We start from the raw sequence: 72,089 nt of genomic DNA on the forward strand, positions 1-72,089 counted from the left end.
TTTCTGTATACTTAGTGATTTGAGAATTTATATAACAAAAAATCTCTCACTAAATGCAATGAGAGAATAAGCTATATTGATCACTGCCCTAATTGTTTATACATAGAAGAACTATAAAACTCGAGCTTTTAATCACACCTAAAATATTGTTTTGACAAAATCACTATATATTCACTTAAGTGTTTATTATTTTACACACTAATTTTCTACAGCATTTTCATTCCGCTGAAAATATACTTTAAAATTGCTATAAAGCTGTCTTGTAATATCATACAATATGCTTTTAAAATTATTTTTAATTATTATTTGCTAAAGGAATTACACTAAACAATTATACAAACTGTTTTAAAAAATATAGGGTTACATTGTAGATAAGTACAAAAAGATTTAAAATTCATCAGCAGCTTCAAAATAACAAAGACAATAGAACAGTATTAGAGAAAAAAATTATACCATATGGTACATTTCTAGTCAATATAAAAATCATTTAGAATGTAGAAACACTGTTAAGAACGACAGTTTGGTTTAAACAAATTTATGCTTTAATGCAATTGATTATATTTCATTTTGAAATAATTATTTTAGAAGTATATAAAATCTATAAATACTTCAATACTTTGTATAAAATGTTTTACCCTTCTTATATGTTACTTTTCATCCTTGGTAAAAAGCTTATATTAAGAATAAAGCCCTTAATTAATACATCATTACACTAAAATAGTTTCATCGAAAATATTATTAACCAATAATGAACTATGTTGTTGAGTTTAATTTTAAAATACATATTTCGGCCGGGCGCGGTGGCTCACACCTGTAATCCTAGCACTCTGGGAGGCCGAGGCGGGTGGATTGCTCAAGGTCAGGAGTTCGAGACCAGCCTGAGCGAGACCCCGTCTCTACTAAAAAAATAGAAAGACATTATATGGACAACTAAAAATCTATATAGAAAAAATTAGCCGGGCATAGTGGCGCATGCCTGTAGTCCCAGCTACTCGGGAGGCTGAGGCAGTAGGATCGCTTAAGCCCAGGAGTCTGAGGTTGCTGTGAGCTAAGCTGACGCCACGGCACTCACTCTAGCCTTGGCAACAAAGTGAGACGCTGTCTCAACAAAAAAAAAAAAATAAAATAAAATACATATTTCTACTTATTTCCTTGAATAATGCTTGGAAGGGACTTGATTTATCTTCCTCTTTTGTAACAAAATATTTGTTAGTCATTTTGAAAATCTGCATACTCTTTTATTAATCTTTATTTTTTATCTAAAATATATCTGAATTGTAAACATGTCCTCAGTAGCTCTTCATTTCTCAGACACCCTGCTCTCCTACACCAACTCTTGGCCCCAGCCTTCTGCCTATACAATGTGCCTTCATAAATACGTACTTGTTATCAAGAAATAGTTTATTCATCAAAAAATTTTTACTGCTGGGGCTAGGTGATGGTTTAATATTACTGTTACTGTTTTTTAAATGGACCAAAGTTGACATTCCATTCTAATATCTGGGGAAAAATATTAAACTAGATCTTTCCGATATATAAATAGTAAGAAGAGGGATAAATTTGTAGACACTTTCTTAATGCTTTTTAGACCACTAATTTGTCATCTAGGAAATTCTTGCTTTTATGCTTAGTAACAATCTTTTTGCTTGAAAGAGTTGCAGTTTCTCAAAGGGCTACTGACTGACTTACAGGAAGTAGTTTAACACAGGATAAATCTGGCTCACATTGGAAATCAACTTCAGTTGGCATCTCTCTTGGTTGTTAGCCTCTACTGAGATTGCCTTCAGGAGTGCCAGCTGTGAAGGTCTCAAAACTCCTGAGCTACGTTCTGTCTCTAACTCCACTGCAGACTTGTGCCTTTAGCCATAGGCATTAGCCTCTTTGGATCCCGTATACCCTTTCCTAAACCAATAGCTTTTAACTTTTTTCCTGCTCTTTAGTACTGTTCTCTTTGTAAAGGTAAAATATGCTCCCTTTATTGAGCTTCACTAACTCCTTTGAATTTGTTTTCCTAATCACAGTTTTAAAATTAAAAACCAAAATGCAATACTGTTTTTAAAGAGTTTTTAAATATAAAATGGACCTTTACAATCAATATTCACCATCAAGTTGAACCAAATTTGAAATTACAGACCAATTTCCACAAATGGTCTAATGTTTGATAAGTGTTCTATTTGCACATATATCTTTTACATATTTAAAATTCTAGTTGGAAAAGTATTAATCTAAAAAAATAGATTTTTCTCCTTAAATTTATTTAAGCACAAAAGCATTACAATGGAGAATCATGTGGCTTGAACCTTTGCCTCAAGCCTGTGCTGAAGAAGACCTGGAATGCCTCACTCTGCTGCTTTTCAAACCCTTTCCTCACAAATAGAGCCCTGTGCTCTTGCTTAATCCTCAGGAGATTTAAAGCAGATGATCATAATTCTTTAATAGTATTCTCAATATGGCATCTTGGGGTCTTGCCGAGTAAAACATTCCTAATCTACTACCCATTCTTATGACTATTACTTGTTTTTAACCTTTAACAGCTTTTGTTATTTTTCTATGGATAATTGCTAACTTTTTGAATATAAATAATAATTCATTCCATTTGATAGCACCCTTGTACAAAGCATTTTCACAGGTCTTTCTACCACCGCAATATATTCACAATGACTCTGCAATGCATGTGTTATTTCTCTCATTTATGAAATTAAGGCTCAGAAAGGTTGTGACCTGTTCAGAGTCACAAAGCTGTATTGCATGCAGCCAGAATAAAACCCAGGAACATCTTAAGATTTTAGATCAAATACTTTCCATTTTACCAAGAATTCCTTTTTCTGAAGAAGACCTTAATTCAACAGGACTAAGACAAATTTTAACATGCCTTATTTATAAAAATATAAACAATAATAAAAATTTAAACTACTTATGAATATAAACAAATATAAATATCTAAAAACTTCTTAGTCTTAAAACTTTCATGGTCTTAAAATACAAAGGACATCTGAATCTGTAGATAGAAGGAAACTATTATAGTGATTTAATTTTTTTTAGTCAGTTTCTTTTATTCAGCATAACGCAATTTATATCAATCTTTAATTATACATTATTGCTTTGCAAACAAAAATAAACTCAAAGAAGATATTTTTGTTAAACTTGTTCATAGAATTTAGAAATGCATGTTTTTGACTTAAATATATTTCTTACTTTAAAATATAATTTTACTTGTATCATATTAAGTAAAAGTGTACATTTAATATCACTGTCTAGGTTGTTCAATTAAGGGGATACTTGCACCAATGATAACAAATACAAGACCTTCTAAAAAAGAACGTATATCATTCCGTGACAATCCTGTACAACTCAGTGGTGGATGGGGAAGTGGCAAAAAGAAGGTGAAAACTTCCAATTAATCCTTCAAGCTTCAGCATTCAAAATATATAGCAAATAGTTTGTTTTCAAGAAGGCTGGATGTCTGGTTATGTTACCAACTGGATACAAGGTTTTTGAGTGCTGTATTTAATTGGTTTTATTACACATAATTTACCTGTATTTAAGTTGTTTTATTACACATAATTTACAATTTTTATTTTCTTATGAAGTTATTTCCCATCTGTAAAGGAGCCTTTTGCAGTTCTTCCTATGTTCATGTGGACTAACCTCCAGAAAATTACTTCTTGAAATATTGTAATGAAATTTTCATTAATAGTTTCTTATTTAGTTTAAATTTTTATGACACATGTATTCATGATGGCTTTAGTTACCAATAATAAATTTTACTACCATACATATATGTAAGAAAATGTAACTATGTTTTATTGGCACTGTTTAATGTATTAATGAGTAACTAATATATTAATATACTTTATTCTGCCATATTATTATAATTGGGTATTTTGAAGATAAATTAATACATGAAATAATTCAAAATAAACAATGAAAATGGTCTTTTTAAAATTTTAAATAATCTTAAATTCATTAGAGTTGTGATAAAAATACATATTCAGTTTAAATTGAAATGAAATATAAATTTAAACAATCATCAATTTAATGAATTGGATTTTTTTTTTTATTTTTTCATTTGGATGTATATTGCCCTTGTCATTTATAAAGTTAGATGTTAATACTGGTTCATTAACATTATTCTGACTCAAAAATACTCTTATTTTAATTTTTTTATGTTGCTTTAATTATCATTTAAAAAATCTTTTCAAAGCTCAAACTTATTTTGTAATATTAATATATTTTCTAAAATTACAGACCAGTTTTGTTAAAGTCTTACTATTGTGTGATTAATGTTCTGTTATATATTAGTAAATGCAATGTGCAAAATGCTGCATTTACACTTAATGCTCATGGGTCTATTACACTCCTGAGTCCAGAACTTTTTTCACAAAGCTAAATTTGTAGTTCTCCAGTGACTTTCCATAGATGTGTTGCTGTAAAATAGGATCCAGTGAACATTAGTTTTTTTCCTTTTGTTTTTCCTACTTTTTATTAAAATATTTCATCTAGAAACTACCAGATTTAGAGATACATTTATTAATTTGTATTCCCCCATCTACTTTTGGATCCCTATTGCATTTCTAACCTGTAAATCTCTTTTAACTTGAGATAGAAATGTTAATGAGCCTTGAGCTGTCAATCAATAAGGAAAACATAGATTCATATGTTGTGGCCTAGAAAAATTCAGCTCCATGTGTAGTTGCTTTATGAACACACTATGTAAACCTTTCACTAACAGCATCCACAAACCAACATAATGTAATGATGGAAAATATTTTATCTCAGCTTATTGTGAACCCTGCAGGAGAAAACCACATTAAAGCTCATGTTGATGGGGTTTTATGGTTCATATACTGAAATCAATGAAGTGGAAAGGCTGGTATGAGAAGTGAGATGCTTATGAGTAAACTGACTTAGTACCTAAAAATAATTTTAATCTATGGTTTTCTTACTCTGTAATCTGTGTAATTGTTTCAAAATATTAACTTTGAGGAAGATGATTGGTGCTGATGCTCCTAAATTTGTAAATGGATTGATATATATGTCAATAAAATAGTTTCCTAATTATGCTGTCAAACTAGAAGTTCTTTATAGTATTTTTTATTGTGTCCAGCCTTAGCATGATTATTTTAAAAATCTTTCAATCGTCAAATTGTATCACTTTCTAATACTAATTTATTTGTGTTTATGAAGATAGAAAATGTAAATTGATATTTTTACCATTGAAAAGGACATGAAAGAAATCAAACCAAGAGATATGCTTTCTCCTGTTTACTTGAGGAGACATTTTGGCGTATAATTGTCTTTAAGATTCGGTAAAGTAAAAATATGAGCCTGTCTCATCACTTAGTTGGCACTGAATTTTGGATTGACAACAATGGACCTAGGCAATGCTACTATTCAAATACATTATTTTTTGTCCTTTCCTGTGCCCTATGTCCTACCCCCCAAAGGCTTCCCAATTCAATTCTCACTCTCCTGACTGTACCTCACCCCTGTGCTATAACAAACAATCATTATCAGCAACTTCTAGCTACTAAAAATGGTAAAATGAATCACTAATCACAAAAAGCCTGGTAAAAGTTCTAGGCAGGATATTTGGAGATTCCAAAATGTTTTGATATGAAAGTCAACTACATTGGGTTACAGAGACAACCCCTTTCCAATGTTCACTCCACTAACAATATCTTTGTGCACATAGTACATTATAAGAGATCTTACTAGGTGTTTTGGGAAGCATTCCAAATCATTACTAGGTATAGATTTTAATTTCTTATTGTGTTCATAAGTTAGTTGAAGGTACAGCACTCCCATTTTAAAAAAGAAAAAAAATCAAAATGGTATAACAAATGTCAAAGCATTGTCATAGGCACTCTCTGCCTTCCATGCAAAAGACAAAATACCCCAACATTCTTGGAAATTATTTTTGAGTTTTTCTTTTTTGAAGAAAACAAGTGAGAGTATATTTTAACTAGAAAGAATATGTTGGAAGGCACAGACATGGATAAGAGGTTTTTGAAATTTAAATTGCAAATGAATATTAGTAATAAATAGTAATCTTTTAAGAGATCACATGTACCTTATAAACATATACAACTATTATGTTTCAATAATAATTAAAAATTTAAAGTATCTTAAAAAATAAGAGATTTTTGTCTACTTTAAATCCTTACATCGTCGACATAACATGCTTTTGTTCTTTTATTTCTTAACTATGCTGCTTAATTATTACATTGGTCATTGTCATGATTTTGTCTTTATTCATAATTTGCTCCTATTTTTCTCATTTTTCTCGAAATCTGGGTAGTAATCAATGCAAAATTCAGACTTACAGAAGTAAACATTTAGGATATATTTTGATTATATTTTACTGGTTTTATGCTATAATAAAAGTAGCTGTAATAAGTTTCTTAGAAAGAGAAACACTTTTCCTTACCCTTTTGAAAAAAATTAGTCATTCACATAATGAAGTGAATAAAGTTTTCTTTTACTATTATATCTCCTATGTTGTCATATTTCCAACCAAATGCATTTTCTATCATCTTTAAAGGCATCATCTTTAAATGATGATATCTTTAAATTATTCATTATTATTTATTTTGATAATTATTCATCATCTAGATTTATGTTTTTTTATAACTGTACTGAGGGGAAAATGAGTTATGTGATGAATACATTTTAATTCAGGGGAAGAAGACCCCTAAGGATCCTATAGAATAGCAGTTGTCAAGGCTAATTTCTAACTAATCACTAATATGAAATGTAATTGTACTGCCCATGTCAGTATACAATTAAATCTATTATCTACATGATATTTTTGCTTAACTAGATGGAGTTCGTTTTTGTCACAATTGATTGTGAGATTCAGAGAAAGGCCCTTTCTGAGTAGATAAAGAACTATAATCTAGATCTGTGCTGTGCAATACATTAGCCACTAGACAATTGTGATTATAGAGTACATTAAATATGATTAATCTCAGTTGAGATATAGTGTAAGTGTAAAATTCATACCAGATTTCAAAGATTTAGTATAAAAAATGTAAAATTGTCCAATAATTTTATATTGATTGCATTAAAATAATAGTCTTATTTCTTTTTATTTTTCAAATGTGAGTACTAGAAAATTTTAAATTATATATATGGTTAACATTGTATTTCTATTGGATATCACTGATCTTGAGGCTTCTGTGTGAAATTATGTAGGCAGGGTGTTTTGATGCAGGAAATAATTGGTAAAAGAGATAGAGACTACAGAAAACAGAGTGCACAAATCCTAGTTTATAAAAACAATGGAATTTAGATTCTGTTAAACATAATGAATATTATGAAATAAAAAGGAGAGATAACCCTACATTATGGTTCTAGACTTTGAGATGGCATAATTTGATTTAACTCTCCATTTCCTGTATACATTTGTTTTTATTTGGTTTTAACCAAAGATCATCTTACAAAATCAGGTTGCAATCCTTTATGTTACGGTGGTGAGAAAAAGGATTAGCATCTACCTTGTAAGTTATATCAAGCTTTAGCATAGGTACAGTTATTAATTTTTCCAATGCATGATTTGAACTGTGATATAGATGAATTCTTATGGGAGCCATATTATATTTGGCATCTTATGGTAATATGAATCCAGTTTTAATCTTAGACACAAAACATAAAAGCCAATAAGTTATATAAACAAATATATTTGAAAGATAACATAGTGTGTTTCTAACTTCCAAAAAAGCATATGATAGACACATGCTTTATGTGGTACCTCCTGACAACAATTTACCATTCCCTTTCAAATGTGCAATGCATCTACTATATCTAGGAGCCAGAACTTTACCCAAACCAAAAATTAAAATGAAAATTTTCATGTGACTTCTCATTTATAACTCATATCCCTACCAGCACTTTAGGGCAAGGGAGCAAATAAGTTTCCATAAGCCCTCTCTAGTAGTCTGGAATGGCAATCTGTAGGAAGAGATCATGAGGCCTCATTAGAGTTTGGTAAGGAAGACCACATTAAGCAGCATGGAAGAGTGGCACAACTGGTAGTCTGCTAAAGCATTGAGAGGTTAGAGCGAGTGAGGGCTTCTCTGCTACTTTTCATCTTTGCTTTAGGGCAGTAACTAGCCAAGGTGCTACAGAAAGGTCCTTTTGTTGAAGCTTTTGAGAAAAGTGAACCAATTCAATTCATAATACATGAAGAAAAATTCCTCTTATATTTCACAGCTTATATTTACTATTACTGAGAGAATAAAATATGCATAGCATCCTTATATTTTAGGGGCTGTTGTTATAACCACTTTTACATTGCAACAGCAGAAGTGAAAAACCACTTCAAATACATGATTTCCTTATGGAGGAATGCAGCTGCCAGTGGTAACCAAGTGAATAAATGTAAAACTTTTGAAAAAATAGGTCATTGTAATTACTAAAAAGTAATTTTCTCCAGCAAAGGCAGTAATAGAAACTTTCAAACTTTTATTATGAACCTCATAGAATTGGTCTAGATTAGCATTGTACAAAATATATATAATATGAGCCACATATGTAATTCTAAATTTTCTAATAGCCACATTACAAATGTAAAAAGAAATCAGTAAAATTAATTTAATAATATGTTTTATTTAATCTAATATATCCAACATATTTCTTTTATTAAATAAAATGATGAGGACATTGTCTTACAGGAAAAAATTTCAGATACATTAGCCCCAAAGTTATATGTCATACAGAAGTAAAAAGGTATAAAAATAAGGTCATTTTAGATTAGTTGCATCTATAAGTGTGTAACCATTAATAAATACTTAAATATACATATTCAAAGTTAAAAAAATGCTAACTTTACTACTTTATACTTTGATATGGACTTGTGGTTTCTTCCCAACGTTATTGAAGTCAAGATTTCTCTACCAAACTTCATGGATCAGAAGAAAATCATAAGGAGACATAGTAAGGGTAGGTTTTTCTCTAATCTCCCTCTGCATCATTCAAATTTGATCTAACCATGGATTTTCTATTAACTTCAAATTGAAACCAATACTTAGGGTAACTCAATGTGATACATAGAACAAAGAAATCATCACAGCAATTTTGTTCTGCTAAGTACATATTTTGGTCTGAAGCATATGGAAAAAAGTAAAAAGAGCATGGTTTTTATAATCTGACTGCTCTGTGTTCTAATTCTCACTCTGATGAGTCATCTTGAATAAGTGACAAACTCTCTGAGCCCTGTTTCTTTACCATTAAATTAGGGTGATATTAGGTCAAGTGGCAAAGTATATGAGAGGCCCGTGGCTGAGTATCTTGGGCATCATAAATACTCAATGGATAGTGAGTTGACACAGTAAACCTTCCCAGAACAATCTTCCAAAATTAACCCAAAATTTCTCTAAGCAGATTAAAATTGGATCAGTTTTACATACCATATTTAGGAAATATTTCCATGAAACAATGGGAAAATACTTTTTAAAATTTTTTGAAAACTGACTTCTCTAGATTTGCCTTTAAATGGAAGTAGAATTCAATGCTTCAAATACGTACTCTCTCCATTGGAAGTGTGTAGAATACTTTGGAAATGTATAAGGTACATATTTCAAATAGCATATTAACTTATGTTTTTACATGAGCATGCAAAAGATATATTTCTAGAAAATAAGTGGAAATGTCAGCACCAAAACTCTGTAGCTAATGCTTTATACTCCAAAATAGACCCATAAAATGTTTCCACTACCAGGGTCCCAAAGTGGATGTCAGGTAACTGATGAGACTAGCTCACATTCTCTGCTTTTTATCCCTTCCCCTTCAAGTGGAAATATTGGCTCACTGAATCTCTAAGGAGACAAACAAAAGGATATACATCCCTTGGTTTTGTTTTTTAATCTTTATTGAATGTTTAAAATGTGCAATTATCTTTTCTATTGAGAACAAAACATTTTTATTGTATTATCTTCATAAACTAGTTTTTTTTAAGTGAATATTAAGCTAGGTTCAATAAACAACACCATAAAGAACTTTTATTTTAGAATCCTAAAAGGGATAAAAATTGTTTTAGAGGTGGGAGGATTATTTTCAAATGGGACTGGACAGAGAGGGGTGATTTCATATTCAATTTAACTGACCTTGAAAGATGAATTGATACTAATGAAAGTGTTTCAGGCAAGAATATATCCTGAATAAATACTTGGAGACAGATAACAGTGACATATCCAGGGAATGGAGAGTAGAACAACTCAGGGATTAGATTATTGGGCAGAACTGATAAAGCTTGGTTAGAGAGACAGGAAATTACTGGGAATTGTGATTGGGAAGTAGTATTGCATAATCTGAGAACTGTCCAGCCTATAGGCTTTGGATTATTTGCATGATCTCTAAATGGAAAACTGCTATGTGATGGTTTTCATAAATAGGAAGACAATAGTATTCTCAGATTATGTTATTACCAATAATTATTGGTATATTTTGAAATAAAGTTAGACATGAATAGGGGAAATATTAATTTAATTCAAATATGAAATGGTAATAAAATTACCTACACTGAAGTCTCTACTTAATGAATATACTGATTTGTTTATTAGTATTCTTAAGTGGAAGAAAACTTAAATGACCTACTGAGCCTTTCAGTGTGTTGAGAGTTGAGTTTTGTATGTGCTGATGTGTCTTAAATCTGAGTGAAGTTGCTTCCAAGTACAGACATTAGCAGAACCATTTGTAAATGCTTTCCTCACAAGGACATTGATATAGAGAGTGATTTCCTGAACAAGCTGATCTACCCTAGGGGATGAGTTCTGTGAGACCTCCTGGAGTACTATGCTGAGTCCTCTAAGTCTAGTAATGGCTGAAAAAAGGTAGGATTTCTAACATTATTTACCTGGTGTACATTAGAATTAAAGAATTAGAAGCCCCTTCTGTATTAGTCTGCTTGGGCTTCTATTACAGAACACCATAGACTGGGTGGCTTAAACAGCAATCGTTCATTTCTCACAGATCTGGAGGCTAGAATTCTGAGATCAAGGTGCCAGTATGGTTGGGTTCTTGGGGGCCTTCCTCTTGATTTATAGAAAACCATCTTCTCACTGTGTCCTCACATGGCAGGGTGAGCGATTTGGTGTCTCTTTTTTCTTCTTTTAAGAGCATTAATCCCATCATGAGGCCCCCACCCTCACACTGAGGATTAGAGTTTCAACATATGAATTGAGGGGAGACACAATCATAGCAGCATCTTAGAGACCATATCATTTAATTGATAAGTGTATTTCTATTAAATTTTTTTCAATACATAGTTTTACAAAAAGAGTATTTTAACAGGATAAGCTGAGGCCTTAAAAGGTAACCGTGCTTGTTTTAGGTCATATATGTACTTTTGGCAGAGCTGGGAGTAAGACCCCAGTCTCTGGAGTCACAAAAATCTTGGAAAGTTTAAATTAGAGATTATACCTATGTTTATATCCTAACTGAAAAGTAGTTTGGGGCAAGCACGCTTGCCTTAATGTGTTACACACACCTTAGGACCTAGCATCCACATAGAGATTTATTTCCCACATGTGATCCTTTCTCTTTTTTTCCATCTCCTAAGTAGTCATAATTATATATTTCATTTTCTTAATTTAAATAATTTGTTTCTGTTTTTAAGTCACTTTTCATTTTGTAGCACCAGTAGTTAATTATTTTTTCTATGTCCATAATCTTTATTAAATGCTTGCCCATTCTGAATTTTAATAATCATAAGAACAAACACATAGTGCTTATTCTATGCCCAGGTACTGTTCTAAATGCTTTAGATACATTGACTTTCTTTATGTTTACTTCTCTTTGAAACAGGTACTATTCCTGGCCCTCATTTTATAGATGACATTGAATCATAGCATCCCAGCATCCCACAGCCAGCAGATGATAGAGTTGGATTTAACCCCAGTGAGACTGAATGTAGTCTGCACATTACTGCCCTTTTGATGTTACAGATGAAATAGAGATGCATAAATATACATTATGATAAAAACTGTATGTAATCAGTCAGCCAAACTTGCTGTCATTAGGAAATCCAAAAAGTTATCAATATAATAAAATATAGGCATGTCAGAATGATACAATGGTTATTTGACTAAAGACACTTGCTAAGTATAGTCTAATTTCAGCTTAAGGCAAAACATAACAATTTTTTTTTTCTTTAGAGAAACTAAACCAAATTTGGAAAATAGTAGTGCTGTAATTTTCTTGAAAAGGAAACTTCAGAGATGTAGGTTATTGCTATGCATTTTAAAGACATCATTTGGAAACTTTGATTTGAAAAAAACTTGCATGACACAGATTTACCTCCGTAACATCTCTTGTCCAGTAGTATGCGGCTTCAAGAATCAGCCCACATTAGTTATAGGGAAATTTCATTGTTAAAAAGCTTGTCTTTTACCTAAAAAAACCTATTTTCTAACTCAAGTCAATCCACTTAGTTCCACAACTGGGGCTAAATTGAATCACTTTTTCTTACGTCTTAGGTAAAAATCACTGACTCTTGTAACCATTCTTGCTATGATATGGTTTACAAATCCTTTTTGACCCAGCCATTGTACACTAGAAAAGCTCAACATTATTTTTCTCTATAAAAATGATTTCCAGAACATTTCTTAATTTTTTATATTTCTGCATAGTTCAGCATATAGTGAGGATCTGATCTTTCCTGATGTGTGACTGCTTCACTTCTGTTAATGTAATATAAGCTAAATTTGTTTTAGCTTCCTTAGCAACTGAGTCATGCTGTAGTCTCAAAATATCCTCAGATCTTTATTGTTTGGACACTTAGAATCTTTGTTTCCTCTCTTTATGTTTTTTTAACCTTAATTTGCAACTTTGTGTTTGTCTCCATTGATTTGATTCCATCATTCTACCTTCCCCAAAAATATGTGTATTCCAATATTTTTTGTATTCTAAAAATTTAACTATCAATCCTAATAATGGATAATTTATAAAACTTAGTGCAATATCTAGATTTGAGTTTTTGGTGAAAATATTGATAAAGGACCACCTTTAATGGATAATACCTGAAGGAAATTTTTTAAAAATGATTTACAGGATTCCATGATGTTCACTTCTGGAGCTAAAAAGTTGCATGATATGCAATAGAGACACTTTTATATCCTATATAGTTTGCCTCAACTGTGATCCAGCAGTTAGAGATACAAAAGAAGCTTATATATCTTAAATGAAACATTGCCCATAGATCTACTTTATTTCATAAGAAATGAAAATTACTTTTATAGTGTCTTTCTTTAATTCATTTTCCCAAGATTTACATTTCTTTTTAAACTGTAAGACAAGTATTCAAAGTTTTATTAACATTAGAAAGAATGCAAGATTAAAGGGCATTCTTCCTCAAAAGGGACTAATGAGTTACTTAGATTTAGCTTAAGTCAATTATTGAGCAAGTCCTAAAATAGCAAAAAAAAAAATGACTCCCTCTCCCCAAAAGTAGCACATGAATCAAATAGTGTAAAATAAAGAATTTCAAGAAAATTAATCAGAAATGAACTCTCCTGGAATTATTTGGATTCCTCATAAGTAACTGAATTAAAGACATTTCCCCCAAACCAGTTCCTTTTAAAATTAGAGTCCTTTTTAAAAACTTTGCTTATAGTTTTTTTGATATTTGAATTGTCTAAAGCTATTTTTTTCTTTCTTTTTGATAACTTTAAAAAATACTTGCTTAAGTACTTAGTAAAACAGCAGTAAATATTTTAATTGGCTATTATATTTGAACTTTATCAATAAATTGTGCATTCATGAGGTTTGGTGATCTTAGAGAGCAACCACGAAAGTAAGAAAGTGTTTAATTTTGACTTTATAACAAGGGTCCATTTGGGGGCATCTGATGCTGGGAACCGAAAAGATGACGTAATCTCACGTGGTCTCTGAGGTTTTTCAGCAGATGTGTTCTGATCCCCTGGGCGTCACCCTGCTCGAGGTAATGTATCAGCTTTGTTTGATAAAAAGGACGTTAAAAAAAATTCAGTAAAGGTTAAAACTTTTTTCCTGTATGACAAGATCTTGAGTCTGGACCACGGCCTGACATTTAATGTATCCACTAGGAAGGAACATCTTACAGTCAGGCTGAAACCCGGCACTCTCCAACGGGGAGAATGGTCATTCTCTGTTGAGGACAGGTAGTTAAGGGCGAGGTGTGCGCTACTTCACACACACAGAAACACAGACACTCCATATTATAAAAGAGAGTTCCATGTCTCCTGCCTTGCTCTAAACCTGCAGCATTTTGTGATACGGATTAATTCTGATTGCCAACCTGTGAAACAAAAAGGGCACTGTCCTTAACCAAGGGACGGTTAGATGATCTATTTGCCAACATTAATATTTGGATGGAAAGCTTAAAATATGTTGCTTTTCCAAGAGTTAAACTTTAAAGGGAAGAAAGCACCACTGATGAAATATTAGCAGCAAATCGGTTAACCGCTAACTCCTGTCTGTATTCGTCCTCGAGGCTCTTTTAAGTTTGCATGAGAAGCAAGACTTCATTCTCTTTGCTCAGAATAGAAACTTCTCTAGACATGCGCGCTCATTCCTGGTTGTAGGTGACTTCGCCTGCTGCTTTGAGGTGAAGACTCAGCCTCCCCCAGATCCCCCGCACCGCTGATCCTCTCTGCTCTCCCAGGCCTGTAGCCCGGAGGGTGGTCCTTCACCGAGTTGCGCACCAGGTGGCGGTCCACCCAGGAAGTTTGCTTCGCACACAGATTGTCCACAAGTTCCCGATCAGAAAGGACCGGCAAGATGTTTGGCTGCAGCCGTCGCTGGGCGCTGGGCGCAGGCTCTGGGAAGCGGTTCGGTGCGGGTAGGGGCGCCGCTTGCAGCCCCAGGTCCTGCGTGCACCCCGAGGAGGGGCGTCCCACAGGCTCGGCTTTCCTTCTGTGAGCCGCAGAGAGCTTTTTGTTCGGAAACTCTACTTAGGACAGTTAGCAAGTTAAAACTCACTTATCAAAATCCACATCAGGAGTCCATGTTGCTAGGGGCGGGCGGCATAGGTTAGGAGGACGACAGGAGTGAATATTAATCTTTACCTTTCTCTAAAGTTCTTTGATGATTTTAGAAATAAAGGAGCTGGTGCTCTCTCCTCCCCTTCTTTTTTTTTCCCTTTAAATAATCTTTCATGTAATAAATGTGTTTGTGTTTTTCTTCCTTTTGCTGAATTTATAAAGCACCACGGCAAAGAGGTTAAGCTAGATTTCAAATAGTTTTCATGCTTACAATGAGATGCGTTCTTAGTGCACCACTTCGGAGCCCAAACCCTGTCCTCTTGTCCCAAGGTAAAGGGTATTCCTGGTTAAGGGAAGGACACAGTAGGTGGGGGACTTTTGGGAGGAGAATCTATTTCTGTTTGGACCTGCTTTGATTTTGTCTACTGGCCATACTCTGGTCGGGTTCGTTTAATGACCATTGACTTTACACTTATTATGTTGTATAATTCCAGTCCAAAGGAGAAACATTCATCATTTTGCCTCAGTATCTATACTGAGATTTTCTTTAAGGAAATCTTTCCCCGAAACGTTAAAGTTCAAGGAGTGAATATGAATGCAGAACATCTTTCTGTAAATAAGCAGCCCTGTCTTTAAGACTTATCTAGGAAATCAGCAGAGAAAAAAATGTATTCATACTGAAGAGAAGTTTAAACAATTCACTTATCAAATAGAACAGTAGAAAACATGTTCTAGATAAATGATTAATAATTTGCTAGAGAAATTTGGGTTTATGAATTAAATACAGTTTAACTTATGCACTATTTAAAGTTATATGTGTCATAGAAGAAATCTAACTTTAACGGTCTTTTATTATCTTCAAGACTTTCTGGAACACTGACAACAGCCATAGATAGAAATAAAGGTGACTAGGTTATTGCAGCTAAATCATGATTTTTTAATATTTGAAATTAAATATATGTCTATGGTAAAAGTAAACAATAGTAATGTAAACAGTTACATATGCTAGTAAGTCAAGCTATTTGCATGAGGGGCAAATAGTCATACTAGATTTTTACATTTTAACTGGATCCTTTAGGAGAGTAGAAGTCAAATCCATTTCTCCTCTTTTAAGAAAAAGGCAACTGTGTGAAAAACTTACAGAAACAAGTTGAAATTTAAAAACAAGCAAAGCTCTTTGAAAAAGGAGAAGTTTCTGAAATATCAAAATATTTAATATTGAAATCAAGGTAAATTTATCTACATTTGAGAGCTAACAACACACTTGAAAGACTTATAGGATCAATTAATATTCAGGTAATTATTTTTTAAAAGGCAGAAACTTCAAAAATATCAAAAGTTATGCATTAGTCCATAGGTATGTTTTCTGGAGTAAATGATGAATTGGCATATATTTTAAAGAAAAGCCTAAATATTTCTTTGTGTGTGTATTTTTATTTTGATGAAGACCTTTTGAGCTGCCTCAATGCAAAATATATTTCTCTATCTGCTATGTCTGCAGAGCTGTGGGAAGGCTGAACATGAAGCCAGGGAAGGAAAACAGCAGCAGAGCACACACAAACACGAGGCCACCTGGCTTCTTGCCATGATACATGACATTCAATTATTTTAGTACTTTTTCATGAGAGTTTCCCTCCACCAGCTCCTCCTCCCTTCTCCAGACCGTAGCTTTTCTGCATTTGGCATAGTTTGCCTGATTGAGCACGCATTTTTCCTAGATTTACTTATAAGAAGCCTCAAACTCTCACTGCAAAAAGAAAGTGCTAAGACTAAAACTCTAGCAATCTTATCTTGACATTCCCACTGTTACTATATCTGTGTGACATTTCTTTCAATAAGCTGAAAAAGAAAGGAACTAAAGTGATCTACACATTTCATATATTGCTGCTTTGGTATATGTACAAATAAATATTCTTCCTTTCCCAATACATATTAACACAGGGGAAAGAGATATTAAAAACAGCTTTTAGTCAGTGAGAATTTTTTGTTTTTAATGTAAAGTGAGTCAAGCTGCCTTAGACTGCCAATCCCTTATCTGAATTTTACTTTCCAATACCGTACTACCTTTGGTTGGGGTGTGTGTCAAATAAGTCATCTCAATGCACTTTCCAAATAATTTCAACTCACTCAGTTATTTTAATTCTAGGTTCTAAAGGAAATTAAATAAGGAAAACTTTTTCAGAACACTCAGAATCACTGTTGTGGTGAGCTGCCACCTGATAACAACAAACTGGTTGCAGGAATGATGTTAGATGAAACTTCAAATGGCAGCATCAGAATCATCATCACAAAATAGCCTTTCCACTCTGTTAGCATCCGACGGTGCCAGAGGAATGATCTAGTTTACTCCAATACATCTTAATTACTAGAGGAGAAAGTTTTTCCCAAGAGGCTGGGACTCGAACCTGCAATAGGTCTTGTTAATCCTCATCATTTTACTTTCTCCACTCTTCACATTCCTTCCTGACATCCCGCACCCCTCACAGGGCGCTGCTCTTCACCCCATCAAGGAGATGTGAGGAAGCATCAATGACTACACAGTGCACAGAGATCTGAAGGTGCTGGGATCCTAGGATATCCTAAATTTTGTTGGGCTTTAAAGGAAATCGATGTCTCCCCACCTCTGTCACTCTGCTACCCCTGCTCGCACCACACTTGCACTACCTCCTGCAAGAATTGGTGCCCATCAGGAAAGTTCCGTTCAGGAAGCAAATGAGAAAAGGACGTAAGGCAGCTTATTCCCCTTAGATTTCTTGATTGACATAAAGAAGGGGAGCTGAGTCCTGGGTTTCAATCCTCAGTATAAATAGAGATGAACAGTACTCTTAAAGGCAAAATAGAAAGGTGAGGCAAAGAAGAAAACGGACACCTGGGGGTGATGGGCTGAGCCTGCAGACATAAAATAAACCCCTGACTACATCCTGACCTAATAAATGGGGTCTTTTTTGCTAGCTGATTGCCCCTCAGAACGCTCTCACCCCCATGGCCTGTGCCAAGCTGACTGGTTGGAATTGGGGAGGGTTTTAAAAGCTGCTGAGGGGATACGAGCCATGCTGGATTTGAGTAGAGTAGCTAAAAGCGTTTATCAAAGTACTATGGTCAATTTCCAAGAAGGTTATCTTCAAAGTATCACAGAAAAAGCCCAGGTAGATCTCAAGGAAGGTGAGATAGTCTTCAATCTGATTTGTTCTCCCTTCTTGTGACTTGTGGAAATTATTTCATTATTATTGTTTTAATTAGTATTTTTTTCAATTTATTATTAATGCTCCTATCTCTAGAGCTGTGTCATAACCATAAACTCCATCCCAACCTCTCAAAATCCATTTAATGCAGCTCTTGGCAACCAAAGACCCAGCTTCTTGCCAAAAACTGCAGATTACGCATTCGTTATGGGAGTTTGCCATTAGCTGTTCCCTCTGTTATGGGCACATGTGGTTACATGTCACAACACACATGGGATTCCGTGTAATAGATTTGCATTTCCAGGAGGCTCCAGGGATATTAAGTGGGGTTGGTGACACCTTACACCCCATCCCTCCAACCACTACTATCCAAGTGAGTTTGGGTAATGGAGTGGAAATGGTTTACTAGGAAGCTGTTGTCCTCAGCTCCCCCTCGTTTCTTTTACGAGTTGGACCTTTATTGGTATACAAGTACTCTAGAACTTGCATCATATCATATGTCTTTCATTTAAAAGACATCGAATGTTTTTCAGGAAATTTAGGGCTCTTAAGCACATATTTATAAACAAGCTGACAGAGCTCAGTGAGATAACTAAGTTTATAACTAGTTTGTATATTTCAAGTCAGCAAAAGGAGTTGTTCTTGCTGCTGTGAAATTTTGAAAAACCAACGACCATTTCTCTTATCTTTTCCCGTGTATATTAGAGAAAATCAGACTTTCAGAATACCTGAAGGTAAGAAGGTACAGAGGTGGGTAGCATAGGATCGAAAGTCACCAACCCACTCAGGAGCGAGGGAATAACTGAACACCGGACATTCCGACAAGGGCTGGCCAGGAACCCGCTAGAAAGTGCCTGGGAAGTGCATAACTGGGCTCCTGCTCAAGCAAGGTCTGATTACTGCAGGGCACCCTAGCGGGAGCGTTTCCTTGGCTTTTTTCTTTTGCTTCAAGTCTGGCCTCACAGTGCTGAGGATGTCCTAGAGTCACGACACAGCCTGACTTTCTCCTGAAGTGCAGTCCCCCAGTGCTTTTCTTTGACCGCACCCTCCTTGGGATTTAACAATTTGCTGTTGGTGCTGGCGGGCACTGCTCTGGAGATAGTAACAACAATACAGCTGAAGCTGTTTAATCCCAGCAATAGTGTCCATCTGCCAGAACCTGAGTGCGCGCTCCAGGCCACGCTGCGCGCGGCACCACGTGAACCGAGTTTATGCCTCTCCTCGGGAGAACAGTCACGGTCGGATCTTGGGCCCAACAACTACGGCTGCTGTCCCCGGCCTGTTTACTCGGGTTCCGCCGGTCCGGTCCGGTCCGACCTAGGTGCTTTGGGCCGATCCCCCCTTTAGGGCAGTGCTAAGGAGCAGCTCTGGGGTGCGCAGTGCTCCGTGCTTGTTCCTCCCTGTCTGAGGCCTGGTTGGGTCTTGAAAGAGGTCTCACCAGTAAGGCGTGGGTCAGCCAAAACCCCAGAAGAGGGTGGAAAATCCCAAACCTATCCCGATGCCCGCCCAGGTTGGGCTTGGCCTCGCCATCTCCAGCGTCGGAGCAGGCTGGCGTGCTCAAGGCCGCGGCGAAATTGCCAGGCTGGAGCGGGGAAACGCGACGGCCACCGCTAGGGCCAGTGCTGGGAAAGGCTGTATTGGGAGGCATAAGCAGAGGCCTTCCTGGTCCACAACTTGTGGGGTTTGTTCACCAATTTGCTAGCATAAGGAGCCTGTTGCAAATGGCTATCTTTTCGTACCCCGGGCACTGAACACATTTCTCTCAGATGCCGCGGACTTCTCAGAAGCCCGGAGTGGGGCCTCAAGTCACACAGAGGGGCTTTCAACCCGGGAGTGCCGAGTTGCCCGCCCTACCGTCCCCTCTGGCGGAAATGGAGGCCCTGGACCTGCCCGCGCCTGGGACGCAGCGCCGCGAGTGCGCCCAGCTTCGCGCGCGCACCACTGGCTCCCCGCACGCGCTTCTCAGAGTAAATCCACCGCAACTCTCTAAAAGTAAACGTAACATTAAAAAAAAAAAAAAAAAAAAAAACCACGCTGAAGGCCTTCCTCCTCTTCTTCACAACCCTCTTTGTGTATCGAGTCTCCCTCTGGCCTAGACTAAAAGCCCTTTAGAGACACTTGTCCTAACGAGTTTTCTTACAATAATCTGGGTCTAATGATAAAATTGTGGACCAAAGGGAGAAGTGGGGAAATAGGTTGATATTGGTATAATCGTTTCAATGCCTCTTGCTCAGCCTCCGTCTCCCACGCATTGCCACCGCGTCCACACGCCGCTGCATTCCAGAGTAAAAGGAAAGGCCACGGCCTCGCAGAGCGCCCAGAGCCCCGGACGCCGAGCTCCGCCCGGTTAGAAGTAGAAGAGGCCCCTCCACCAGGGCCGTTCCAATTAATAGTTGCCAATGCATCCGGTTTCTTAGGCTTCGGATTAATGCGGATCTCATGTAAACGATTTACGGATGAAATAAAAGCCCTTTAGAGCAATATTTCCTTTCAAGTTCTTAAGACTCCTCTAAGTCTTTCTGGTAGTGAGTGGCCGGCGTGGGGGCGGGGTGGGGACAGGGCGCGGGGCGGGTGGCCCGGGAAGGCGCAGAAAGCGGAGAGTGGAGAGTTAACTGCTTTGCGATCTCACCAAGCTCTTCCGAAATGCCAGTCCACTGTCGCGGCGGCAGTGTTTCTGGGTGTCGGGGCCTCGTCTCTCCTGGCATTTGTCTGAAATGGAGCTGTCTGTCTAACCTAGGCCTGGACGCGCCCTGCCCGGGTAAGTGGGGAAGGTGGGGGTAGGGTGGGGGCGGAGGGGGACCCGGGGTGGAGTTAGTCGCCTGCCTATTTTCATATTCATTAGAACTGGGAGGTTGCCCGAGGAGCCCAGCTGAGTTTCAAGATATAAAAGCAACTTTGGGTGCCCCCGTAGCAACCAGGACGTATTAAAGGGCTCGGAGCCGGGCAGCTCCAGGCGCCGCAGAGCTCGCTTTGCCTTCCCTCCTCTCGGGCCCTCCCTCCTCCCGCCCACCCGTTCCCTCCCCCAGCGCTCTCCAGCCTCCGCGCCCAGGGAGCTCCTCGACAGCCTTCCAGGATTATGGAGTTTCTGAGCGAGAAGTTTGCCCTCAAGAGCCCGCCAAGTAAAAACAGTGACTTTTACTTGGGCGCAGGAGGCGCGTTGGAGCACGTTATGGAGACGCTGGACAATGAGTCCTTTTACAGCAAAGCGTCTGCAGGCAAATGCGTGCAGGCCTTCGGGCCCCTGCCCCGCGCCGAGCATCACGTGCGCCTGGAGAGGACCTCGCCCTGTCAGGACAGCAGTGGTGAGTCGCTAGCGCTCGAGTCTGGGCAGCCCTTCGGCAAATCCGAAGTGCGGGACCCGTCGGGATGGGCAGGGAGACAGAAAGGAAGAAAGCGGGGAGCGAGAGAGCTGGAGGGCGGAGGAAGGCAGTGGAACGGCCTGCGCTTTAGGAAGCGGTGTCGCCGCCGCAGCGGACTTTTGCGGGTCAAAGAAAGGCTCCGGCAGCGGGCTGCCTCCGCGCGATTCTCCTTTCGCTGTCGGCTCTTGTCCCAACGGGTCCCGGAGTCTCTCTGTCCTGGACTCTGGAGGAAACTGATACGGCGGTAAATAGAGCGTAATTGAGTCGAGGCAGATCGCTTCCTCTGCGAGCTCGCCGCACAGTCCGGGCGGGAGGAACTGAAATCCATCACAGCTCGTTAGAGTACGTCACTGTCCTCACGAATAAAAAAAATCTGTGGGCTCCTTTAGGTGAAAAACAAACAAAAAACCCAAAACCTTTTTTTATTTAACAAGACATGGTGATATTTTTCACCGTGAAGTTGGAGGATTGCTAGATTATAAATTTGTGTGAATTTGCGATTTCTGCTTTTTTGTGTTTGTAGGACAGCATGAGTTAAATTTTAGTTAACTACCAAATCACTTTAAATACCTTCAGGCAAAGAGTCCCCATATAATCATTCACTCCCAGATTCTGCGTTGTCTATTTTTCCGATTCCACATTAAAAGTCACCTAAGAAGCCTTCGAAATGCTTCTGAATGAAAACTTCAACTTTGAATGCCCAAGTATCTCAAAGTCAAAATGTTATCAAAACAAACCATCTATCTTTTCTATCTTGTAACTCAATACAAACCTATTATATCAGATCGCGACAGCTAAAGTACGTTTACAATTCCAAGAGAACTTTTCCTTATCATTGTATATATTCCACAGTTAAGCTGTAAGGAGCGGGTTGCTTTAAAATAACAAACGAATTAAGTGTGAAATATTTACAACAAGCCTCCCCCCCCCATTTTAATGGAGATTCAAAATCTGGCAAGACTCTGGCTTGTAAAAACTCATTTTCTAAATACTTTGTGCACAAGCTTTAAAAAAAATTCATATTTTACTTATTTTATTCAACGTTGCAGGTTACTTTTGACCTGTAAAAGTAAACCAAAAATAAAGGCGCAAATGATAGAGAATCATCAGTTAGATCGTTTCATTTAGTTAGAAAGACGCGAGCAATTAATTTTTATTATTCATACATTAAATTTGTGGTTTTCTGACTGTTTTTTAGACTTCAGTATCTGTATTTGTGGAATTCTTAGAGACGTGCATAAAGTTATTTGAATTGACAGGACTTTCTTTAATGGTCCTGCAATGTCCTGTGTTGACTGCTCGCTGGACTCAATTGTAATACTTTATTTTAAATAGTCGGGAATCCAAATAAAGGAAGAGAAATAGATGATTTTTGATACTTTATCAATTTTTAAACGAATACCACACTATTTAGGTAAATTTTAATAAAGAAGTATTAAGTAAGATGAACATAGGCAGGAGTCTGCTTAATTTAGGAAGGATTCTGTCTTTCTCCTGAGATGCCCTTAGCCTCTCCGCTGCTTCCCCTCCCCCATCCCTAATTGCCGAAGTTCCCCCTTTAACTTTGCCCACAGAGACAAAACCGTACTGTTAATCAGTCATGGCTCTTCTTTTTATTTAGTTAAACATCACATCTTCCTTGGCATGAAAGCTATTAGGAATGCTTTTTTTAAAATTTATATATTAGCAAATTATAGTTGTGTATATTTATGGGGTACAAAGTAATGTTATGATTTTTTCATACAAAGTAGAATGATTAAATCAACCTAATTAACCCAGCCATCACCTCAAATATTTGACATTTTTTGTGATGAGAATATTTGAGATTTACTCTCTTAGTGACATTGAAATTCACAGTACTTAATTATTAGCTATTTAAGTTATATGGGCATTAAAGTCTAATACATTTGTATCACAATTAAAACAGCTGTAAAATATGTTACGAGGAATAATTTAAAAACAGAAACAAATCAAAAAAGTATGAACATCCATTGGAAATTATTGTTCTGGCTGAATTGACTTAACAATGCCTCCCATTTGATTGTGTGCATCCATTGTATTTGTGTGTGTGTGTGTGTGTGTGTGTGTGGTATTATATGATACATTTTTGTTTTTATATCATACTGCAAGCATGCAGTCAAATCTGAAGGAAATTATTGAAATTAAAACATCCGTTAGCAGAATTCCAGATGCTATCCTATATAATATTTTAAAAGATGTTTTAATTTCTGTGCATTAGTAGAGGGAAAAATAAAGCTTTCCGTCTTAAAACTTATTTCAGAAGTTAAGCAGAAATACAAAATATTTAAGAAAGAGCTACAAGGTGAGTTTTTAAGGTAAAAGAAGCTTACTTACGTCTTATTTTTTCTACAGAAAGCACTTCCAGAAATTGATATGAGATTCATTTCTTCAATTTAGTAGATAACTTTTTGGAAAAAAAAAGGCAAATGCAGACATAAATGTATAGTGAAATAATCAAAATGTTGTGGAAATGATGCCACATCTTAAATCTGTAGTTAATAGGTTTTGCAGGGAGGGGGATGATGACTTTTGGATATTGGTATACAGGTATTTAAAATTGAATGGCTCTTTTCTGAGCCATTTAAGTAGCTTAATTTTGTCTGCTGTGAATAAATATATGACTTATAGTAAGTTAGCTTCATTTTCAAAAATCAAGGACACTTAGTTTTTTTTAAGTCTAGAGCATCTTTTAATTTGATTACATTAATTTGATTATAAATTATATGCAGAAACATTACTTTAATTCTGTAAAATAGAACTGTGAATTTTGGCAAATTATATCAGTTTTATGTGCACATTTTAAAATGGTTTTTAAACCTTTCCTACAATGAATTAATAATTGTATATAATGTGATGATTGACTTAAAACTAGCACAATAAATCATTACCAGACTGATTTCCTGATGCTCTAAATTACTTCTACTTAATTCTTTCATCGAGATGTATTTCACAATCCTGAGAACTGTCGTTTATTTCCCTCTGGTTACAGTGAACTATGGGATCACTAAAGTAGAAGGACAGGCCCTTCACACTGAACTGAATAGAGCTATGGACAACTGTAACAGTCTTCGAATGTCCCCCGTGAAAGGGATGCAAGAGAAGGGAGAACTGGATGAACTTGGGGATAAATGTGACAGTAATGTATCCAGCAGTAAGAAGCGGAGACATCGAACCACCTTCACCAGTTTGCAGCTAGAAGAGCTGGAGAAGGTCTTTCAGAAAACCCATTACCCGGATGTCTATGTCAGAGAACAGCTTGCTCTGAGAACAGAGCTCACTGAGGCCAGGGTCCAGGTAGGAGCCAAATGGAGGCCTTAAGGGGTGGGATTGGAAGAGCAATAGAGTTAGAATAATTGTATACATGCATTTTCCCACAAAGAAACAAAGTGATTCGCCAGCTAAAGATATAGAGCAGTGTAATATACATACATGTAGGTCCGCTAAAATTCCTTTATTCCTTGCAAAGGATTTAACAACTCACACAAAACATAAAACAAAAGGACACCTGAATTATTACATAGACATAAAAATTAACAATCATTTAAAAAGAACAGAATATAACATATCTCTGATTGTAAAAAGCATTTTTTAAAGGGTGAAAAACAAAATTATGGTTATTCATTTAGTAATTGATATATTTGATTTTGTTTTTCTGTTTTATCAGTCATTGAGTTTCTTTTTAGGTTATATACCTCGTATTTGTAAGTTATTTGTATAATAATTCATAGATCTATAATTTTAAAATAAATATGTTTCATTATACTTTATAACGAAACAATCCCATCACCTCCCAACTGTTATATATTCTACAAAATATCTTCACTGTGCATGATTTAAAAAAATCAAATAGCTCATTTACAATTTCCTAGCCCCAGTAGTTGTCAGTATGAGCTATTCCATTGAAATTTTTAAAATCTAGATAGATTATATAGTTTTTGCAAAGGCAATAGAAATAAGGAGCTTAAAATAACTTTTTTGCGTTACTCAATTTTATTTACACATATATTCAAATTATGAAGTTGGATCATTCAGTATACTTAAATTTTTTAATAATTTGAAAAACAAAAATCATACCAGGTAAAATTTTACATTTTAGGTGTATTTTGACTACAATTAGATATTCTTAAACTGTATCTTATCAGTTCCCAAGTAATGAGTTTAAAATGCAACAGTAATTCAAGAGAATGGCGTTTTTCCTTGGTGTGTGTTTTCAATACTCTAGGAAAATTGAATTTTGCCATTCCGATAAACCATTAGAATGGAGAAATGAACAGAATAATGAAAAATTTTGCTCTGAGTGGACTAATAGTATTCCTTCTTAAGATTAAGCTATTGTGAGGCCCTTACATCATTAAAGACAACATCTGGTGGTGCAGGGATAACAAGCAGCAGATTTTTACTTGGGTTTGTGGAAGCAAATAGTTACTTTATCCTAGTTCAGGAAGTAAATATGTAGAAAGTTGATGCTAACGAAGAATTTTAGAATTGTCAAATATTAACACCAGTCCCACATGTGTGGTGTTTTTTTGGTCTGTATCTATTTAAATTAGTTATACTTGTAACCATAGAAAAATAAGTTTACACACAGAGTGATCAGCTGTGTGCAATGCATGTTTTTCCCTTAACATTTCATCAAGTTCTGATTAATTTTTGTCTAAGAACATGCAGAGAGAGCCAACCTGAACCTAATTTACTAAGGTTGTTCTCTTTCCTGCTTTTCACATGAGAGTGGTAATTGGCACTCATTTTAAGGAGATTGTCAAGGTCTTTTTGTCATTGGAAAAAAAAACCCTCATTATTATATTCTCTTAGTATGTTCCTGGTCTGTGGAGACAGCAAAAAAATATGATTTGTTTTGTTTTGTTTGGTTGTTGTCTTGAGCCCTGGGTGTAATGGATAATATACATTTACCGGAATTGTACAAAAACCATAATGAACAGATAGCTCTCTTTGTCTTATTTTAGTCGCTGAAAACTCTTCTAAGTGCCATGTTGCCAAAATTGTGAAGGTAAAGATACAGAAGATTAGAACTGAGTATGTAAAAGAGTAAAAATTTCAAGTAAATTTTAATGAAAGGCTTTTTACAACTTGCATCTTTATATTTTATTTCTAGCTTCTTTCCTAAATACTTTATATTCCAAACATAGTTGTATAAGGAGACTGAAGAGACTCCCAAAAGCTGCTCATGTAATGTTCACTAAACAATATCAAAATATACATATTGAATATAATTTTCTGTGTCTCCCTCTAATACAGTAAAATACTAAAATGAAGATTTTGGAGTGCTACAAGTATATATTAATGAATATTTAACCCTCTGAGGAAGATGGTTCTTATGATAAATATTTCTAATAGATAATTAGAGAAATTGTGGAAGACAGCTTAGTGACTCGGTAGTGGCCACGTTAACTCATAGACTTTCTTGATACTTGCTTCTATCTGCCCTGTTTCTGTCATTACTTATGTTACCTGTGTTTTAAATTAGAGAAATGATTGTGAAAATATCTAAGTATTTGCCATAAAAGAAAATAAATAAGTAGCATAATGTATGTGATAAGCATATTTATGTATTTTGAAACCATATTTCAACTTTAAATGACTCTATTTTACCTATCATCTTTATCTTGCTCAATATAATGTGCAATCTTTTTTTTTCTGTTTCTAAATAATCATGATATTCCCGCTGCTGCCCATGTCTTAGATATAGTCTTTATGTTTAAATTTTTATAAAATTATCTTACAAGATTATAAGCATGAGTACAACCCAGACAAGTCTTCACTTTGTGACGTTTTAAATATAATTTTTTTAATAGACACATATTGATTTGGTTACAGATTGGCTGGGTTAATATCTAGCATAAATGTCTCAAGACTTGCAGCATTCTCTTAGAGGAGGATTATCTGTGATTATGTGGAGATACAAGGAGTCTTCAAGATCACATCATCTAATTCCTTTTTATTTTCCATAAATGTAAAAACAGAGGCTCAGACATATCAAATAAGTTTGCCGAAAGTCTCCTGGCTCTTTCTGTTAAATTATATTGCCTGATGGACATATTGCTTATCAGAATATAAGAGAAAGTAAATTTGTGGATCCTTTTCTGACATAAAGAAATTCCTTTATTAGTGATTTTGTTGACCTCATTTACCTTTCTGGTTTGAAGTCTTTTAACCTCGTATTTGCTTTATCAATTATTTCTTAACAAAAATTTTACTTTTTTTAAAAAAATTAGGTCTGGTTTCAAAATCGAAGGGCCAAGTGGAGGAAAAGGGAACGTTATGGTCAAATACAACAAGCTAAAAGCCATTTCGCTGCCACCTATGATATATCAGTTTTGCCAAGGACGGACAGCTACCCACAGGTATGGCAAACTATACAGACTGCTGATCAAGAAAAGTAGATGTGATTATATATTCTTAAAATGGTTAGCATAGGCTTTATGATATTTAATATGATAATCAAGAATGAAAATTTAACCTACAGAAGACTTTTTCCATGTTTGATAAATTTTTATTTTACTAAATTCTTTTTCTTACTATTTTCTTTTTGTCATTCATTTAAAAATATTTCAGGGTCTTATCCGTTTGAATTTTGTTGTACATTGCAACAAATGAAATAGCATCATTTACTGCTACAAGTCTTTTAATTATTCAGACTATCTTCCTTTGTTAACTTTTAAAAATACTGTAAATAAAGGATTGCCTGGCATGCAATCTCTGTTTTTATGAACTACACTAAAACCTGGTGTCAGATGTGGCTTACGCCCTCAGTTCCACTTAAATATATCTCTCTTCTCCTCTGCTGTCTTTTCAGATTTGAAGTTGCTTATTGCTTCCAGGGCACATTTGGTCCTTTATGACTTAAAACAGAGAGTTAGTACTAGACATGATATTAAAAATTAATCATGTATATAAAACACTTCCCTTTTTAATGAAAGCTCTCTAACTTCATTTCAAAAAGTGTTAGAAATTCTTTTTCTTCTCATTTTTCCTTTTTCATTTAGAGTATCTATTTTTTCTCTTTCATACTTTGTAATATATATATAAATAAAATATGTTTTTCTTTCTAATTTATTTTGTATTGCTTTTTCCTATCATTACTAAACAATGATATTCAGAAATGTATTTGATACATGAAAGAACACCTGTAGTATTAAGAAACAAGCCATGCATTAATTTGTTCTTTGTTATTAATGATATGCATTGCTAGAGACCACTGTGAAAACACATATGAAACACATATGCTGGGGGAATACCTTGCTAGTTCGGTAACTAGATCATCTCAGCCCCCAACTTAAGAGTATTCATCTCTTTCAAACGGTAAACAAGTGTGAGTGTAAATTCAGTCCTTTCATATTGTTCTTTTCTTTGTGTTCTTATGCCTTTTGGGAACTTCACTCCTCCAGATTAATCTGCCAAATTCATTAATGTAATATTATATGTTAAAAGGAGCCTAAGAGGTTACATTGTTGAACGGCTTCATTTTAGAAGTTATGAAAGCAGGCTCAGTTGCCTGAAGGAGTTGGTTCATGATCATACATGTGGTTCCTTACAGGGCTGTCTACAAAGGTCTGCTACAGCTAAGCCTTTTTCCCCAGGGATTTGCTAGAAGACCAATGTTATATATACCTTTTGAATAAATGCTCCATACCTATCTGTCATCAGAAGAATCTTGCTTCTCTTTTACCTTACATATATTACCTTATGTTTTTTCCTATTTAAAAGCATGAATATACTTGGTAACTTACCATCACAGGGCTGGTGAAATTTTGTTCACCAGATATTTTTAAGTACTTTAGTTGAGCTCTAAACAAAATTCTACAAGAATGTGTACTCTCTAGGCCACAAGTGCTATGAGCACAGGGACTGCAGTGTCTTAATAGTTGTTAATGCTGCTGTGACCCCTACTATATGTCCAGCACTGTTCTAAACAGGTTACATATATTATCTCATTTAATCCTCACAACAACCTTATGTGGTAGGTGTTATTAATTATCTCCATTTCTCATATGAGGAAACTGAGGGACAGAGAGGTGAAGTATTTACTCATTTTTACTAGTGGTGAAGCCTGGATTTGAATGGAGGCAATTTGGCTCCCACATGAAAAATCTTAACTCTTACAATAGACTATCTCTCCAGGTGAATATATTTAAATGATTGCGTGATTAATAAATCAGTACCAAAGAAGCATAAGGATTAAGTTGCATTATTTAAGTCTACAGCTTAGTTTAGGGGAGCAGGAACGTGTACACACAACCAGTGAAATAATAATAACAATAGAGATAGAATATACTTTATATTATTTTCAACTACTTAACTGTGTTGACTTTAGATATAATAAAGTAACAAATTATGAACATTTTTCAAATGGACTTTAAACAATCTTACAAAGTTTATCCCACAACACATGGCTATGATGTATGTTTTTTTGCATCAAATTCTTTCAATCTTCATTCCTTTCCTTTTAAACCCCACTTTTGTCTGTTTTTCACTTCTCTGTCCCTGGCTATTGGTTGCTGTATCTTTAACTACTCTTTCTCCTTTAGTATAGAGTAAAGCATTCAGAATAGGGACTGGTGCCAATTAAGATCTGTATAAAGACTTAATGTGCCTTAGTATCCCCTAACCAGCCATCCTTTTTTTCAAGGATTATCTCGACATTGTATTATTGTTCCTCAAAGCTTTAGATATTATCAATATTATCAAAATCAGGTAACATAGGCACTAAATCAGAAAAGAAAATGATGCATCAAATTATACATTTGATATCTTTTTCACTCCAACAAAAGATCACTTAAAAATTTCCCACCACAAATCATAGAATTTTTATTTACTAATTCTCCCTGTGGCTTCTCCATATTTTGTGTACATTGGTTATACCACGTCATAATTTAAGTATGGGAACACAGAGGACATATATTGAAATTATTTTGACAGTGCAATTCATGAATAGTAATAAAAATTAAAACTATAAACCACATAGTACTTTTCTGTACTGGCAAGTCATTTAATGTTTTGTTGTCAAAAATTCTGAAATCAAGTTTCTCCAGCTCCCCACTGTAGGTATTAGATAAAGCCAGGGAAGATTTCATTTTAGCTTAAAAATATGTGGTAGACTTTTTTCGTTTCTTTAAAAAAAAATAATGAGGCCAAGACCATGTCTCCCGAGATTTAGCCTAAAGGAAACTTTCTTTTTATCATGCCTTTAAAATAGAAACTTATAATGGGAGGAATAGGAACAGAAATAAAATCCAACAACTAAATGCAATAATACATTGAATTGGATTACTGTTACAAATTACAGGAAAAAATTATTAACTATAGAAAAGTTGGAAAGTAGAAAATGTTGGTGGCAGGATAAATAGTTAACAATTTGGCAGGAAAGCAAAAACACACATAAAAATACATGAAAAACAGAGATGGTTTAGAAAACGATCTCCTAAATCTTGCTCAGTGTGGATAATCATCTTACCTGGCATAAAGGTATCTCTATATAATATATAATATGTTAATTTATGAATAGTAATGAGTACTTTCTGAAATGTTCTAATAAATATGTTCTTTCAACTGGTCTTCATTACACTGTAGTAACAACAGCTGTAACACTAAACATAATAACTAATATTTGGAGCCATATTTAAAGCCAGACACTGTTCTTCCTTCTTATAACCATTAACTCATTTAATTTGAGCCCAAGTTTTCTTAGTTCAGGAGCCCACAGCTTTTTATGTAACATTATCTTCTTTATCTCCTTCGTTCATCATTGAGCAATGAAATAATACAATTTTGATCTAAAACATCACATCACTTTGGAAAGCAAAAATGCTTCCATTTTTAATATTTATAAATAATCATATAGAACATTTAAAAAGCATGAATACCTCATAGATTGTTTTAAGATATTGTTTTTCTTAAGCTTGCTCATATTTGCTAGCAAACACGAGTAAAGAAAGTGAGAGATGTAATGTTCATAGTGATATACTTCAAGGTGTAGTATATTTTGATGTACTGAAAATAGTATCTTTCTTTAAAAGTCCTTAATTTTGGCCCAAAATATCAGTTACCGTTTTGCAGTGGTATGCTAAATACTATGATTTAATTTAAACTATTCCATGTTCTTTAAGATGTGACATTTTTAAAAACAGTTTCACTGCTTGTGCTGAATCTTTCCTCTATCTTGAATTCCCCTCCATCACCTAAACCATATTTCCTCCATAAAGCCTCTGAAATCTGCCCCCCGTGAGCACATCACTTTTTCACTGACATGCTGCTGGGCTGTATAAAAGGTCTGACTCTCCGTTTACAATGTGAAATATTTAAAAAGATGTTCCATTTCTTAGTCACCTTTATATCACCACAATATTCAGCTAATTACATAGACACCGAATAGATATGAATAAAAGTACTGGTTGGTTTCAATATGTACTCAGTAGTACATTATAAGGCAAAAAAACACAATTACTTTTCAGTACAATAGCTGGTTTCTGAATCTCTGTTATCAACCGATTTTGTGGTCTTAAGCAATTAACTTTTTCTTAACTCTGTTAACAAGAATAGAAAGATTTTACAGACCCCTTTACAGACCCCCTTAATATTTTTTGTTCCAAAGTTATTTCCATTTCAGTAACAAATATATGCCGTGTAGTATTTAGGCATTGGGGATATATGAACGATCAAGACAAAATCCCCTGCTTTGTAGAGAGATTACAAACTAGGTGATATTTGTACTAAATTCTGCAAATACTTCTTGGTGCAAACTAGACCCAACAAACCAAATAATTCTGTCCTTGTAATTAAAAAGCAAGCAAGGGTCTGTTGATCTTAGAGACAAACTTGTTTATTATTTGGCAAAACCAATGCATTTTAAAAATAATTATTTTAGTGAATAAAATATTTTAAGGTATAAGTATTTTCTGTAGCATTATAGCCATCCTTTATTTCTAACAAGGAACATTATTTTTATGTTCTTAGGTTTGGTTTGGAGTCCATGAGCATTAACTTTATCATGTACTATATAGATTACTTTGGGTAAATACCTTAACTTCCTGATCTTTAGATTCTTTATTTATGAAATGGAGATATCGTTGGTCCTGGTGTTGGTGATGTTGATAGTGTAGATGATAGGGTTTATGATGATGATGATGGTGGTGGTTGTGGTTTTCTGCTTTCGTGGGATTAAATTGATTTCTAAAAAGGAAAGCCCTGTGTTTCTATATATGGAGTTAAATCCTGGAATTCGGGTAGAGCCAGGGACCATGGGTTTCACAGTCAGGGAGTCATGGATTCAGATTCTGGCTTGCTGACCTTTGGCTAATGAATTAATCTCTAGGAACATTTCTCCTCATTTGTAAAATAGTGATAAAAGTTCATATGATGTTTGTGAATGTTAAAATAGTTTATGTAAAGTACTTAGGACATTCCCTAGTACATAATGTGTGCTCAGCAAATAGTAGGAATTTTATTATATACCCTTTAGTCATTATTAATTTTGTTCTACAGTACCTTCTTCCCTATGTGGCTACATGGTTTACAAGTACTCTTATAATGTAGCAGTTAAGCTAATCCAATCTGTAAGTAAATTTACTATTTAAGGATCTAACAAAAGATCAAATTCAGTTAAATATCCTTTCCTCTTTAAATTAGGACAACAAAATATGGCAACTTTAGGAAAGTTTGAGTATATTTTCAATTCACCAGAATTATTTTCTCCCAAAGAAAATATTTTCATTAAAAATTACAGTGAAAGGGATGAAGTTTTTTTTTCCCACAAAATTTTGAGTGAGGTTTTCCTTAGTATTGTATAGTGAGAACAATCACTAAATCTATGTTTACCAAATGTACAAAGGGACCCACACAGTATCTTACTTTCTGTTGTTTCATTGATGACTTTACAAAAAAACCTGGAGTTTGAACATACCAAGAGGTAAATTCAAGTTATAGGTAATCTATAGTCATTTTCATAATTTAAAGCATGGATTACAGCTGTATAATATTTCTAGTTTAACACATTTTAATTTGACTATTGTAATTATACTGTTTTTTAAAATGAAATTCTAGTTTTTATATAATAGTGATTGTGAAGGTATTGTTCACCCTACCTTTATTTTATCACTACTTTCTGCACTAATCTTGAAGTTTACCTTCACTTAAGCTAAATAAGGAATATGGAACTTGTTTCCTTCAACCTCTAAGGTTTAACATTTTAAAGGCTTCTGGAGCAATTTTTACCTTTGGGGAAAGTATCACATTGTTATATAATTATTTCTATTTTTTTCACAAATATTTGAAGCAAACAAATAACCAAAATCTTTAAAAAAAATGTTAATAATATAGCTATAATTGTATATTACGTAATGAATATTTTTACCTCTGGGAAACAACCAATGAGATGGTCATATAATGATACAGTGAAACTTCTCTTATGAATGAAGGAACAAAAAATGTTGCCATAATTAGGACAACAAATCATATTGCTATTGCACAATTTATCACTGATTGTAAACACAAATATTTAAAGTCATAGGAGAAATATAATGATGGTTCGTTTCACTAAATAAATGTAGTTTTTACAGTGGATAAAGCTGCTGATTTAATTAAATCTATAGAGTTTATGTAAATATGTGTAAAGTATTTAATATATGTGTGTATATATATTAAAAATAAGTTATGTGTAGCATGAGACAAATTTCGTCAGTATCTATTAGGTGGAAAGTGCAGCTAGCTACAAACAGTGAATATTTTTGTTTTTATTCTGTTGAAATATTTAATTTTTAATTAAAATTTTAATTTTTATTTTGTTGAAATACAAAAACTTTAAAGAGACAAAGACTATCATCCAAAAAAAGTGAAGTAGATTATGAAAATAATTAAGCTTATTTTTTGAAAAACGTAATATTCTGATTTCACTGGACATAGTAACAGCTTTTTTTTTCTTTTTTGGCTTTTAATAAGTGACCACTGTAAAATCATTGAATTTAACTGAACTGGACATAAGATTTTTTATTTTATGAGGAAAGTAAACCAATAATTCGAATAGGTTACCAAAATAAATAAGACAAAAGTAAAAATAAATTTTTGCAGAGTGCCAATGTTAGCTTATACATATAAAAACTATATTACAAGAGAATAGAGAAGAACAAAGCAGGAAATTAAGCCATCGAAGCCTGGGAGTCTATGAAAATAAATCCATGATTTAAAATATGCAGTTTACACTGTTATTGTTAGTGTGAACCTTATGATACACTTTAATCCAGAATTATATGCATGCCATATTTATTAAGTCTCATATTTCTATGGGTTTTATTTTTTATTTGAAATCAGGGACATTAAACAGGTAAATTTTTGTACAAACTCCTGGTTGATTTTAAAATCACAAAAGTAAAATTTCAACTTTGTAGTTAATACAGATAGAAGATGAGTAAAATCAGTAGCTTTACTCAGGTTTTTAAGAATAAACTCAAAGCTCATATGTGACCCCAAGTGTGCAAATTAAAGTATTTGCATATTTGATTTATAAGTTATTTACGTATAAGGAAAAATGTAATTTACAAATGTACATTTTATCTTTGTTATAATTGTGAATTTTGTTTTAATCGGGCAATTGTATCACTAAAAATGAATCAGGCACTAGTGAACCATCAACAGCTGTCATGAATGTATTAAAATACATGAAAAATAATGCAACAAATGTTTGGAAAACATATCCTATGATCATTGTTGCTTGATAATAATAAATATCAAACCTAGGTGCTATTATTTTAGTCCCTCCTTAAATGGGTTGATTTGAAATGTTTCATTTTAAAGTATATATGGTAAGATTTCCCATAAACCTTATTTTTAACACTCATAATTACTATAAAATTTAAGAATACAGCCAACACTAAAGAAAAAAAAACTGTCCTTAACATTCTTGTATCTTAGACTTGGAGCATCTTTCAGATATTATTTGAATAATAAAAAATTTAAATACATTTATATAATGTTATTCTTAAAATTTCCAGACATTAACATTTCTTATGAAACATAGCGTTTTTAATTTTTGCTCTCACAGGAGATAGACACTTTTATTTTTCTGTTTAAGCAGCTTTCTTCTTAGATTATCAGTCTCATATGAGTGTTTCATTTAATAGTGATTTGTTTAAAGGCACTCTTATTTGTTCTAAATCCTTGTATACATTTCTAAAATGGAATTTTATTAAAAAATCAAAGTGGCAATCAATAATATATGATATTTTTCTGATGAATAAATAATTTCTAATCACTTTAGTTTTATAATACTGTATATTGAAAAAATAAACTTTTGGCGTTTTTGAAACATAAATTGATTCCTAAAATCTTAATATTTTATGTGGCATCTTAAGTTGATTTTGGTGAAAATTAGACCTAATGAGTAGGTGCTGATGAAAAGGTGCCCTCACTTTAATCTAGGTAATACCTAAAACATACTCAGATTGATTTTTTTCACTGCCTAATTAATTCAAGTTGGATTTTTTTTTCAAGTAGCAAAATCTCAGTATGTGTTCATAACTGGTAACAAATTCAATATTTAGAGATACACTTTTACTCTTTCTCCCTGACAGCAACTTACTGATGTAGTAACTAGAAAAGTTAATGGGATCCTAAAGTTAGCCAACAGCTAAAAATACCTGCAAGTTAGTAAACATATGATTCTCATTAATATTTTGTCGCCCTAAATTTTAAAGGAAGGGACATGTTAGTGAAGTATGTAATGGTCTCTTAAAAAATATAACTGCTTTTGTAGTAACCAATGTTTTCCTTTTAAAGAGATCATATAAAAAATCTGGTAAATTAAATTACATAGTGATAATGTGCTAATAAATTTGTATAGTAACTATTGAATAATATACAGAAAAGTCAATAAATGTAAACATTCTGTCAAAAAGGAAAACCAGAATCAACTTTTAGATTTTAATAAAGAAGGTATTGCTAAAACATCATCACAAGTACCTCTTTGTGAATCCCTGATCTCCGTCTTTTAAAGTACTTTTTAACTCCCACAGGGAAGTATGTGAGCATGCAATGTGAGGGTAGAATGTGCACATGGTATGTGTTTGTGTATGTGTTAATGAAAATAATTTTTACAGATGTTGGTGGCAGGAGATAGGAACAGTCTATATATAGAGGAAACAAAGGGTTAAACTTAGTAGAAAAATATTATTTAGTTATTTTGGAGATGCTTTAAAATTAAGGGAAGATTGTTTTATATTTTCATGTTGTTCAGCATTTCTATTAAATTTCATAGGTTAGTATCTTCTAAGTAGCACTAACATTAGGATATAGAAGATAAAATGCTGCCATTAAACTATTTGATTTTCTTTTTTACATCATGTTACCTTACAAGTAATGCAAAAACTAACAAACTCACTTTCCTTTTAAGATATTTTTTTAAAGTATTAGAAATTACTGATAAAATCAGTAAATAAATCAGAAACATAAACCAGATTTAGAATATTAAAATCTACTTTGTAGTTTTATTTACAAAGAATACATCCATATCAAGTTTCTAAGGTAAATGAGACATATAATTTCCTATTTGTAATTTACAGTATTACTTCAGTTTATCACAAATACATATCCACACTGAAGAACTGTTAATAGACATGTATATGTTTATATACATATTTATATGTTTACTCCTCTCCTTCCTCTCTATTGCTTTGAATTCCTTGGAAGAAAAATGAACATTAAATAAATTGGGTTTCAGTTTGGAATGAATCAGACAAAAAAAACAACTTTCCTCCAAAATCCTAAAGTTGTGGTACAATTGTTAACTTTTTATTTGGTTAGAAAAACATTAAGGGGCAAATGTTCAAAGTGGAGTGTAGTCAGCTGAACTTCCATTCATGCTAATGGGAGGCAGTTGGCTAAGTTCCCTGGACAATGCTTTGAACATACCCCCAGAATTTTAAAAAAACGTTGCAAAGCACATTAAAACATGAAATATTTTTAGGTTCTCCACTCCTTTTAAACACAACAAAGAAAAAAACATGTAAAGGCAAGCAGTCTTTCTCTTTTCTTTTAAACACATGCAAGAAGGATATGGGCATTATTTAATAATGCTTCTGGTTGTAAAGCCCTTGCATATTGGAAAGTTAGAAGCCTACAAAAACACCCCCAAAATCATTTGGTGCCGGGTACAGCCATTGTAGTATCTATGGAATAGTCTAAAAAAGAATGAATTCTTTCAGTCCAAAATTTAACAACAAATGTATTTTTTCTTTTAAAGAGTCAGAGTGAGATTTTGATGGGCTTTTTGGTTGACAAATAAATAATATACACTTTTAGAGAAGGTGACTTACAGATTTCAGCATGTAGCTTAAAAATGACCACCTAAATGCGAATAAATTGGTAGAGGGATGAAGGAGCAGAGTAAGCCCACCTTGACTGCAGTAGATTTAGTCAGCTACAAGCTAAAACAACTTTGTTGTTTAATCAAATATTGCCTTCAGATATTAACAGAAGTAGATGGTCTAGAACAAAGATGGTATCTGCCAGGTTTTCCCTACAGTGATCAGATGATATCTAGTGCATGATATTCTGTCATTGATGCTATATATTGATAAGGGTGAAGGGTGTTGACAATGTCAAACATATCCAGAGGCAAAAAATGTGACCAGAACGATAGAGTCTGGAATGGTTCAAGGGACTTCAGATGTTTACCTGGAGTAAAAAGACTTGGGGATTGTGTCTCAGTTGCCTGATCACATTTTTAAGATTTTTACATGTAAGAGGGTGAGACTTATTTTGTGTCATTTTAAGGAACATAAACAGAAGCCATAGGTAAAGGAAGATAACAGCTCACTTGCACAGAGCTCTCCAAAATAAAAAAGGAATGTTTTTTAAACAGATGAGCTTCTTCTTGTAGGACGTAAACCAAATTAAGGTGTATAAGAACTTTTCACATTTGAAAGGAATTTGGGCACCAATAGTATTTCCTAATTTCAGTTGATTTTCAGACTTGTACATGTGTATATTATATTATTACCATTATTTTAATACAAATCCCTTGAGCCACACCCTATGTTAAATGAATCAGCATCTCCAAGGAGATGCATCTATGGTGGATACAAAGTGCTTAGGTAAATTTTAAAACTGCCTAGGTAAATACAGCCAGGAAGGCCTAGGAATGTAATTTTCATGATTTCTGTTAAGATTGTCGAGTATGGTGATTCTAGAGTTCAACTCATTGAACAAAATTTAGATATATTTGCGTAAGTTGTCCATAAAATTTTGGTTACACCTACAAGATGGATCAGTCCAGATTTTCTTTTTTTAGAGATTTGTCAATCACTTGATAAATTTTTATTAAGGACTTACCTTATACCGTGTTGGCCCAAGGAGGAAGAAACAGTTATGAGCAATAATCATGGATTTTTCTTTCACAGAGTAGAGCTTATGAACCCCCAACAAGTTGGGCTTATGAATAAATAAATAAGCAATTTCAACTCATAAAACTAGTTATGTTATTACAACTCTACCATTAGAATTATGCAATTTGGAGTGAGGTTTTTCAGCTTTCTGTTCTATAGTTTTACCTTCCTCAAAATAGGGATGGTAAAAGCACACAATGTTTAGTGTATTGAAACAATTAAAAGTGATCATAATGTGTTTAACATAATGCCTGGCACATGGTAATTAATTGATAACCCTTAGCTATCATGAGCATGATCTTGATCATCATCAAATGTTTAAATGTCCAGAGGGAGTGCTTCAGAGGAAGTCAGATCAAAATTTACCAGGGATGTTATCTTTTATGATTTCTATCTAAACTTTCAATGTGGGAACCAACAAGATCCCTAAAGTCAAATGAAGATGTGTCAGAAATTTAAAAATGAAAGACAGACAGGATGGGGGTGTGGAGAGGAAGTGACAGACATCATGGAAACAGGATATATCCGTAACAATCTGTGAGAGTATCTTTACCCATGGAAATAAATGACAGTGTCTTCAAAATACTTGGGTATCTTCTCAAGCCCAACTAAAATACTGCTATAATAATTTGCTTTACCAATCTGTTCTGCTCAGAAAACACGTCCATATGTTAGCTATTCTTTGATCAAAAGTAATGCATTTAACATACTTGATTGTGTCCAAATAAGTAGTTTTGATCAAGCTAAAATTATTTGCCTATATCATGGACTCTGGAGAATTTTTTTCAATTTATAGGTAGATTAATGTTAATTCTTTTAGGGAGAAAATGTTTTTTTAATTTACATTCATGGATTACCTTCCTTGCCCTTAACTTTACTTTCCCTTTTTTACCTAGTTGGTAAATATATTTCTGTGCATCTGGAATATGAGAGGATTATTTTAATAACAAATTCTAGCAACAGTATATATAAATTGAGAAATCCTTTAACAAACAAAATGTAAATAATCTTTCTCCTTCACTGTCTTGTCCTTCGTTATTTTTTTAAAACTAAGCAAGCAAGTTCACTTTCATTTCTGAAAGCTCTTTTGTCGAACATGTGACTGTGGTTTTTGCAGTGTAGCACAGTGTTTGATTGATTGTCAGACGAAAATCACCCAGATTAAGTTAGAAGGGCTAGTTTGACAGAGTAATGACATTAACAGCCTTCTTGTTGGTTTGAGATACATAACTCAGCAATCACTGGTACCAATCATTATATTTTGGCTAAAGTGTAATACATAGAGTGAGCCAAAATTAAAATGGCATGGCTTTTGAGGATTTACAGATTAATAAGATATGCAAATCGTGTATGCCTAAAGATATATAGATCTCTCTCCATCTCTCTGCCTCTGTCTCTCTTTTGCTCTCTCTCTCCCTCTCTATGTGTGTGTGTGTATATTTAACAAATTTAAAGCAGATTATGTATATTTATATAAGGAACTATGTTTTAAGACAACACAGATATAGCATCTTGCCAATCAGTGAAGCCCTACCTAGGACTCAAAATTAGTTTTTAAGGTTTTCCTTTATATGGTTAATTGATCCTTTCTTGAGTTACAGAGTAACTTCTCTACCATTGTGACCTAGAAGATTTATTAACATATTTTCTACTATTATTTGAGAATAAGTTGTCATAGAAAGTAAGATGCAAGCATGGGTGTTGTAAGACTGCATCAGAGGTTATATGTAGTAGCCGGGAATCTTTATGTAAAAATAAATATGGGAAATCATATGTGTTGTAATCATTGATGATTCTGTTCTTAGTATCATGACTTAAAAAGATAAGAAAGCTGGATGTGAACATGTATATTGCTGCTGTATTCTAGTTCAGATGTTCAAATGTATCATAATAGTGTTGAAAAAAGCATACAATTTTATTACATCTTCAAAGGCTGCAACTCTGCATTGCTATGCCATGCAACATTTTCCTTTTTCATTTTCCCCAGTTCCTGCCGTTTGTCATGATTTTCTCTGTGCTTCCCAGTAATGCATGTGATTACTGTTTTTTTCTTGTTTAAATAGCTTGTCTACTAAGATTGGAATACTTCCTATTTAAAACTCACATTACATAAATTCTACTTACTGTTTCTTTTACAGGCTAATAACTTTAGAGAAATTTGTGCTTGTTGGTAATATTGCATTGAATTGTTTTCTGTAGAGTGTGAATAATATGAAATGAAAAATTTTTAGATGCAAATGATCATGCAGCTTTTCCTCTTATGTGTCATATCTTTAATTATACTCATATGATATTTTTGCTAATATTTGCATAATTTTTCATCTGTGCTTCTATTATTTGGTAATGACCCATGTTTTAGAATGCCAAGTTTGTTTTACATGTCACATGTCTGTTTCAAATTCACTATATGATATATAAATCATAAAGTTTTAAATATGTATATATTTCTCATATCTCAGAGCTATTTCTTCAAGACCATAGGATACAAAAAGTACTGAGAGGGCCAAAATTTTCTAGAATGTGTTTGATCAAAAATATCTTTACAGAACAATCTATTATCAGCAATGGTTTCCAACAAAAACTGCCCGAGCAAGAGTCTGACTTAAGAAGTTTAAAAAAAAATGCGTTTGTTTTATTTTGTTTAGAAATATGAAGACTATCTTTAAACTTAAGACCATATTTTAACCGCTCTTCTAAACATATGAATTGATTATTAATTATGACTAAATGTTCCAAATTCATTTAAAAATCATGACTATAAAAAGAATACTCAAGTAATTGACATGTTTGAACATATTTTATGTGGCCAAGTATATGGGTTTCTGTGATCTATTACAGTATAACAAACTGGAAGAATCTCTCAAATAATTATTTCTCAGTCATTGTTTTATGTACTTAGAATGTATTCACAGACCACCCAATAGAGACAAACAATGAATAGTTAACCAAATTTAGTAAATGTGACTTAACAAAAGTAAGAGAACAAAAATGAGAATGTGTAAATGTAATATTTGTTGTTTTATATATTCCAGATTCAGAACAATTTGTGGGCGGGAAATGCAAGTGGTGGTTCTGTGGTAACTTCGTGCATGTTACCACGTGACACTTCCTCCTGTATGACACCTTATTCTCACTCACCTCGGACAGATTCCAGTTACACAGGGTTTTCCAACCACCAGAACCAGTTCAGCCATGTGCCCCTCAACAATTTTTTCACTGACTCTCTTCTTTCTGGGGCTACCAATGGACATGCATTTGAAACAAAGCCAGAGTTTGAAAGGAGGTCTTCCAGCATCGCAGTTCTTCGAATGAAAGCCAAGGAGCACACCGCCAATATTTCATGGGCCATGTAACATACAGTACTCTTTTATTTTTCTTTTAATAGCAAAGTAAAACATTCTTATTTTTCATATTTAAAGGATACCACAATAAGCTGCTGTGTGTGGAATTGCTAAAGGTCAAGATATTCAGTAAGACCAGCTTAAATGAATAGTTGTTATTTAACATTAAAATCTGAGAATGAACCTCTGAAAAGACGAAATAGGTTTACCATGCACCAGTCTCCACAAAACTCTGTTTTACTAGTAAGATTTTTTTTTCTATCGTACAAGTGAATGAAATATGATCATGCAACTTCTTAAAAGAATAAATGTATTAAACAAATTCCTCTGTTATAGATTGATTTATGTTACTTCTGTATAACAAGAAATCCCTTGTAAAATAATACTTGATAAAGGAAGAAATGCACTGGGGAAAATGTCAAGATACCAAAGCTGTCAGGTAAATATTGAACCAGGGTGTTTTGGGGAGTTAACTGCCATTTCTGGCTCCAAGAAGCAATGGGCATATCCCTTGTTGCTGAGAATTTATTTTCAAGCCTCAAAAGATTTTTTTTTTTTTTTTTTAACCTCTAGATGTTTTAGTGAATTTCCACTCTGTGGGAAAAAAGTTCGTGTAAAATGACCAGCGTTTGCATGAAATATTTGGGAATAGTTTCCTGAAATAATGTGGCTAAAGGAGATAATTGAAATATTCCAGTGTGATTTAAACTATAGTCATGAGGACACTTTTTGTAAATGCCATCTTTTTATCAAAAAGCCAGCATGGGCTCAGTGATTTAGTTATGGCAAATGAGAAAAACGGTACAAAACTTGTTGCTACTCTTAAAGTTTTTTTGATTAAACTGTATACACAAACATCTAATAAATACTACACTAAAATTAACATTTTTAATTAAATGAGCAGTGAATAGGAATTCATTTTGAGGATTATAAGCATGCTCACATGTGTAAGTGTTTGTGTTTTGACATATTATGTCTTAAGCATTTTTTTGCTACTGTGGTTTTGCATAGAGAATTAAAATGTCAGAAGGCTTTCTAAAATTTCTGGTGGAAAAGAAGAGAAGAAAAATACATTGCATCTGGAAAATTGCTGACCCCTTTGATTTACTTCTCCTCCCTTTCCCCTGTCACATTCCAAGCTTTTTCAGATGAGTGAAATGTCAACCTCCTTGAAAGATTCTTAAGTTCATAAAGGCAAAGTAAATTAATTGAAATGAAGATGACTTCATGGCTGGGATCAGAGTAGGATCTGCTCTTTGTACTCTCTTAGAATCTTCTTGTGGCTTCTACAAACTTTAGGGATATGGTTTGAAGCCCTAATGGCTACAGGACAAGAATACATGAATTTTTAAAATTAAATTTCAGAAAAAGTACTTAAATCCAGTGTCTCTTCTTAGTGGGAAAATATTTACAGCAATTACACATTTTTTGTCATAAAATTTTAAATTAAGCAGATGATGGAAATGAATGATGTCCTAAACAAACATTCCTTGACTTCTTAATAACTTTGTTCTTTATTGCCTTTGTGTTCTCTCTTTTTAGTTTTATTCCCAAGAAAAACTTGTTCAACTTTGGCCATGAGAAGTATGCTTACATGCAGGAGCTTTTGTGAAAAGATTGTTTAGGCAGCTGTTAAATATCCTTTATGTTCTAGAAGAGAATGACTTCTTTTGATATATTCCTATAGTTGTTAACAGGAATTTGCGACCTAAAACTTAGAAGGAAAATGTAAGATTTTCTTTTTAAAAATTTCACAAATTAATAGTGCTCATTTTCATTTTATTCTGCTTTCTTAATTTAAATTTTAAGCGTGCCATAGCTAATATCTTGTATTTTCCAATTGAGAGACAAACTCATAAAGTTTGAATTTCATTTTCATTCCTTAGTTTTTCTACTCTAGGTTTTCCTTGTCATATTTAATCACTAGTTGGAGCTTCTGTGTTTCTTTTTACCAATTCAAACAACATCTTTCTAATAGAGGTTTTACATTTACGATGCTGTGTAAATATAATTCACTTAGCACATTTTTAAATACCTATAGTGGGTGAAGTACTAGTTAGGATAATAAAATAAATAATGGAACCATAGTTCTTGTCCTTCATGAGTTCACAATCTTGCCAGACAGACATATGCTTAAAGTTCTTACCCTCAACCATGCCTTGTGTTGTATGATGGCAGTAAGAATTTAATGAATTTTGTGTATATTAACAACACAACTTTCTTTTTTATTAGTTGAAATTTTTATTATGTATTCAAGTTGCCAAAATATAATAAAATGAACTTTTGATGTGATAAGCGCTAAGATAAAGCTAAAACAGTACATAAAATGCATTTCCTGAATTTTCTCTTGCTTTTTCTGAATTTAGGATAAATAGAGTTTCATGTGCTAGAATTGATATTACTCACAAAAATGTTTACTTAAGAGAAAAAAAATTAGCATTTTATTCACTTTTATTTGGCTTCAGTATTGACAGTATTGATTATTGGGAGTTTTAGTAAATTAAGTAATTTGATCCACATGGACATTTGTTCCCATGACTGTCACATCCCGTTTGCCTTTTCCACACATTTTTCTTGCACAGATTGTCTAAAATTTTTATAATCTTTTTCCTGAGCCATGTTGTTAAGGCTTGAAGCTCATGGCATAACAGATACATTTATGGGAGAATTAGGTAAGGTTTGCAGTTTCTTAAGCAAAAATGAAATTTAAGAAAATGTTTTGTAGGTTTTTGAAGGTTTCTCATATATTTCTTATGATTATTAAATAGTGAGTATTTTCTTTTTATTTAACATCTTATGAAAGTAGAAAAATAAAGCCCCTGCAATCCTTGCCCTCAGTCCTGACAACATATCTCAAAAGAATAACAGAGTTACTTAACCTATATAACCTTGAGGAAACTCATGAAATTGTGTGTATAAATTATGGGAATGTGTAAGTTTTATTGTTTCATCTGACTGTTGATTCTTCTGCCTTTAAGGGAGGGATAAGAGGCAGACCATTGCACTTAATATAGTTCTTACAAAGATGATATGTTATTGTTTCCTTTTTGTGTCTTTATTTTCTCATCTCAAACACTGGGTGCTTACTTTGACTTCCATAGTATAATTCATACATAACCTCCATGTGTTTTATGTAATGCTCTTTTATATATATAATGCTACAGCTTTAGTTTATCAGTAACTAAAAAATCTCTTGGATAAAATAAGTGAAAAGATCAATTATAGTGTTTGCATAGACATTTGAAAATTTTAATTTTCTAAATCTATCAGTACCTTGACATTTAATTCAAATGGTATTGTATATAATAAGTAATTATGTTGGATACATTTTTATTAAAATAATTACCACTTAGGCTACCAAATATTTTAAGAGAAAGATAGAAATGTGCTTAGTTTTAAAATCCCAGTTGAGCAGACTTATTTCTTTGATTAGAATATAAATTTATTATTTAAAACACAATTGTTCTCTTTAAGCCGTCTCTGAGAAATTAGGCATTTAAAATTTCAACAGACATTATTTCTTTATAGCTATTCATGTTTTGCTTTGAACAAAAATTGTAACTTTCTACAAGGGAACTTTTTTTCTTAAAATGGTAGATTAAATAGTATCTTTGTTCTTAGCCTGTAAGTCCTATTATATACATTTTATACAAGCCAGGTAGTAACATCACTGATGAGATGATCCACGTGAAAATGAAGTCAGAAGTGAAGTGTCTGGCAGTGCTGCCCTATTTATGGCACAAAACCTCAGAAACTGATTAAATGTGATATTTTACAGGGTATAGTAAATGCTAAAACAGGACCTTTTTTGTTTCAATGTCTCTCCTTTTTAAATAAACACATTGCCACCATTTATCCTAGAAACGTATTGCAAAAGTGGGGAAGAAGGCTTCAAGACAGGGGCTAGCTAATTCTTCAGTTTTACTGAATAAAATAGTAAGGCATTGAACGAAACCTTTTTTATTCCTTCTTAGCTTTAGAATTGTATATCACTATGCATTTTCCAAGTCCAAGGGGCTTCACTTGGAAATTTCATCATGGCACTATTTTATAGCATATCTTTGACTTTACAACTTGAGACATTACATACTGAAGTTTTTTCACATGTCTTCACATGGCATATACTTATAATATTTCCTCTTACGTATTTACATTGAGATGCACTTTAAAGACTGAAGAGAATAATCCTGAACAATGGCCAGCATTGTCAAAACATGGTAGATTTTCAGTAGAAGGCAAAAGGATCCCCCTCCAGGTACTTACACAGTCCAGCTGGTGGACATGAAAGATCCAAATTCTCAAAATCTCACCCTACCACTAGAGCAGGGTTCATAGCTTAGGATGGGATAGATAGGGGCAGATGTATCTCTGTATAGCATTCAGAGTTTCTATGAACTAAGATAGAAAAATAATTAAATCTTTATTTTCACTAGTCCATAAATGAAATTTAGCATTTTCTTTCATTTATGAATATGGAAAATAAATCACAGGTATTAGCAGTACCTGTGACTTTGTCACCAATAGAAAAAACAGATATTTTCATCTTACATTTATTACAGTTATTGTAGATATCTTGGAATAATTAGAATTCAGTTTCATCATTTGATTAGCACAATTTCCAAACTGCTTCAAACTTGAGGTAGTTTTTAGTTCTGTTGCTGGATCTTGTTAATTTTTCATAAAGATGCACAGATATTACTACATCCTAAGTTAGTTTTGTAATTATTTGGATGCCTGTGTTTTAATATAATTGGTTTTCTTCTTAAGCCTATGTATTTTATTTTATTTATTTAAAATCATTATCTAAGAAGGAATTCACAGACTTCACTAAACTGCCAAAGGGGTCCATGGCATTAAGAAACCCTGCACCAGGGTCATGTCTCCAAATTAAATATATATATATATATTTTTTTTTTACCATGGAGGATCATCATATGTTACAGAATAAGTAAAATCTGATATATAATAATTTATCAGATTATTTCTCATTTGCAGAATGTAAGGTTTAAAAAGAGTGGGACTTTTTAAAGCAGGCAGCTGCAGTGCACTCATTTGAATGAAGGAGTGAGGCATTTTAGTGAGGATCTCTGAGGACCCAGGATTCAGTAGATGGGGATTAGGTGTTCAGAAAGAGGAGAAATGGTTTGGGAAGCATCATGGAAAGCGTATGGCTTTAGGAACCTAGTTCTACCACATTTTGGCTATAAAGCCTTAGGTTGGTCTCTCAATTCCTCTGAGCCTTAGTTTTCTCATCAATAATTTAAGAAAGTTGCATAAAACTTTAAATTAACAGGGCACTTTCATATTTATTTTCTCATTTGACTTTTATAATTTTGTGACAGTGGGTATAATTAGCATCTCCCTTTCACAGATGGAGGATACTTTTGGTCACAGAGAATAAGGAACCTCTAAGTCAAAAGCCTTTCCTTTTTCCTTCTTATCTACAGATTTTCCTTAAAATTATGAAGAAAAAATAATTTAAATATGCATTTGAAAAATACTTTATGGTAGTCTGTGAAGTACTTGAATGAAATACTTTTTTAATAGACTTTAATTTTTCCTTCTATTGAGTCAATGTTAGATTTTTTTCTTCCTTCTCTTCATTTTTTGATCTTTAAATTCAGATTTACTCAATTTATCAAACATTTATTGAGAACCCACTTTGTGCCCAGACTTTAGAGAAACTAACATGCTGACTGAGGAGACCAAGAGTACAAAAAATAATTACAATATGATGTGGAATTATCTTAAGCAAAATGCTATTGGAAAACAGGTAAGAGAACAATTAATTCTTTTTATAGGTTATGGAAAGCTGCAGAGAAGAGGTGACATTTAAGACAGACTTGAAAGATAAATAGGAGCTTATAGGAATAACATTTTAAAACTTTTTTAAAACACTTTCTTTGAAATAGAATATAAGTTTTGAAAAGCTATGTCCATGCTAAATATTTGCAATCCTTTATTTATTTATATCATTCCACGACTATTTTCTATTTTTAAATACTTCTTTTTCTTATTTTATTATTATTATCGTGTTTATTAACTTGGCCAAAGTTCTCAGGCTCAACAGGAAAATAATTTGTTTTATTCAATGAGGTTTATTCAAGTTTTCTAGTATCAATTTAATGAGTATGTGCTGAGTTTAAAGATGTGCTATGCTAACCATAGAGGTTATGAATAAATTCAAGCCATGGCCTTTGTCTTTAAGGAACATTCGATCTAGTTGGATGGGTGACATTTACTGAAACTTTCCTAATATGAACATTTAACATACATATTTTAATAGATCTCTATATAAATGTAAAACAAAAAAAGTAGAAAAATTTTAAGTGCATCTTCAAAATACACATCTGCAGAAAGCTAAGAGTAAAGTGCAATAAGAAGAAGGTTTCACCCTGGTATACCCCTTGATCTCTGACCAAAAAAGAGAGAGAGAAGATTCTGAGGTCATTACAGGAAAACTCCCTACTCCATGAAAGGGAGAAGAAAAGGAAGCAGCTGGGTGTTGCTTTTGTGTCTTTAACTCTTTGCCTCACTGTGGCCAAAGTTTGTCTCACTTTATACAAAACTGTTACCTTAATTTAATAAACAAAGGTTTAATTACTGCTGTCTCTCACCTAGATTCCTCTATTCCCTGCTGTGAAATTGATCCATGTTTTTTAAAGCTCTAAGGAGCCTTGTCTTGTAGATGTGTTTACTGGGTCAAAAAGAAATCAGGAATAAAAATATTCAGGGAAATACCTTAGAAATATTTTGTAATGACCTTGGAAGACAACTAAATGTTAAGAAGGAAAACCTTGAAATTAGTCTATAAATTCAGAGTGAAACTAAACAGCAAGAGAGAATTTGCTCGGCTCAGGTAATTATATGACTCAGATTAGTATTTGTAGCTGTGTGAAGATTTTTTAGGTTTAAAATTCTTCATGTCACGTTTCCGTTGGCTGAAACCACTGTTTGGCAGAACAGAATCAAGACTCTGATCCCAGATGTGTCATTTATAATCAGTCCTATCTCACCTCTCAGTTCTCAGAGTTCAGTTCAATTCAGCAAATATTTATTGAGTGCTTATGGCTGCCGACTTTTGTAAGTCAGAGAAAAATAATGAGATGTTAGTAAAATGTGACATGTCTTGGGTTAGACAGCCACAGATACAGAAAGCCATTATCATCATTCCCATTTTAAACCGCAAGTTCAATTTAATTGCATTAATAACACCAATAGTGTATATTGCTTCGAAGTACAATAATTTCCACACTGGATTCTGATTTTTATCTGCAGAAATCACTGGATACAAACCACAGTCCCGAAGGCTTGACTAGGTAAAAAGACACCATCCTTCATCTAGCATCAGTTATGTACATCCCTAATAGCTCAGCTGAGGGACAGCATTAGCCATTATATAAACTAATTGAGTTAATTTGGCTCTGGAATTTAGGCAAATAATGTAACTGAGATAAACAAAGGGTCACTTATGCGTCTACTTGTACACATTTATCTACACTTCTTATTTATACTGCTAAATGCTTAAAACAACACTAGGCTATAAATTTGCCTTTTCTTTCTGATTCTCTTGGCAGGGTTTCTTACATGCTTAACTTTTAAATAGTGGAGATCGGCCTCCTCTCAAATAAATAAGAGAGCAGTGGAAGGAAAAACTGCAGCTACAAAGTAGTTCTAACCCATTAAACGCAGATGGCTCACAGGGGGTTTAATCATCAGGAGCAACACACATCATGCTGAAATATAGAGCTGTTTTCTATCACTTGTTACCATTTGAATGTCTGTCTCAGGAAAGTGAATTCCATATATCTTCCTGGCCATCAGTTGCCCTTTGAATACTCCTCTCTCTGATGTAGCTAGATTTCTCTTCAGAACTTACTGAGATGAATGAGCTCTTGCCACACGTAGAAGTGAAAGAAAACATTTCTTTCTCTGCCAGAACAGATGAGATTCGTCATTAGGAGAATGGATTTGACCTTGTAAAGTGGACCAAAGCAATTAACAAACAAACCCCTTTGGGACAGATTGCCTTATCCTAGTACTTTAACAGAAGCATTTTTTAAAACAAGCTCACAGCAATGTTGCAAATTCATTGAATATGATCACCTAAAAAAAAAATCTGAAACATGAGATAAAGATCATCTTCAATATAAGCCTTTTCGTGTAAAAAAATTTAAAGGACACAAAAAAAATCATATAGGTTTATCCTCAGCCATCATATCGTCCAAGTCAAATTAGTCAAGAAATTATTAAAGGAGGTCCATAAAACCAGTTTGATGGCATTATATAAAACAAAATTAGAGATCAGCATTAGAGCCCATTATAAAATGTTGAAAAACCCTATGTGAGGGTAATTTGTAGTACCTAAGATTAATTGTGCTTTGAATCTCATACTATAAGAGCTTCTTTAATATATTTATCTCCTAATTCATGGCCTCTCCTCTATAGTTTCTTTCCCAGGCTTCTTATCTATCTCTTGTTCTTTTTAAATCTGGTCTCCCCTTTCCTGGATCCTATACCTAGCTAAAGCTCATTCTTCAAGTCTAAAGTCTTAGTATATGACATTCATGGAAAGAGCAGCTACCGGTTCCTGGAAGAACACGGTAACAGTAAGTAAAGCACTTTTCTAACTTTCCCTAGAGTAGTGTTCAGCTAATGCTATTAAAGTGAATGACACAATCTTGAGTAAACCCAGCTGATAAACCACATGGAGGCCACTCATCTACCATGGGCCTACAATACCTTCGTCTTGCTGTTTCATTTGTCTTTGTGACTGAGTTTGTAAACTCTTCAGCAATTTGGACTCTTAGATACGGATTAGATGTGATTGTTTTAACCCTCAAATAATCTAGTCAGTTCAAAGCATTTATAGAAAGGCATTTCTTCTTTAAATTTTTTATGCATTTATTTATTTATCTATTTTGCAAAGTCTGCCTTTTCAAAACAAACCAAAAATAGACATGAGAAGAGATATTGGACTAACGAAAGATCTGAGATCTCATAGCATTTTTAAAAATTTAAAAGCTTTTAAAAATTATTAATGAGGAAATATTAAATCCACTTTTTTTTATTTTTAACTTTTTTTACCAGTAGATGGCACTGCACAGGTGTAAGAGATATTTATATTCAATGTGATTTGGGAGACAAGAGAATCATCAATTCTGGTTGGTGTGAAATTCCTTCCACTGGAGTTAGTTCGTATTGTTAAAATGTTGTATCTAGGAGTCCTGACGGTTGTATGTGAGGGAAGAACATAAATTCATTAACACTAATATTATTTATCAAACACTTCAATAGTGTTTACTATAAAATGGATGAGTAGGTCCATTTATTCCCCTGTCAGGTAAGAAAACTGAAACGCAGAGAAGTTAAGATTCCTAATGTCACACAGCTGGTGAGATGTAGGACCGGGCTTTGGCCCAGGCATTTAAGCCAGTCTGTGCTCCCTCTGCTTTGCTCCCTCGTAATTCGCTAACATGAGTCAGTAGATATTAATCTAGTCAACAGTTTTTAAGGAGCTGACTTAAAGATTTAAGGTATCTGATGCAAATTCCAACTGGAGAACCAGAGAAGTTCTAGGTGCATGAGGTAATGTTCAGAAAAACAAAGGGTCCTCAAGAGGAAGGTGAGTGGGGTCTGTTATGAGGGAGAATAGGACAAGCTAACAGTGAGAAGAAACACCAAAAAGGAAAAGAAGAGGGTGCCATGCATAAAATCCACCAGATTAGAATGTTGCTTAGAGTCAGGATGTTGGATATCTTTAAAACAAATGTGTTTTTGAAATTGTTCAACTATACTTTATGTGCAGGCTGACTTAGAAAATACTTTAAAAACTCTAAGAAGCAGATGATAACATGTTCAATGCCTTGCAGCATCAACTCCAGTAACTCTTGCCTCTCCCTTGCTTCAGGCATCTCTATTTCTTATGACAGCCCAGAGATGCCATAGTGGAAGTCTAAAATTCCAATTTCTCAATCTCTAGCTGTATCTAACACTACGGAAATTTTTAACCATTTCTTGATGTGCTTATTATCTGATCCCATGAAATCCTCCAGTCCCTGACCTCTGCATGTTTTCTCTGACACTCCCTTCTTTATTTACTTCCTTTCCTATCCAGCTTAAACATCACAGCCCATTCTTTAACTACTATCTGGCCAATACCCTCAAATCCCTGCTGTTTTCCTTTTGTCACACCTGCTTCCACCTGAGCTAATGAACACCTCCAAAATAACATCAAGGAAGTGTGCAGATTAGTTCCACTAAAATAGTATATACTAACTCCCCTAAAAATGTGGGTCTTCAGTCCCAAAGGGACCCTCTGTATGCCTAAGCCTTCCTATTTTCCACCACGAACATTTAAAAGCTTGTTCACTTTTCAAACATCTTACCTCAATTCTCTCCCACTTCACCACGTGCTCACATACACACAAAAGCCATCCCAAAGGAACTCTGCCAGTTTCCTGCCACTACAGCTACAAACACAATTATATTCAATATACTTATATCCATAAACGTGTTTTCTTCTTCCAGTTTATTTTAGGGAAAGAGGTATTCTTTTTCTAAATCTAACCTATGTTCTGTATTGTATCACTAACTACTTATTTAGAGTTTTTATGGCATCTATTATATGTTTAAGCTTATCCTTTCTACCATTTACCTAATCTCATTTGTTAAAAATAATTACAATAGAAGTGGGGAAAATCCTCATGCTCCTTCACTACTTCCAGATTTTCCCAGAAACTTCCTCACATGGTGTATCTGCACTCAGTATCTCTGATTTTTCATTCTCTACTCACTATTTAAATCTCAGTAATTGGGCTTTGAGTCTCACAGATCCATAGGAATTATTTTCTTAAAGATCATCAATTTAATCCAGGTTCTTTTGATCAATTCTGTACTGGGTTGAATTATGTCCCCACAAAAAGATATGTTCAAGTCCTAACCCCCAGTACCTGTGAACGTAACCCTATTTGGAAATAGGGTCTTTGCAGGTCTAATCAAGTTAAGAAAAGATCATACTGGATTAGAATGGGACTGTAATCCACTTATTGGTGTCCTTATAAGAAGAGAGAGATCTGGACACAGACAGACAAGGGAAGAATGCCGTGTGATGACAGGCAGAGATTGAAGTGATGAATCTATAAGACAAGAAACACCAAGGATTACTGACAACGGTCAAAAGCTAGGAGAGAGCTGTGTGACAGATTCTCCCTCAAAGCCTCCAGAGTTGCAATGCCTATCAACCCCTTGATGTCAGTCTTCTAGCCTCTGCAACTGTGAGCCAATAGATTCCGGTTGTTTTAAGCAATCCAGTTTGCTTTTTTACAGCAGCCCGTGAAAACTAATACAAATTCTCAGACTCATTTGGCACTTCTGATACTGACTTCTCCCTCCTTCTCAAGGGAGGCTCACATGGTGGCTTCCATAGTACCACACACTACTAATCATCCTCTTCCTTTTTCATCTCTGCAGTCTACTCTTCTTTTGTGCCCTAAATACTGATTTAAGGGTCCTCTATTCTGTCCTCTTCTTTCCTCACTGTCAATACTGTTTGCAGGTGCCTTCTGTGCAATGCCGATTCCCTTGATCCCACCCCAGATCTCCCTTCTGAAGAGCAGAGCTATATACCTGATGACCTACTAGTGTGCTCACAGGCACACCAGACATCAGGAAGCTCAAAACAGATACATGAAATAACTCCAAAACAGAAAGTCAAGTACCACATGTTCTCACTTATAAGTGGGAGCTAAATAATGTGTACAAGCGGACGTGGAGTGTGGCATAATAGACTGGAGACTTGGAATGCTGGAAGAGTGGGAGGGGGGTGAGAGATGAGAAATTACTTAATGGGTACAATGTACTTTATTTGAGTGATGGTTACACTAAAAGCCCAGACTTCACCACTATGCCATATAGCCATCTAACAAAACTGCACTTGGACCTCTTAAACTCATGTATAAAAATCCCAGCTGACTCCTGCTTTTGTGCAACCTACACATAATTAATAAACCATTTTTAAGGGCAGTTTTAGATTTACAGAATATTTGAGCAGAAAGTATTAATAAATTTACCTCCTCCTATTAGTAACAGCTTACATTAGTGCTACATATTTTTACAATTGATACGCCAATATGAATACATTATTATTAACTAAAGTCTATAGTCTACATTAGGGTCTACTCTTGGTGTTGTACATTCTATGGGTTTTGACAAATGTGTAATGGCATGTATCCACCATTACAGTAGCATACAAAATAGTTTCACTGGCCTAAAAATTCCTTCTGCTCCACTATTCATCCCTCCATCCCGTTCTCCCAAACCTCTGACAACCACTTATCTTTTTACTGGCTCCACAGAGTTTTGCCTCTTCCAGAATGTCATATAGTTGGAAACATAAAGTATGTCACCTTTCCGGATGGATTTCCTTCACTTAGTCTCATCTGTTTCCTCCATATCTTTTCATGACTTGATAGATCATTTCTTTCATCACTGAAAAATATGCTATCGTATGGATGGATGTACCACAGTTTGTTTATCCACTTATATTGAAGAACATCTTGGTTGCTGTAAGTTTTGGCAATTATGAATAAAGCTATGATGAGCATTCATGTGCAGATCATTGTGTGGACATAAGTTTTCAACTTATTTGGGTAAATACTAAAGAGCATGATTGCTGAATCATATGGTAAGAGTATGTTTAGTTTTGTAAGAAACTGCCAAACTGTTTTCCAAAATGATTTCACTGTTTTGCATTCCCACCAGTAATGAATTAGAGTTTCTGTTACTCTACATCCTCTTCAGCACTTGCTGTTGTCAGTGTTCCAGATTTTAGTCATTCTGGAAGCTGTATAGTGGTATTCCATTGTTTTAATTTATAGTTCACTGATAACATATGATGTTGAACATCTTTTAATATCCTTATTTGCCATCTATATATCTTCTTTGGTGTGGTGTCCAGATATTTTTCCCATTTTTAAAACTTGATTTTTTGTCTTCTTACTGTTCAGTTTTAAAAGTTCTTTGTATATTTTTAATACAAGTCCTTTGTCAGATATGTGTTTTGAATTTTTTCCCTGTTCTATGGCTTGTTTTTTCATTCTCTTGACAGTGTGTTTCACAGAGCAGAAGTTTTTAATTTTAATGAAGTCCAACTTATCAATTTTTTCTCTCATAGATTGGGCTTTTGGTGTTATATCTAGAGTCATTGCCAAGCACAAGGTCACCTAGATTTTCTCCTATGTAATTTCCTAGGATTTTTTATAGGTTTGTGATTTACATTTTGGTCTTTGATAGATTTTGAGTTAATTTCTGTGAAAAGTGTAAGGCCTATACCTAGATTCAAATTTTTCTTTTGTATATGGATATCCAGTTGTTCAGTTCCATTTATGGAAAAAACTATCCTTTCTTCCTTGAATCATCTTTGCTCCTTTGTCAGTGATCAGATGACTATATTCGTGTTAGTCTATACTTGGGCTGCTTCTGCTTTTCATTCCTCTGTTATTCTAACTCCCCTAATAGAAACCTGAGTGTCATTCTTTACTCCTCTCTCTTCTCCTTCCTAAACAATCAGCCACCCAGTCCTGTGCTAAGCATTTTAATATATTTTTTAATACTATGGCAATCCTATGTATTCTTAGGCCCATATCAATAGTGAGAAACTGAGCTCAGAGGGGAATCTTCTTAAGCAAATAGACTGCAACAACTTTATTCTTCACCTCTCCTCTGTGGTGTATTACCACACACATCTCAGAAGTGGCAGGGCAGTTGGACTTCAGGATCTGAACTTCCAAGCATTACGATCGGTTCTAAATATATTTTGAAGTCAGTAATATCTCTTCATCGTCATTGCCACCATATTAACTCAAGCCACTATCATCCTTCAGTAAGTTTACTAGTAACACTTTGTGTGTTTCCTGTGTCCAGTCTGGCCCAAGAACTCCAGATGTTTCTTTCTAAAGCACAAATCTGATAGCACTAACCATAAAATCATCTCATGGCTCCCCATCACCTCTAAAGAAAGCAGACAATCCATAATATGTTGACAACTCCCCTCCTCCTGCAAATCTCTAATCCGGCTTTACTGACCTGCTTGTAGTTCCCTGCAGGCACCGTGTCCGTGTTTACATCTTTCTTTGTGCATACGTGTCATTTGCCTCATTGGTGTTTTCTGTTTCTTTTTATAATGAACTCTTTCTTTTCCCTCAGATTGCAACTTTAATATTATATCCTAATTGGGTTGTCAAATTTAGCAAATAAAAAAACAGTACACTTAGTTACAAATATTGCATGGGACATACTTATATTAAGAAATTACTCATTGTTTATCCGAAATTCCAATGTATTGGGCATCCACTACATTTTTTACTCCATCACAGCACTCATGTCTTATCTATTATTCATGAAATACATCTATTTCTGCCGTTGTTCTTAGAGTCAGAGATTGTATCTTTTTCAGCAGTGTGTATCCAGCATCTAGACATCCAGTGCTTTGTGCTCAATAAATACTTATTAAGTGATTTTAAATGAATGAATTAAATACCTTTAATTCTAATCGTTAGCCATTTTAGTGTGCTATTAAGATGTGTTTTATACCTTACTTTGATGTGTTTAGAACTAAATTAGAACTTCTAGTTTGGAAGTTTTGAAACTATATAAATTATCTTCAAGTAATTCCTGGCAAACCTTATGTCTTAGTGCATTCAGGCTACTATAACAAAATATCCTAAATTGGGTGGCTTTACAAACTACAGAAATTTATTTCTCACAGTTCTGGAGGCTGGAAAGTCCAAGATCAAGGCACTGGCAGGGTAGATTTGGTCTCTGATAAGATCACTCTTCCTGGTTGCTAGATGGCACCTTCCCTCTTGCAATGTTTTCACATGTGAAAGACAAAAACTGGTTTCTTCAGCCCCTTATAAGGGCTCCACCCTCATGACATAACCACTTCTCAAAGGTCCCTCATCCTAATATGATCACATTGGGGATTAAGTTTCAATACGTGAATGGGGGAGACACAAACATTCAGACTACAGCACACCTTAGTTTCCCTAAGTATAAAGACAAAGGTATACAAAGTTGAAATGTATGCTGCTAGTTTGTAAGTTATCTAAATTATAGCAAGCGATTGGGTTCCCTCTCCTTTTCAGAGGTTGGAAGTGATAGCCAAGATGCTAGATATTGCTTACTTACTCAACCTTTGGGGGAAAATTATTATTTTTCTATGTTAGTCATCTAGATTAATATTATTATCCACAATAATAGTTTTGAGGAACAGTAATTCTTCAGGTTAATAATAGGTGTTCCTTAAAGGCAAATTTTAAGTTTTGGGTTTTTTATTTTTTTATCAGGTAGGTAAAACATGTTTAAACAGACTTCTGTCCTCTAGGAATTTTCAGACCTTTACTAAATTAAGGTACATAGTAAATCTCTAAAAGATGTTGTATAATATAGGGGATTTTTCTAATCTAGTCTACTACAGAATCTTTTATATACAGTAAGGTAACAACTAATTTGGGAAATACTGATACAGATTTTATTTGTCTCCTCAGGGTAAATGTATATATCAACTAGATTTTTGTTGTTAAAAATGGGTTCTTTGGGATGCCTGACTCAGAGATGGAATTACATAATTTATCTACTAGACCTAGCTTTCCTGGGTCATGTTCATCTGTTTTGAACAAGAGCACCAAAAATTTCCAAAATAAACATCCTTGGGATTTATCATATATAAAATAAAGTTTGTATTTGACACAGAAATTGGTAAGCCCATAAAGAGCTGTGTAAAATCCTTGAGTAGTTATATATAATTGGGATTGCCGAACATTGAGTATTATTGGATTTTAAAACAAGAACTTCAAAGGTAAAATACAGCTCTCACTAATGAGAAGCACATGTGCTATGGCTAAAGCTGCCCATAGGCAACAGTCAGAGCAGGCCTGATGTGTGATCAGAGTACGTGGCCACCGTGAGCTGCAGTCTGAGGGCCCTGAACCACCTATCTTTCTTCCAAATCTTACTTGCCTTCACTTGAATGAGGTTGAGAGTCACCAGAAAAGTTAATATTTGTAGTGTTGCCCATGAAAGGTGGCACAAGTTCTTAGTACCTATAAAAGTATGGGTTTATTACTATTGTTCTGACATGCCCTAATACTAATATTTAATAATAGGAGTTCCCATATATTCAACTACATATACCAAGTGCTGTGTCAGTTGCTTTACGGGATAGTGACAATAGCTGAAATTTTTGATCACTTAATGTGCTACACACAATGCTAAGTTTTTTTTTTTTTTTACTTGCATTATGTCATTTAATTCTTTCCACAACCCCTCGAAGTGAATCTAAACTTTATATCCATTTTACAAATGGTGAAACTAAGGCTTGGAAAACTTAAATGACATTCTCAAGAGGTATAGTAGGTGACTGAGACAGGTTTTGAAATGATCTGTATCTGACCTGTGAGAATTCTTAAAGCTCTGTGCTATTATAATGCCCCAGTTTGGATAGATACTGAAGTAGTAATTCATATCAGCTGTTATTATGGAAGAAACTGAGGCTTGAAAAAAAATCTATCTACTTTGCTCAGGGTCTTGAGAGAATAGATACAGAGGTTTCACTGTGAGAAAATAAAAATATAAATTATGCAAAACTGCTAAAGTCAACAGAAGCACCAAATGTGAGATTCAGGGCTATAAGAACATATAGTTTGGCAATGCAGAGAGGAGGTGAAGGGGGAGGGCAAAAAATGAAGTAGGATGAACCCCAAAGAGCAAACTGGCCTTCCCAGCAATTCTTTCAGACTTTAAGGAAAAACTCTAGCTATTTAATCTTAGTTGAAATTTTCTATCTAATTTATAAACTGTCTAAATAATAAAAGAGGTTTGAATAGAATATGATGTTTTTCATTTCTAAAATCATTAGGAAATAGACCACTTGAGGTCAGGGTAACACCAAAAAGAATTTCCCAGCACTAAAAAGAACCACATTGCAAACTCTTCTTAAGTGCTTAAGAAATGTTCTGAAACTGCTTCATTTATGTGAGGCTTGAGAAAGGAAAGGGGCCTCTTGTGAACTTTTCAACCACAGAGAGAAGCATGATTTAAAAACATATATTCAGAGTGATATAACAAGTGCTGGATATAAGTTGGTGAGTTTCCTTACTTAAAAATAAGTGGCAGTAAAAGATATTCTTCCTGATGAAAATCAAAATAATTCAATCTTCAGAGATTAAATTTTTGAAAGCCATAATTAAATATTTTATGTTTAATGTTCTTTATATTCTATAACTAGTCTTAAATTATTTAATCATTTTTTCATAGGGCTATTTCATTAAAGATCTCATGATTCTTTCTGTAATGTCTTATTGAATGACTGTGTAATGCAGATTGATGTTAACTAAAACTGACATTTAGTGATAACAGACACTCTGCTGTTAAGAGGCTTTGCAATATTGAAACTGAGAATTTGTCATGGTGATTGTTTGATTTCAAACACATCCTTTCAAGCAAACTTCCCCAGGAGAAAATGTTGGTTCCCGCTCTCACAGCCCAAATGGAGGTGAGATTATTAATAATGGTTGATGTAGTACAAAGGTTAATATAGTAAATTATTATCCTGCTAAGCACTTTACCAATCACTTTAAAAAGCACCCAGTGAGACACCTACTATTATTATCCCTAGTGTATAAATAAGGAAACTGAAGTTTAGAGAGATTAAGTAATTTATCCAAAGTCACACACAGCTAGTCAGTGGGAGAGCCAGGATTCAAATTCTGGCAACCTAACTCCACAGCCAGTATTTTAACCATTATGGTATAGATGGTCTCTTGTGGAAAGAGCAATGTTAGAAATCCAGTTCTGATGCTCCCATGACCTTTGCTTCTCTGTCTTAGATTCTCCATTTGTAAAATGAGGGGCTAATCTAGCTGAGCCCTAAAATTCATAGAGGTCAAATGTTCTATGACTGTCTGTAATTGTTATAGCAAAACCTTAGAGAAATGACTACTTGTGCAGTATCCAAAACGGATTATATTATAAATGGAAAAACTAGAGAGAATGAATGGTGATTTATGAAAGGGGAAGTTAAAATCATACATATTAATAACTTATGAAATACAGTGAATTCATTTAGTGTTCCCAGTGCGCATGAAAAAATTGCTTTTACAGATGCCTTTGGCAATTGCATTCCTAGAACTTGGACCTTAAACCTGGAAAACGTGTTTTGTTTGTTTGTTTTGTTTTATGTATTTGAATGTAGACAGCTAACATGGAGTGCCCTTTTTCTTAGTTATATTCATATTTAATAGTATATGAGCAAAAATGTTGCTAGAAACCCTTCAATTCCCTAGTTTTAAAATATGCTTGTCTGACTTTCTTGGGTATGACCAAAGGACTTTAGTCTTTGTTTGTTTTCAAGTGAACCTTTCCTCTTTGTAACTTCATCTTCCATTTTTATTAACCAGTCAAGCATGTTTTACTTTAAGCTGTGATAAGAGGATCAGAAACAGCTTCCCCACATCTAAGGCGATCTTAATCAATTGCAAGGAATACATGAGTGGCATAGTGTGGAAGCTTCCTGCCTAGAGGAAGAAGAGATCTCCCCTGGATTATTACTTTTGATTCCATTGATAGAGGGAGAAAATTAGGTAAACTTGAAAACAAGGTACTTTTGCCTGTGAACCATTTTGAAAAGGACATGAGGTAAACTGTCACCCCCCTCTTGACCCTCAACTAACCTTTCACTTACAACATATGTTTTGAAGTGCCAGCCATGTTGATTTCCATGGCTGTTTGGGTACAAGTTTCAGAGAAACCTGCTGCCCCCAAGACCTTAATCGCTTTTTTGAACTTTGAATATAAGCATTAAAGATGCCCTTATGGCTCACAGAAGACTGGCTGACTGGCATTGACCAGGGAACTTCCCCCAAGGTGTGCTACGTAGCCCCTCGTTCAGCCTAACTATGAGGTCTTATTTCTCAGGATGGAAAATAGTATAAGCTCATTGTGCTTGCAGTGATGAAGTGGTGATTGTATGATGGACTCTACTGGGTATTTTGAATTCTTCTTTGTGGCACAGTGAGGAAGGCCCACTGGATTCTGAACATTTTCCAGGTTATTTCAATGTGAATTAAGCTATTGTATGCTGATATTTCCCTTTCAGTATCATGAGGAATGAGAGATAAAAGAATAAATGTATAGTTAATGTGATAGGAGAATGACATAGCAAAAGAAAGAAAGCAAAGTATCAAGGTTCGATTTTAGCAAAGGCAGTTTCACTGTAGAGTAATCTAAAAGAATAAATGCACAATTAATCATATGGCTCTCAAAGGAAGAGAAGAATAAGTGTTAAACACATTGAATTGTCTCACTTTCTCCTTTGGCTCCTATTAAATAACTTTAATTCTTTCTCCTATTGTCTTTGCTACCAATGCTACCACCTTTGAAAAACCCATCGCTTTTTATTTTTATTTTTAGAAGAAGTAAGATCAAATTAATGAAATGAAAATCAAGTTTCACTGATGTCCAGAGCAGGAGCTGGCAGCCTTCCAGAAATGCTTTTCCAAAATACTGGTCTCAAGTTTTCATTGTTAAGGGGGAAGGGAGAGAGGAGGTTTTGGAACACTGAGAACCTCTGGGGATTGTCACTGCCTCAGACACCTCATTACAGAGCTTTGGAGATAGAGTGACAAGAGAGCCCTGGAGGCCAGGAAGATCATGGAGAAGGACTTCATGAAAGTAGGAGTGTAGAAAGGAGAAAACAAAGTAGAAAAAAGAATGTCTTTCATTTGTGATGTTAACAGTGTTAGTTAGCTTCCAATCTATGTGCCACCCAAAATCTCCTCCTGTGAATTGGCACTTAGATGTTAAATTTCTAATAAAATAATCAGTATAATCCTGTTAATTAAATATGCTAGTAGGTTTCACAAACTCAGTGCTATATGAAATGTGTCTTCCATTGTTCTGTGAATTTCTAATGGTAGCAATACATTACACAATGAATGACATATAGGAAGTGGTCAATAAAATCTGATGAATTAATTTAAATTAAATGTCATATATAGCCAATGTAGCTATTTATCAAATCTGAATACCTACTTTTGTCAAGTAGTATGCTAAGTATCATAAAGGATACAGGAATACAATCTTAAATATAGATCCTGCCCTCAAGGGGTTTATAGTATATGACCATGATATAAGTTTGAAAATCAGTCTTATGTGATGTCAGCTGCATTAAATTGACCTTGAGAGCATAAACAAAAATAGTGTTATGTCTAAAGCATTTTATACTGGACTTTCAGTTGGCAGGAATAGATTACCTTTTGCTTTTTAAAAAACTCATGTAACTATGAAGAAAGTAAAGTATCACTATTAAATAAGGTATGTCAGTACCTTGTAGAATAATTCTCTCAAGATGCTAATCCTTTTACCATAATAGCAGCTATTTAAAAACGGGTATCAATGTAACATGTGTGTGCACATATTTGTGTGTACATATATGTGTGCGATTATATGTGTGCAGATTAAGCACATGTAAGGGAGGAAGAGTAAGAGAGAACTTATCTTTCATGAGTTAATGACAGTTTGAAGAAAAATCTATTTCTAAATATACCATGCAAATCAAGATAAAAAGGGAAATTTCTCCACATTGGAATAAAAATTTAATCTGTTCATCATGTCTGCATGGATCACTACAACTCTGCCTTTAGTCTTATCTGTCATGATCCATAACCCATTTTCAAAAAGACTATAAAATTCACATCGAATTAAATCACTTCTCCGTTTAAAACCTTTCAGTGTCTTCAATTGTCCTAGATCAAAGTCAAAACTCTGAAATATGGTTAACAAGGGCTTCTGTGATCTGGCACTTGCTAATATCTCCACCCTTTCTTGTGTGATACTCCAGCCCAATGGCTGAATGTTGTTTCATTCCTGGATCCACCCGTTTGGCCTTTAAATTTTCTGTTATCTTTCTCTCTCTTTTCTAATAGCTTTCCCTTTCTTTGAGTCCTAACTTAAAAGTCACTTTCTTCAGGAGACCTTTTCTGACCCTTTGCTGACATTGACTTAGGTAGTTATGCTCAGTGTTTCCCTAGCCTTCTATTTCCCTGGTTATAGAAATTGCCATACTTTATAATAGCTGTTACTGTAAGTATCTGTCTCCTGACTACATTGTAACCCTCCACGAACATAGGGATAATATTCGTTTTGTTTACCGTACCAAGAACATAATGGAAATGTAATATTTGTAGAATTCATTCATTCATGCATTCGTTCATTCATTCATTCAAGTATGTATTCATTAATGCTAAACATTGTCCTAGATGCTTGGCATATAACAGTGAACAAAACAAACAAAAATTCTCTGGCCCATTGGAGTTTATAGTCTAAATAAATAAGTGAAATAATTTGTTAGAAATAAGGGCCAAATTAAAAAACAAAGTGGGACAGAGAGGTAGGGAATTACTGGGGTAGAGGAAGGGGCTTAGAACTGAGATGGTCAAGAAGGCCTAATTGAGAAGGTGGCTTGAAGGAGCTGTAAGAAAGCCAAGGGGACATGGGAAGGAATAGCCCTGCGGGCAGAGGAGACAGTGACTGCAAGGCCCCTGAGGCAAGATTGTCCCTATTGTACAAAAGGGAAAGTGGTGAGATAAAAGACCAGATAGGAAACAGGGCACCAGATCACTAAGATACTTGCTGGCTACACAAATATTCCATTTCTCATTAAAATTTCACCTACTTTTAGTATTCTAGTATTCATTTGTGGCTCTTACCTGCAGCAATAATTACTGTGGTGTTCTAATGGTGATTTTTTATTTTCATTCTTTCTTCTATATTTATTATTTGAAATTCTTCTGTAAAGAAGATTTCCCTTCTCCCCCATTTATCTATTTATTCAATCATTTATGTATGCCCATATGGGCTCATAGATATGTGTTTTATTATTTGGGTTATAATTCAATACTGTCATTATTTATTGCATCTCTCAAATTGTTTAACCTTTTGCTATTTGGAGCTCCTTCAGGTTGACTCCTGTGTCCTTTTGACATGTTCTGATCCTTTTCTGTTGAGGCCTTTTTTATTTTCAGATTCATCTTGTATTTTCCCTGCCCCAGCTCATGTATACACACATGTCTATATCCAATTCTCTCTCTGTCTCTATGTATATGTATATGCACACACATATACACATGTATTCATGTAATATCTCTGATTCTGGTTGAGCACCACAGAGTTTAATTCTAGCTTTCTACTTTGCTTATTTTTCAACTTCTTTCTCTGACAACAAGAAACCCAGCTCATGTTATCTACATTTTATTGACTTATTTATTCAACTTAGTATACAGACAAAGTAGTTTCAGAAGTGCTGATCTGTATCCAGCACTGTGGCTTTTAATCTTAGAAGAAGGAATGTTTCCTATTTTTATGATCATCTTTACAATTATTCTAAAGATGGCACAAGTTGGACATTATTGTTGAGGACACTAAAAAATAATGGTGCCCCTCATTACAGCTCACATTTTATCAAGCAGTGCAACATTTGGCACCAGAAAGGCCCTATCAGTGTCATCCATGTCCCCTTTATAGCAAGAATGTAGCTAAGCAATGCGTGAAAGAAATGGCTTGAAAATATCACCATGTGAAAGGAAGGAATGGGTATTTTGTGGCACACATGTTGGCATTTGAGTAGGGTCATCTCTGCCCACTCCCATACACTAGAGTGGCTGGACCACAGATGTATTAACGACTGTGTTGATTGGCCTTGTGGCTCAGTGCTTGTCACTACCCAGTTTTATGTGCATTGGCACAGATTATTTTCAGATTCTGCAAAATGAAGTCTGAAGTAACAAGTACTTAATTCATTAACACACTTTTAACTATATTTACCTTCTCACAGTAAGTCCATGTCTCCTTTTTAAAGGAAATGAGGTTTGCACATTTTAAAGAGAACTGAAAGGTTAGAAAGCGGTTAGTATTCCACACCTGAACTGCTCAATTGAAAGTTAGGTGTGCTGACATGGACTCTACCACATGTAAAGCAAGAAGAGAACTTAGCTACTTACCTATTAATATGTATGTTTTTTAATGCCATCTGAAGTGACATAAATATTGTCCTTTGAAAAGTTTTTCAAAAGATGTAAAACTTGATATTTTACCTTATGCAGTAGATTAGCTCATAAAGTAGAAAATAAGCCTTCAAAAGGACACATATTATAATTTAATGCCCATTATATCAAATGTAGTTTTTCATAACAATAATAAAGAGAAGTATAAGAAAGTTTCTGCAGGTCAGTTATGGACATAGGTAAAATGCTTTATAGCGGTCCCCAAACTTTTTGGCACCAGGGACCGGTTTCATGGAAGACAATTTTTCCACAGACTCAGGGGAGGGTGGGGAGAGGATGGTTTCAGGATGACTCAAGTGCTTTACATTTATTGTGTACTTTATTCCTATTATTATTACATTGTGATATATTATGAAATAATTATACAACTTACCATAATGCAGAATGTAATGTTGCTGATCTGATCAGAGGCAAAGCTCAAGACGGTGATGCAAGCGATGGGGAGCAGCTGTGAATACAGATGAAGCTTCCTCTCCTTGCTCACTACTCACCTCCTGCTGTACAGCCCGGTTCCTAACAGGCCACAGACCAGTACTGGTCCATGGCCCAGGGGTTGGGAACCACAGCTTTAGGGTACTCAGTTGAACAAAGAGCAGTAATAAGGAAGTAGTTCCACAGGACTGAATTGGCTTGGTAAATACTATTCACTACTTTGCTAAAATGACAATTATCTTTCATCATTTGTCATTTCAAGCCCAAGGAAAGCAGAAGCTTAAGATTAAATAGCTGCCTCCAAATTCTTTCAATGAATGCTTTGCCTGGTTCATTTTTGTTCAAGATATATACGTGCATTTTCAGTGGACAAACACAACAGGAATTTTAAGATGGTTAAAACATAGAATCTATGTCACCAAAGACTTACTAAACAGGTATAGATAAACTGAAAATTTTCCTGAATACATAAAATCAAAGAAAGCATTTTAATGTATAAGTCATGTTGTCTGGGGGCCTAAGCTTACCTTTCCTTTCTCCTTCACCACAAATGGGACTTACGGAAGTCTCACCTTTGTGTTCAATAGTTACTATTTTCCTCCAATGACCCATATTCTTCCTTCCTCCCTCCCTCTTCTCTCCCTCCCTCCCTTCCTTCTTTCCTTCCTTCCTTCCTTTCTTTTTTTCCTTCCTTCCTTCTTTCTTTCCTTATTTCTTTCATTTTGTAAAATCTTGCTTTTCTTTTAGCCTTTAACCCTCTCTCTACTACTGACTCCATATCATTCCTTTCTGTATTTCTTTTTTTTTTTGTCTTTGATTTCTCAGCATATTTATTTGAAATTCATTCGTTTATCACATCAGTAGATCACTTCTTTTTATTGCTGCATTGTATTTTACAGTATAATTATATAACAGTTTGTTAAATATCTATTGACCTGTTAATGAACACTTGGGTTGCATGTAGTTTTTAATTCTTTTTAACGCAGCTGCAATGAGTATTCACATTCAAGTCTTTTTGCGAACCCATGGTATCTACCTCCTGGAGAAATATCTTGGAGTAGAAGTGCAATGTCATATGGTTAACTTCTAAATAAGTGCCAAACTGATTTCTACAATGGTTGTATCGTTTTACAATCGTATCAGCAACGTATAAAGAAGCCCAGTTCTCTATGCTTAGTATTGTTGATCTTATTTTTAGTTTTACCTATGTAGTGGGAATTAGAAAAATATACTGTAAGTATGATTTTAATTTCCATCTTCCTAATGACTAATGATGTTGAGCAGCTGTTCTTGTGCCATTGGCCTCTCTTACAAGTTCTTTTGTGAAAAATCTTTTCAAATTTGTTGGCAATCTGTAATGATGGGTTTGTCTCTCATGGTTGCAATGTAAGATTCCAGAGATAGTCAAAATAGAATCTTTTGCCAATTATATTTATTTATTTTTTTTTCCAGTATGTATTTTGTTGTTTCGTTTTTCTTTTTTTCTTTAGCACAAACAATTCCATCAGAACTGGCTGTTCTATTTCTCCTTTTGACTTCCCCTTCTCTTTTTCAGAGTTATTGCAGGGAAAAGAGAACAATCTGATCATTAAATGCATTAACACAGCCACTTCCATCACCTGTGTGTGTCTCTGTGCCCTCTCCTTATTTGTGTGATGTGTACACACATGCACACGGGTTCTTTACACACACAAACAAGTGTGATTGTTTTGTCTGCACCAGTCAAGTCAATCACAGCGTAAACCCTTCTTTTTTTCTCCTGACCTTACTGATTAAGTCAGTCAAAACATCAACCTGGTTTATATGACTAGACAGCATCACTCTGTGTTTTGTTTGTTATGACATGCCATGGTTCCCTGACTTTTTTGTAAATTTCAAGTTATGACATTTTCTTTGAAATCTGCTGCTACTGTTTCTTGAGAATATCTGTGAAGTCTCCAGCTTTTCAACCCCACAGTTAGAACTCATCACTCTCTCCTGACTGCTTCTGCTGCACTTTGATCATAACCCAGTTACTTCATGCATTGCAGCTAGCTGAACACAAAAATGTTTCCTCTGCTAGATTATACATTCTTCAGAGATTAACTTTTTGTACCTTTAGTATGTCATAGAGTTCCTTTCATTTAGTAGATGCCTAGGTATAAGTTTTATAAATAGGTAAATGCTCAACTGTAATTTTAAAAAGTAAAATTGTGAGTTAAGGCTAAATAAAAAAAAGATTATAAACAAATGGTGGCAAGAAATATGAAACCTGATTTCAAAGGAAAATAGCCACTATAGTGACTGTTATTTCTTCTATAATATTGTGCTTAGTGAAAATTGGGAATAATTCATCTTTGCTTATTCTCCTCTCTGACTTTATAGATTTACAGAAAAAAGTAAATATAGAATTCTCGTGCTTATATATGAAAAGTTTTTTTTTCATTGAATTAAAGGCAATATATGTTTTTCATAGGCCAACATGCTTTGAAGCTTTAACTTAAATTTAAGTTTATGTAACTTTTAATTGGTAACATGTGCCGTAAGGATGTCTATGTATATGAATGTGTACATAGTATACCTACAGAAATAGATATTAAAATGACACAAATCCTTCTTATATGTTTATATAGGTCCACTTTACAGCTTCTGATATTTACTAAATTGGTCTAAATATACTTCTTTGACAAATAAAAAACATCTACAAAAATGTATTTGTGCATCTGTTTCTCTATATCACATAGACACATTTGCAGGCAGAAGAAAGAAGGGAACAGAAGAAAGAAGAGAACAGAAGAAAGAAGAGAAAAAGAGGAGAGAAATATATATGTGAGTGAATGCATTTGTGAGGTAGCATGTTTGTGTTTGTGCTCCTGGCAGTGGATCCATGAATATTGGACGACATGAGCAACAATATTTATATCTTTATATCTCATTCTCTATGTATTTATGTCTATATCAACTGGTGATTCAAAATTCTATTTGCTTATGTATAAGTTATAATTTTGTACATGAACATTTTTTGTGTTTCCAAAAATAACGATTATTAAAAATGAGAATGTTAATAATTATACTACAAATTGCATAAATAATACAGGGTTTGAGTTTTAGTATTACAATTACCAAAATGTAAATAAAAAGAGCTTTATTCTTTGCTGGTACATCATAAAATTATAATACATTTGCTGTCTAAAACAGAGAATGAGGTATCAAATTGGGATAATTACTTGATTAGTTTGATCAACTCAAGTTTTTAATTCCCAGAACACATTGGTCAATATGCTTGCATAGGCCAGGCATGGTAGCTCACACCTATAATCCTAGCACTCTGGGAGGCAGAGGCCGGAGGATCACTTCAGGTCAGGAGTTGGAGACCAGCCTGAGTAAGAGGGAGACCTTATCTCTACAAAAAATAGAAAAAATTAGCTGGGCATGGTGGTGTGCACCTGCAGTCCCAGCTACTCGAGTGGCTGAGGCAGGAGGATTGCTTGAGCCCAGGAGTTTCGGATTGCTGTGAGCTAGGCTGATACCATGGCACTCTAGCCCAGGTGATGGAGCAAGACTCTGTCTAAAAAAAAAAAAAAAGCTTGCATAACTTAAACTGAATATATAGCCAAAAAACTTTTTAAATTTTGTTGTATAAAACATTTATTCAGTGTAATTATTTTATAGTAACCTGATTTCATATTATAATATTCAAAACAAATAGGATTTGCAGATCAAAAAATCAAACATTTTCCCTAAACGAGATATCTAAAAGTTCAAAATAATACAGATTATTTAGTAAGATAGCTTATTCAGGAAGTACTCTTCACCTTTCTTTTTAATTCTTAACAAGCCTTTTCCTTTTGTTAGTAGTTTCAAGTTGTATTTGCCTATAAAGCACATCCCTTAAATCTCTAGTGTCATCTGGTTAAGTTAAAAAATTGTGATTCCTAAATATAGATAATCAACCAGGAAAATATTTGTTTCCGTGACTGTGGAAGCATAAAAGATTTATTAATAATATAAATATGGACATTTCAGTTTCAGTAAATTAACTAGACACCATTAGCATTGAGCATAGTATAAGGAAGGCTTTTGTTGAAAAGCACATAGAAGAAAGCGTGCCTATTTACCCTAGAATATGTAGGCATTAGCCTGAAACAGATTGATTGCTATAATGTTTATTCTGATAGTATTTAAAAGACATGAAATAGTAGATGTCATAAAAATAAATAATATTATACTTACTTTCTGGAATCTTTAAGACCTGAGAAAGAAATTTTAGTTAGTCTTAGCTTCATATTCGTGAATGTATTTACGTCTTTTAGCCTTTTTGTTTAAAAAAAAAAACCACAAACTTTTTTTTTTTTTTTTTTTTTTTTGAGACAGAGTCTCACTCTGTTGCCCAGGCTAGAGTGAGTGCCATGGCGTCAGCCTAGCTCACAGCAACCTCAAACTCCTGAGCTCAAGCGATCCTCCTGTCTCAGCCTCCCGAGTAGCTGGGACTACAGGCATGCACCACCGTGCCCGGCTAATTTTTTTTTCTATATATTTTTAGCTGTCCATATAATTTCTTTCTATTTTTAGTAGAGGTAGGGTCTCGCTCTTGCTCAGGCTGGTCTCGAACTCCTGAGCTCAAATGATCCGCCCACCTCGGCCTCCCAGAGTGCTAGGATTACAGGCGTGAGCCACCGCGCCCGGCCAAAACCACAAACTTTTAAAAAAACTTTAGGCAAATAAGTTTTTAATAATAATTGGGCAATAAATGAGGTTACTAACTAGTTTTTTTTTTTGACTGAACTAAATAATCTTCAAAGTTGTTTGTCAAAATAAAACTGGATTTTGTTAAAAGAAAAAAAAAGCTGTGCACAAACTGTGTCCTATGGTTATGAATTAACCATGTATCAACTTTTCTGAGTCTAATTTCTCAGTCTAATTGTTGACTATAGATTCATTATTTCTTCTGTGCAATTTCCACATATAAACACATATACTCATTTTACTATAGGGACAGAAAAGGGAAACTTAGATCCTTACTTCAACTTTTTAGTATTACTGGTGAGAAAAGGGCACTGAAGAAAAGAATGAAACTATACATTCACTAAAAATAAGGATTGGGAATTTTAAAAAATTACCTTCCTTAAAAATTGACCAGATAATGCCCCACCCTGCATATTTAAGATTAAAGCCACAATGAACACATAAAAATATGCAGTTTTTATATACATGAATGATACATGTGTATCATCCTAATGCTTAATCAGTTTCTCACAAGTGTGGTTTCTCACTGTCTTGTGATCTCCACTGAGTTTGTCCCTGCCATGCTGTCCCTCTCTCTCTGTTTCTTTGCTTCCTCTTCTTTCAGGGAGAAGGACTGGATAACAATTATTTAGATAAAGTGGGTGAGGTACGGAGTATAGGAGGAAAAAGTGAAAAGTTGAAGGGACAGTAGGAGAGAGAATGCCTTAGGATACTGAATGATAAGGCAGGTATGCAGAGCAATATGTGCTATACATTTTTGTTTCATTTCCTCTTTCATTTCTTCCTTTCTTTAAGACACATGTAGATATGGCACACAGGAAGAAATACAGATTGTTTCAAAGTACACAGTTCAGTAATTTATCCACGAGTAGAAAATTCAGTATTTGGAAGATTGAAAGAAAATCCAACATACAGAAGAACATGACACTGCTAAGACATGATCATCTAATCAATCATCATTTCCAAATGATTAGTCTATTTTGTTCCTTTTAGGTGTCTCAGTTGTGAATATAGTGTGGTCTGTTTTAATTGTTGGGGTTGGTATAGGTATTTAGTTCAAGGCTTTCTACTACATCAACACTCTACAACCTCCAAAGGTGATCTGTTCTAAAATGTATTCATAATTTAGTTGATTGGAACTTAATAGACCTTTTCTCTCCAATAGTTAACAATGTTAAAAATGGTGATTAAGATCTCAGAATAATTCCCAAAGGCTCATTTAGCCTAACTTTGCAGACTGGATTGTCCCTGGGTACGTATAAGAGACATTTCCTAAGCAAGAAATATGTGTTTAACTTTACAATCCCCCAAGCAGAGGTGAGGCAGTTCAATCTTACTGGCTTTTATGTGTCCTTTTTCTTTTTTCTCTCCCCTCACTTCATCTTTATCCCTCCTCCGTCTTCCAAGATCACAGCAATGGGACATTGACCAGCACATGAAAAGGACCTTCTCACCCATACAGAGTGACGTCAGTTTATATCTGCCCAATTTCACTAGGCAGAGTGTCTGTCTAAAGTACCGAAGTATTACTAAAAAAGAGCTAAGACTGCCTATTTTTG

General features: G+C 34.4%; 1 protein-coding gene across 1 annotated transcript; it reads left to right on the forward strand.

Annotated features, from left to right (window-relative positions):
- Window positions 1-21,180: 21,180 nt before the first annotated feature.
- ALX1 (ALX homeobox 1) lies at window positions 21,181-42,575 on the forward strand. Its single transcript, XM_069491199.1, has 4 exons — window positions 21,181-21,444; window positions 24,512-24,816; window positions 27,756-27,884; window positions 41,945-42,575. Exons 1-4 carry the CDS (start codon window positions 21,219-21,221, stop codon window positions 42,263-42,265), a joined length of 981 nt encoding a protein of 326 aa, XP_069347300.1. The 5' UTR covers window positions 21,181-21,218; the 3' UTR covers window positions 42,266-42,575.
- The last annotated feature ends 29,514 nt before the right edge of the window (window positions 42,576-72,089 follow it).

This window comes from Eulemur rufifrons, chromosome 16 (assembly GCF_041146395.1).
Source record: "Eulemur rufifrons isolate Redbay chromosome 16, OSU_ERuf_1, whole genome shotgun sequence".
Taxonomy (NCBI): Eukaryota; Metazoa; Chordata; class Mammalia; order Primates; family Lemuridae; genus Eulemur; species Eulemur rufifrons.

What these genes read in the sequence shown, in the direction of transcription:
- ALX1 (XM_069491199.1), top strand. Translation starts at nt 21,219, where the DNA reads ATGGAGTTTCTGAGCGAGAAGTTTGCCCTCAAGAGCCCGCCAAGTAAA. An exon ending in GCCCTGTCAGGACAGCAGTG is followed by an intron (nt 21,445 to 24,511) that starts GTGAGTCGCTAG and finishes CTCTGGTTACAG; the next exon opens with TGAACTATGGGATCACTAAA. An exon ending in GGACGGACAGCTACCCACAG is followed by an intron (nt 27,885 to 41,944) that starts GTATGGCAAACT and finishes TATATATTCCAG; the next exon opens with ATTCAGAACAATTTGTGGGC.